Source organism: Anguilla rostrata, chromosome 10, assembly GCF_018555375.3.
Source record: "Anguilla rostrata isolate EN2019 chromosome 10, ASM1855537v3, whole genome shotgun sequence".
Lineage (NCBI taxonomy): Eukaryota > Metazoa > Chordata > Actinopteri > Anguilliformes > Anguillidae > Anguilla > Anguilla rostrata.
The window spans coordinates 21287534-21344342 of NC_057942.1; the positions used below are offsets into that span (position 1 = coordinate 21287534).

The following is a 56809-nucleotide window of genomic DNA, read 5'->3' on the forward strand; positions in this document are numbered from 1 at the left end:
ATGGGTAAGCCCTCAGGGACAGGGGTGGAGAGGAGCAGGAGCCAGAGACAGGGAGGGGAGAGGAGTGGTGGTGCAAGAGGTCACTCCTCAGCCCCTCAAATGTCCAGAGACAGCTTCTACAGAGAGCTAAACAACAACCCTCTCCAGAGTCCTACACCAGTGTGTAAGGAAGAAGTCATAGCCCCAAAGCGTTTCTCCCATGGAACCTGTTGGGGCTCTGACCCCAGCATCCATGAAGCCAAATGGGTTGAGAACATTCATTGGGAATCTCATCAACTACAGCAGGGAATGCATGAGGCAGAGGAAAAGGAATCCTGCCTCATCCCTCATCTAGGCTTACAGAATTCTATGTCTTTCACTGGAGATCTGAGAAGGTGTGGGTGGCCCAATGATCTCTGGATTGGCAGGGGTCCATGGAGCTGTTTGAAAGGTCTGCCAGAGATGAGACCTGACACTGCACCCTTTCTTTTCCTGGGTCAGAGCACCAGTCAGACCCCATTGGACTGTGTGTGGAGCACACTGGAGAAGAGAGAGAGGGGTGTTCAGGCAACACCATGTGCTGACCCAGAGGAGGGGAGGGTGAGTCTTGGTGAGAGATGCATATATGATCTGGACTCCCTGGTGGACAGCCTGATGGGGAAGCTACTTACTGAGGTGGTGAAAGAGTCCAAGGAGATGAGGAGGAAATATCGAAGGAAGCGGTCAATGAAGGAGAAGGAGAACCACATTCAGAACCCTGTAAGTGCAGAGAACACATTCAGAAACCTGCCACTATGCCAGTACCCCATTCAAAACTATGTATGTATTGCAGAAAAATTCAATTGTCCTACAGCTCAAACTTGTCTTTGCAATCACTGGGTAAGCTGAATTTTAGCTCACTTTGAAATGCAAATGTAAAATCCATATACTTCCATAGCTTGATACAGTGTGTTGTTTTTACATCAGTACACAAAGCAGCAAGTATTCTTGTTATTTGCTGAAACAAGAATACTGTAAATTTTTGTTACATGGCATGAAACATAACAAAGAATTTGTTGTAGCACTCAAGACAGGTGTAAAATATACTCTCAATGAAAGGTTATACAGTAGTTATTAACACTTAGCATATGTAATCTATCATATGTATATTATATGTATATGTTCTGATATGGTCCAGTTATCTCAGAAATACAATTTATATGTAAATAAAGGTTGTGAAATATTTGTGTTGTGAAAGCCCTTCAAATCTCCAAGACATTGTCCTTTCTTGGTTCTTGGATGTAGAGGCATTTAAAGGTATTGGTTTGAATGTCAAGTGGAGTCATTTTCATTCTAAATTCACCCTCTGATTGGATTCTGGAAAATTATGAAATTTAGTGTACCTGTTAGCTAAGACCTACATACCCTGATTGTAGTGAGGCTGGTCTTTAAATAGATCACAGTCTGACATGATCTTTAAAACAAAGTTAACAAATGCACTCAGATGTAAGGGTAATACAAGCCCATTGCCTAAACATGTATTTATATATATTTGCCTAATTTCCAATTTCTAATTGTAGAATTATACATAGACAATTCTTAAAATTATACTTGATATTTCCACAAAGGTTTGGAGTACAGTTAAATGCATTTTGTTGTTTTTTGACAAGAGAAATGATTAAGAATATGAAAACATATAGGCCTATATGTTCACACTGCAATTGAAGAAATATGTTGCTTTTCCATGCATAATAGATAGTATCTAATAGGATACAAAACTTTTGTTCAGTTTGATAAATTTTGATAATATTCCCAAAAGTGTTTTCCTTCATATGAGATAATCAGGACCATGCATAGACATATTATACCTGGAAAATGATATGGGTGTTACTTAAAGGAAAGGGAAATTGTGCAAGGATCGTAGATTCTGCCATTAGCCTTTGATATCCTTTGGTGTTAATATTGTTTTGTAATTTCTTGATATATATTAATCTTTCCCAATGATACTTTTGGACCTCCAGCAGGCCGTGGGGAAGAGTAATGGTGGTCAGGTGAAGCCGAGCCAAAACCCAACCCCAAATCTGAGGCTAAACCCCCCTTGCTTCAGCGATCAGTGGCACTGTTCCCTGGCCTCATCTGCCCAGCCCAGGGTTCGAGTGCAGCCCCATGACCCGGGTGTGGTCCACAGGCTTGTGGCAGAATCAGTGGAAGTTCTGTGGGGTCAGACTGGGGGTCATGTGACCGACAGCACTGAGGCACCTGCTTTCCTGGCCAGCGAAGAGAGCCGCAGAGCATACAGACAGGTCAGTATGTCTGCGCCAGTGGAGAACGGAGCGTCTGGATGTTATACAGAGGATGACTAGTACTTGCAGGAGAGTAATATCACCCTGTCTTTTCAGATCATTTTCGATCTGACTTCAGATATATATCACAAGGCTCTGAGGTGTAGCTGGGCAAACAGCGCCTCACCAGTGGAACTCAGGGAGACATCTTCAGTTTCACCTTTCTGGTCAAGCAAAACATCTCTTTGCAATATCAAGGTAAGCCTGACGACTACACAAACTACACAACCTGAGTGACAAAAGCAAGATTTTCTTTCAGTTCTCCTTTGTGCTGAACACATCTGCTGTCTGTGCACTTTACTATTGACTGTGTTCCCTCTTGTGCTTCCTGCGCAGCTAAGGAGCACAGTCTCTGCTGTGTAACATTTCCACCCTGTTGGGTAAATGTTCCTCCCTGTTGGGTATATGCACAGGGTTGAACCTGACAGGGTGGAAGATTTTAACGTAAGTTAGCAATAACTTTGTCAGTAATCAAGACGGAGGAAACATGACCTAGAATATATGAAGACTACGACTGCCGACTGCCAGAGTTGGCACAAAAGGAGATTGCATGTAATCTAACCAGCATCTCTCACCCGCGTCGTCCTACAGGCCACAATCCAGGCAGAGGTTCAGAGAGAGCTGAACTTGGAGCGAACGGATGTACAGGCCCGGGAGATAATGCAAAACTTGTGCAAGTACAGGACTACACACAGGGACAGGGTAGACTATGTCCTGGTAGGCATTGACAGTTTAGCACAGTGTGAGATCACGGTTGCCCCCACACTGTCTGGATATTCAATACTGGACTGTCGAATAATTACTACACATGCACACTTACATTAAAAACTGAGCCATTACTAGTCATATCTTGTGATACACTGTAGAATGCAAGTCAATAATATCATATGTTATATTATGGTTATAGGGTTTTTGTAGTATTTGTTGAAAAGTAATTTAAAAGTTGCTATAAGTAATTTCATTGTACACAGTTTGGATGTGAAATTTTTGTTTTTCTGTTTCTTGCATTTTCTTGGAGTGCCTGGCATTTAACCAAGTGTTTAAATAGTTCAATGTCTCTGTTTCGGAAAAAAGAGTCTAGTGTGTTAATTACTGTTGCATAAGAATATTTCATAAAAATCCACTCTTCTCTCTTACTGACTGTGCCTTTATTAACTCCCAGATCCAAGAGCTCCATAAGGAAGAACAGCAGTGGGTGGACTACAGCCTTGACCAGCTCAATGTCAAGATGCAGCTCACAGAGGAAATTTTTGACATCCTACTGCAGGACACAATTTCTGTTCTTAATCACATTTATGCAGCGCACTCTGGTAATAGTCCTCCAGCCTCGCAGCCCTTTCAATCCTCACTCATACCATAGTATCTCCAGTTTAGATCTGCACTTCTTTCTGTTTACATTTTTTGCTCACTCTTTTGGTATAAATAAATTTCAATATTTTATTCTCCAAAAATGGAAATAGCTCGCACTCAACTGTACTTCTTCAGGAGGCCTGATTTAACAAAACCAACTAGTATGCTATATATATATATATATATATATATATATATATATATATAGTAATAATCTGAATGAAAGTTGGTGCAGAATGAAAGGGATTACGTAGCGGTTGGGGGAATGATTAGGCCAGATGTAGACAGAAAAATTTGTTGTGAAAAATTTAACATTGATATTAGCACCCCTAATACCTCTGCACACCTCTGTGTTTTAGGCATGTCTTATAATCACGGCTACCAGTTTGTCTCCACCATGTGACCTGCAGGGATTTAAACTTGTATTTCAATGGTTATCTTCTAGGGGTCCATAGACACTCCAATAGCACAGTCAAGTGGCTAATTAAACAAATGAAGCAAAAAACTAAACCCAGCAGACGCTATGTCTCTGTAGGAACAGGATTGAGTATCTCTGCAATAAAAAAGAAACATGCATCCATATAAAGCAGGGGTCTTCAATCATATACAAAAAGGGCCAATGTAGCTGCAGGTTTTGGTTTTAGCCCAGCACTAAGACATCTGATTCTACTTGAGGCTTGGACATACTTTCTGCGTTCCGCGTTCACAGACAGCTGCGGACTTGTACCGGTCGCAAAGACGCGCATGCGGTTCCATTCATACTACAATTGAAGGTCCGCGTCGGTCTGGCGTTCCACACATGCGCATGTCCCAATCCGCACTCCATTCCAGTTGGTGGCGGTAATGCACCATAACGTTGTTTGCCAACCGCCATAAAAATCAAGAAGAAAAAGAAGAAGAAGCAAGCACATTAGGGAAAAAATGGCATTTTCATCTCCCAAGCGTTTGCGCGATTTCAACGCCATTTGGCTGTCTTTGTATTCTTTCAAAGACAAATTATATAAATGTGGGTAACGGTGGATCTCCTTGCACAACTCTCTTCAAAACAAGCATCCATTTTGTTATCTGGAGCATGCACAGTCGGGGCTTGCTAAAATTTTTGACCATCCGCACGGTCACAAATTTTGGGCTGCACGCGGACGTCCGCATAGGTGTCTGTGCGGACCCTCGTGGACATGGGAGAAATCAAGGGGAGACAAACTGGTGGCCCTGTCACTGCACTGGGATATTTGCTTTTTTTGTCTAGGGGGACGTCCACCTCCTACTGGCCTACCAACTTCACTTCCAGCAATTACTGGTATCCAAGTACTAACCAAGAGCCCATCTGCACAGTTTTGGCCAGTTGGCAAGAGCAGGGTAAATAGTGTCATGGTAGCTGGCTTATAAAAACTACTCAGAAAAAATGTTTTTCTTATCTTCCTGACACTCTGGCATTCTCCTTTGATTTTACCCTGATAATCAGTTACTATATGTCAAACTCTCAGGAATTATATATCTCTCTGGTGCTCACTGCTTAATTAAATCACTGCTCAAATGAACAATTAACACCCCAAGTGACCATTTATCACACATTGCCACATTGTCATCTCTCAAGACTTCCAGCTGTTTGGTTTTAGCCATTTATCCCAAATGGCAATATCTATACAGCAGACAGGAACTTTGGGTTTTGGTGAATTTATGTAAGTGTTTGGTAAATGGTTTAGGAAGAGTGAACTTCTGCCAAACATTTACATAACTATAACACCATTGTTGATCTTGTGTGAGTCAGTAAATTTCATTATATATGGTACAATGATTGTTGCGGTGAAGCTCTATCAAAGATATTAAATAGCCTTTCATTTATTCATTTATTTTCATGTCCAGGATTTATTTAATAAAGGTTTTGGTTAGTGTTGCATTAATGGTGATATTGGATCTATTTTTACTTCATTTATTAAATTGCTTTTTTCATCTGAATTTTATTAAATAATTCGTTTTTTTTGTTTGTTTGTTTGTTATTTAACTATAAGTAAGTCTATTTTTGTACTCTATTAATGTTCAGATGTCAGGACTTTGAGACATTAAACCTAATAAAAATATGATTTAAGCTGAAAAGTTGTTTGGATAGTTCTTAGTAAAGCACTTTAGATGGTTATCAGAATTTTGGGTGTCATATTGCAGAGTGATTGGTCGCCATAATGTCTGAACTGGTTGAAGTATAAGGTCAACAGGACCAGCCAATCAGATAATTTAAACTGTGCAACTTCACAACTGGCTGTAGTTTAAGGGCAAGAGTATGGAAACCCTAACTTGGATTTCAGGAATTTGACATTCCATCAGTTAAACCTGAAATTGAAATAACGCATCTACCCTGAAGTCATGATCCTCTTGTTTTCATTTGGGCTTTGAACACAGATAGCAAGTGATCATGATGTCATGACCTCACTGTCTCCCATTTAGCACAGAATCCTCTTGAATGAGTAAAAACTATGTCATGTAAAATCGTCCATTAATACACTATCACCGGCTGATGACAGCCACCCTTAAATTGACGGATGCTCACAATTATTTAACCCACTCCAGGCCTTTACCCACCCCAAGTCTCGCAATAACCCATGTACAGGGAATTTAGTGACATCTGATCTCACTTGTTGTGAAGGCTGTCATCTCTCATTTCATTCAAAGCTCCAAGACATGTTATTGTTTGAACAAAACAATCTCTATTGATAAACATTGGAAATAGAATGGGTCGTACGGAAGAGCTCAGTGACTTTTAACATGGCATTGTCATAGGATGCCACCTTTCCAACAAGTCAGTTTCTGCCCTACTAGACCTGCCTCAGTCAACAGTGAGTGCTGCTATTGTGAAGTTGAAACTTATAGGAGCAACAACAGCTCAACCGTGAAGCGGTAGGCTACACAAGCTGACAGAACGTGACCACCAAGTGCTGAAGCATGTAGCATGTAAAAATCATCTACCCTTCTTTTGCAACACTCACTACAGAGTTCCAAACTACCTCTGGACACAACATCAGAAGAACTGTTTGTCAAGAGCTTCATGGAATGGGTTTCCATGGCTGTGCAGCTGTACAGAAGCCTAAGATAACCATATACAATGCCAAGAGTCAGCTGGAGTGGTGTAAAGCACACCACCATTGGACTCAGAAGCAGTAATACATTCTCTGGAGTGATGAAAAATGCTTCTGGCAGTCTGACTGACAAATCTGGGTTTGGCAGAATTCATATTGCCAACTGTACTGGCCCGAATAGTGACAACTGTAAAGATTGGTGGAAGCTGTTTTTCATGGTTTAGTTTCCCCTTAGTTCCAGTGAAGGGAAATGACACTCTAGAGAACTGTGCGCATCCAACTTCGTGGCAAAAGTTTGGGGCCCTTTCCTGTTTCAGCACGACAATGCCCTCGTGCACAAATCAAGGTCCATAAATAAATGGTTTGCTGATTTTTGTGAAGAAGAACTTGACTGGCATGCACAGAGCTATGACCTCTACCCCATCAAACACTTTTGGAGTGAACTGGAATGCTGACTGTGAGCCAGGCCTTATGCCCAAGACCAGTGCCCAACCTCACTAATGCACTAGTAGCTGAATGGAAGTGAATCCCTGCAGCCATGTTCCAAAATCTACTGGAAAATCTTCCCAGAAGAGCGGAGGCTGTTACAACAGTAAAGGCGGTCCAGCTCCATATTAATGTCCATGGTTTTGGAATGAGATGTTGAACAAGTACATATGGGCGTGATGTTCAGGTGTCCACATGATTTTGGAAATGTAGTGTAGTTTGTGAACCCCTGTCTTAGGATGTGGAGGCTCTCTCTTTAAAGTCACCCCACTGTCTTGATATTATGTGAACTTTTTATTAATGTCAAAATTTCTCCTGCAATGCAGAGAGCAGAAGTGCTTCTGCTAATTCTCAACTAATTTCCACATGCTACTTCCAGTCACAAGATTTCATACGTATGACTACTCTGCCATCAGATTCCCAAAATGTAATTTTTAAAGTTCATGTTTCTGTCTTCAAAAAAATAAAACATGTCCAGTACCTTCTTTGTCCCCAGGAAATGTATTTTTCAATGAAATTAGTTTAAACCTGATTTAAGACATTTAAATGAGTTATGTCTACTTTATCCTATAAGCATTTCTGGGGAATTTTGTGCATTTTGACAGTGTGTGTGTGTGTGTGTGTGTGTCTGTGTGACTTGTGCTTAGCCAACATGTTTTCCTAAAAAACATTAGAACTAGATTTTGTTGGTCAAAGGTTTTGAGGTACAAAAAGCACTCGTTTGATACTGCTGAGGAGCACAGATTTTCATTCAGCATGATGTTAACGTGTGTGCCGTGAGACTGTATGCAGAAGACGTGCACGTGCATAATAAGGCATAGGGCACGCCATTCCCAGCAAAAGCCACAATTTCTGAATTTGTCTCACAGTAATACAATCATACATCAATATATTATCTATTGTCAATCTTGGCAAAAGTAGTAGATAATCTTAATTTTAATTACATTATACATTGTTCACCCATGTTCATTTAGGAGGCAGGATTATTTCTTACGTATTTTTAATTTGGGACCAAATAACATGGGACCAAATTGCAACTCTTCACTTTACAAATTTAAAGTGAATCGCACCTTATCGTTAGCTGTTCAATTTACAATCTGCTAGTGAGTGTATGAGAGTTGAGTTTTGTGTGTGAGTGATTGTCAGAGTGAGTCAAGTAAAATCACAGTGTGATCGGACAGTAATGTTAATCTTTGCTCTTTGGGTTAGCATTTTAGTTGTACATATTTTACAGTATAACGTTATGATGGTCAATTTGAGAATATATCAACAGGTCAGGTAAAAGTCATATCTCATAAAAAACACGTTTTCAATGTACAAAACTGCCAAGTTACTCACACATACAAGACATACACCGTCTATAACTCATTCATTCAGACTGCCAAAATCCAGGCCTGCCATTAAAAGTATTGATATCAAAATGACGCCAAGTTACGGTACTACAAACAATATAGGCTATCTTGCCTCACCGAAATTAAATAAGATGTATTCCAAAGCAATGCTACCCAATATTTCCTCAATTCCTTCTTATCTGCAGGTAGGAATCCTCTTCGCTGTTTTGCTAAGCTAGAACCGGAAAACTTGATAGTGGAGAATAGGAGCAGACGCATATGTCCCAGCAGGCTTTGCATATGAGAAAATAAGAACATTGTGAGAGAAATTAGGAGAAGTGATGAAATTGCATAGTTGAAACAATATGTTTTTAGCAGAATGGGCATGTAGGTGAAGGTTGACATGATCACAGACTATAGTGCGAAGTAAATGAAGTGACCATGAGCGAGCTTAGTTTCCTTATTGAATGGTATATATAACTGTCTGTATAAAGCATTAGTCGGCAAAGTGGAGGGATAAGTAACGTGTGGAATGTTTTGCACTGATGTGCTTTTCTCATGTTCAGTACTAGTAGTTATAATTATGAGTGAGTCATGATTTTAAATGTAATGTTTTAATGGGGAGTTGCAGAACGTACATACGTAGTAATTGTTTGTATGTGGCTAGATAGAGAACAAGCCAATATGAATGTAGAAACGTGGCATTTGCTGATAAGAAGGTTTTGTACGGTAGCCAAGTGAAGAAATATAGTTAGTAGAAATGGCACAGTGGTGAACTGGTGTAACTTTTTAATAAAAGGAATACATTTGCCGTCATGACATGCATATGGGAGGCTGTGAGTGATTTTTGGTAAAGCAAATATAAGCGTAAGAAAACGTTAGTGTAGAAGAGGAAATTATCTGCCTGAGGGCGAGGCGGGATTCAGTGAACGGCGGGTAGATATGGTGCAAAAGCAATAATTAAGAAGTAGTAGACAATTATTAGTGAGGGTAAAAGCAGGTCAAAGAAACGTGTTCCTAGCTGGGCTTGATTGAACTTACGACCCCATGTTCCCAAGACTGTAACCTTGCCCACTAGGCCACAGGCAGACTAGCTGTTTAAACTGGAAATGTTTCAGAGAAAAAAGGTATGGGTATTTTGCGTGTGTATGCGAGTTTTTGATTAGGTCGTGTAGGTGAATATTTGGCTGGTGTCGGTAAAATGTCCAATGGGGAGACATGTTGTTAGTGGGATAGGCGGCAGGAAAAATAAGAATGAGAAGAGGAAGAAGAAGAAGAAGAAGAAGAAGAAGAAGAAGAAGAAGAAGAAGGAGAAAACGCAAAATCCCCTTAGTTTGGGGCTTTATTGTGTGGACATGTGAAGTTGTTTATGAAATCTGTCTGTTGAAATGGGGTCAGAATGTACAGAATTTAATGTTTTTAAGGGCTGAGTGTCTGTTGCTGTTGTAGTTATTTCTGTGGGGAACCCCGAAAAGTGCCAAACTCTCGGTGCTGTATAAGTATGGGGCTTGCCTGCCATCCCAACATGCCTGCTATCCCAATTTGAAAATCTTCAGGGAAGTCTAGTCGCGGTTGCAGCCGTGCGAGTAGTAGAGCTACAAGGAGAAGGAGCAAAAATCTAAGTGTATCTTCGTAAATTATCACAAAAAAAAATCTCTGTTTGAAGTTACAAATAGGCGTGAGGTCTCCTGTATGTTTAACCTTGGGGTTAAGGCAAAGATTAGGTTAATAAACACCTTTTTATGTTACGGTTTTGCTAGTATATCCAAAAAATTACGAGACGACCCAATGCGAGCCGACGAGAACGCGCATCAGACACACAACACTCTGTGTGACGCAGGACCTAAGGCACCGCCCCCGGGTGAAATACCAAGTTTTCAGGGAGTCCCGTCCAGGGAGGCACCGCCCCCCGAGTGAAATAGCAAGTTTTCAGGGAGTCCCGTCCATGCTTCTTAAGGATACATGTTGAACTCTAACACTGATTCTGGATCAGTTATTTTTTGGCAGGTGACATTGAAGAAATAGGATTGCAGACTGATATAGGACAAGTGTAACCGATTATAGATCAGTCGCTTGGCGTTCACGCTGGGGATTGGCCGTTGCTAGGGTCCAGTTTAATATGACGTTGTTTTGCGCAGGCGTGTTATGGCCGAGCTGGCTGGCTGTGTAGAAAATAGCGTTAAAGCTGACGCGCTGTACAATGTGCCCACATATTCACGTAGACATGGCGAACTGTGCTTTAGGCTTCCGTTTAGCTCTGCGCTTGTCGACCGTTTTATGGTCTATAAAAAGCATTCTCGTTCTGTTACTTTTCAGCCGTACTCAGGCCACTCGGCTGTACTCCAGCGAGGACCCCTTGACAATACTGACCAGCCACACACTGAAAGAAACCTTGCACAACTCTTCGTCTGCCTGGCTGGTCCAGTTTTATTCGTCGTGGTGTGGTCACTGTATTCAGTACTCGCCGACATGGAAAGCGCTGGCCGGGGATGTGAAAGGTAAGGAAGGCAGAGATTTCGGAGGCCGAACAGCTGTTACGTCTAGGGGTCCCTCTGGTTATTCACAAGCTGGCGACACAGCATATGGCTGGCTGGTCAACGTTACCGTACCTCGGCTACAAAAGCGTTGAAACGATCCATAATGTTGACTTGCTGTTTACTGTTACTGTAGCTAGCTATATTAACGAGCTACAGTTCTCATAATATAAGGTAATTTAGCTAGGTCACTAAAAGCCTCTGCGCTTGTAGATCAACTGCGCAGGTTACTCGTCATTTTGTGGAATATGTGGCGGTGATAGCATATCTGTAGGAATGAAGTTCAGTCCTGTGTATATTGCATTCTTTTTGGTGCCAACCTGGCTTGCTAGCTGCTAAAATAACTAATCAAAACTAGCTAATTATATTAGGGATAGCGACTACGTCGCTTGTGAGCCAATCTAAAATATGTGGCTTTAAAAGTAGTGGCTTGCTATCTTTGATACAGCCCTGCTAAATAATTGAAACATTAACGCTGTGATACAGAGAGCCATATTGTTGGTAATGCTAGCAGTACCAATTAAGCAGTTGAGGCCACATACCGATTATGTAGATTGCGCTGGTTAGAGCCTTTTTGGTGGACATAAAATGAACGTTTCATTTAATTACTCGCTGCTACTTTTTTCGCATGTTGACATCCTTAGCTACGTTTACACGTCTAACTGTAATTACCAGGACATTGGACACATATTTGCCAGCCTTCGGAGTGAAATCTCCTTAAAGCTTATATTCATTGCAAACGTATGGTTCATGTTTTTGTTCCCCCAGATTCATATAACCGTCCTTGATCATGGTTCTGGGCTGATAAAGCAGCAACTCCTGGCTCAGGTGTGAATCAGATGACTGAACTGTGTACAGTGAAGGGCATATCACCTGTCTTTAACCGCTGATATCAGCTTTTATAATGCAGATTACTGCCAACAACGTCTCATTAAAAACAGTTTCGCTTTCTGGGAAGCAGGAAGTGATTTGTTGCTAGGATGTCCCAGTGTAGTCTCTTCATTCTGCAGATCTGTTAATTGTTCTAATTTAGTGTATTTGGGTCATTATGAAACTGACCATCAATGGTATTGTATTTTATATATTGGGTGTACCATAGCTGTACTCAGCAAGCACTCTGTGTTTGGGGGGAAAACCCTGTTCATGAGGGCAAGTAGCACACTGAGGGTAAATCAAGCGGCCAAAACCAGACTTCGTTTTTGAAGCTCATTTCCTGGTTTTGTTGATCCTGGTTGCTCACTAGCGCCACTGCGGTTGGCTCCAGTATAGGTGTTTTCATATCCGGTTTCCATGTAAGTCTACGGTACAAATGCGGTCAAAATACATAAGTAAATAATTTTTTCTCACAAGAACAAATAGTCACAATATGTGTATTTTATTCGTCTTATGACTGTCCATGGGTCGATTTCATGATTTATTGTGTCATTTGGGCACTGTTATAATATTTGTTGTGGACCAATGAGGTACAGTTTGCGTCACTTCCTGATTACTTCAGAGGACTAAGCTACAGTAGGGCCTACAGTCTATGGTCACTGGGGGTGGGAGGTGGTGCCTCTTGGCCTCTACCAAGCCATTTGGCTAGCTAACTAACCCTAACCGGCAAATATTCAATCTGTCAAACATGTTTGACGGCTTGTCAGTCGTGTACATTCCGTAAATGTCTACCTGGGCCATGCTTCACGCATGTGACAAAGCTACTATAATCCCGATTTTCGGATAAACACTACAAAATTTTCAGTTTCACGAAGCGAATTAAAAGTCTTAAGGTTTATTTGCTGGATAACATAGGCTACAACACACAATGAAATCACACACTCAGAATTTAACGAAATTAACCATCTTTGTAAGACTGGCATTTAGAAAGGAAAATGTTTTTAGCATTTAAGAGACCGACAAGGGCATTTAAGACAGTGGTTCTCAGAATCGGTCCTGGGGGCTCCTTGCGTATATTGGCTTTTCTCCATTGGTTTTGATGATCTAAGAGAAAAAAAAAAAAATAGCCTAATAATAATTAGACATTCAATGTACATTATTTTTGTCTTCATGCACCAGGTGGAAAACTTGCTGTACAAAGTGCGTTGTCATATTTACACGCCTGCAGATCAGTTATTAAAATACTTGGTAGATTTGTTGATCACCGCTGACAGTGTTAATTTTTATTCGGTAAAAAGTGACTTGCGAACTATTGGTCAGCTACCGTCACCCAGCAAGTGAACACCACAAACAGCGATGGAGTAGCAGTTACTGGCTCATTAACTGACTGTGGCGAAAAACCTACGACGATAACTTGCTCGGTTAACAGCAGGTCTACCAGACAGTTATATGAAAATTAGCTTAGTCAAATCACCAGTAGCCTACACATCTCTGATTGATTGACCATCAGTGTAGTCGATGTTCTTCCCCTGTGGTTCATATTGCTAATGCGTGAGCTAACCATGGATAGCCTACCTAGCTCACTGGCAATCTGATATGCTAGCTAAGCATATTCGTTTTGCTGAGAAACATAAATTGAAGATAACTGAACATAATTGTATTATTAATGTCATACATATAACGTGATTACATGACACAGTACAGTCACGGATGGAAATTAAACTCCGTAAACATTTGATAATATATTTTAAAACATAACGGCAGACAGTCAGCTAGCCTCAAGTTCGTTCTGCAATCGTTCGTTCAGGTTGATGGGCTTTTCCTCACCGGACTGTAAATCACATTGTAAAAATCACAGAACCGCTTAACTCTATGGTTTTGGCTCCAAATCGACACCATGGCCGCATCTGCCATTGAGCTTCAAAACGTGTTTTAGAGACCCACGGAGAGTCAATGGGTGACGTCACAGTAGCTTTGTCCATATTTTTTACAGTCTCTGGGGTAAATGCTGGAGTTTATCCTGATCAGGTTCATTATATATCATTTTCACGCCTACCCGGGCTTTTGTGTGCACCCCAGACAGTTTTTAGGTTGCTTGCTTCAATATTTAGATATTTGTACCCGTGTGAGCAACACCCCCACCCCCCTCGTCCAATAGAACCCCATTCAACATCAAACTCCACGTTAGACTCATTCAATCAAACCAATCAATCAAACTTTATTTATATAGCACCTTTCAGACAAATCAAATTGCAATTCAAAGTGCTTTACAAGCGACTGACAAAACATAAAATGTTAAAATGGATTTAGAGACTAATGCACACCCAGTTGAATAAGACAACAATAAAAGGTGGGTAACTAAGATAATAAAAACATACATAATAAAATATAATACAAACAATAAAAATAACAAGAAATAAAATTACGAAATATTACACAAAGTAAATTTTATGAAACTGAAATGTTAATAAAATAAAATAAAATGCATGATCAACAGTATTGTGTTGCTAAAACAAAATAGAATAAAATAAATAATAATTATGATAATAAATAAAATAAGTGTAAATACTAAGACCAGAAAATTATAAAACACATAAAAGCCAGACTGAATAGATGAGTTTTTAGTTTACGTTTAAAAATATCAGTATTTTCAGCTTCTCTCACATCCACTGGAAGGCTGTTCCAGCGGCTTGGAGTGTAATGGCTGAAGGCAGCAGCACCCAATGTTCTTGTTCTGCTTTGTGGAACAGCTAAAAGAGAGGAACCTGAGGATCTGAGGGGCCTTCTTGGTTCATAAACCAAAAGCATTTCTGAGAGGTAGTCTGGTGCAAGGCCGTGTAGTGCCTTCTAAACTAATAAAATAATTTTAAAATCAATACGAAAACTAACAGGTAACCAGTGTAAAGACTTTAAAATAGGCGTAATGTGTGCTCTCCTTTTGGTCTTAGTCAGCACTCGTGCAGCAGAATTTTAAATTAATTGTAGCTGATTTATTGTATCCTTCGGTAGACCGGAAAGGAGAGCGTTACAGTAGTCTAGCCTGCTAGTTATAAAAGCATGCATCAGTCTCTCTGTGTTGCTCAGAGAGAGAAATGACCTCACTTTGGAGATGTTCTTCAAGTGATAAAATGCTGTTTTTGTGACACCCCGCACATGAGCCTTGAAGTGAAAATCAGTCAAAAATCACTCCTAGATTTCTTACTTCTTGGCTTGGGTTAAGTCCTAGTGCAGGTTTCCGCCAGTGTATTGCAAGCCCGACGGCCCGCCGGGCCTAAGTTGACCCCCCGTCGGGCCTAAGCATCGGGGAATTATAATTTTAAAAAAATGTATTTTAAAGATGTTTTTCAAACTACAGTTACAGTGCGGCTGCTTGGTTGGAAAGCTCACCAGGGACATCTATTGGTTAAAACGTGAACGCACTAGGAAAACAGCAGGTCTGAGATCAGTGTTCTTTACCCTCATTGTGCGTAGTGACGTTCAACACTTGACGCTTCCAACTGTCACAAGCTTACGTTACCTAGCAAGCCACCATTTCTTATTTAGTAGGCTAACTAACCTCGTTACAAACTGCGTTATCACTTCATCTCGTCGGTAAGTACATTCTTTTTATATTAACTTAAGCAGTGTGTAGGTAACGTTAAACTAGTAGCATGAATGTAACGTTCGATACATTGTAACATTACATGATTTATTAATCGCCATCGAAATAATGACTTCACTTGTTTATTAATAACGTTAGCTTGATGTCATTTGTGTGCACGACAACGTTGTCATAAAATTTTTCCCGACCGTGAAAATTGCCTGACTTGTTTACATTTTGGACAGATGTGGCTACTGAGTAAATCTGTCGTTGTTTCCGCTAGCTAGCTGGATAGCTAGGAAGAGAAGCTTTTATAAAAGTCTAAGAGAAGCTCTTCCAGCTAGCTAGCGAGTGATCTGTCTCGCAGGCTATCTATTTATTTCTCTTGCTAGTTAGCTAGCGATCTATGAATCTTGCTAGAGAGAGAGATTTTTTAAAATATTAATTATTGTGCTCACTTTCACCTAATCTTCACACGCCATTACACAAGCTAAGATACAGAAAAACCACACACATACACACAAGTTTGTATTCTGTTCATATGTTCATTGTTTGTTGTACTCATCAGGGTTCGTACGGTCATGAAAAACCTGGAGAAGTCATTGAAATTTAAAATGCAATTTCCAGGCCCTGGAAAAGTTATGGAAAATAATATTTTTTGAAAAGTTTTGGAAAAGTAACGGAAACACAGCTAAAGTTGCATCAAACATAATTACTAATTAATCCAATCGTAAAAATAGTATGTATAGTAATAAAACGTAAATTGTCACGTAACCTTCGCGGTATTTTGGTGGTGTGAGAAGTTAATTCAGTCTGGCTCAGTCTGTTTACTGGCACGCCCAACAGGCACGCTTCTGCTAATGTAGCAGTTGGTAAACGTAGGCCCTACTGTGCCGACAATATGCCAGGGAAGTGCAGCTTCAATAATATCTCAGGGCTCGAAATTAACTTTTTTACTTCGTAGCACTGGTGCTCCCAACTCCTAAAAAGTTAGGAGCACCCACCAAAATGTAAGGAGCACCAACAATATGTGCAATCGATTTTTTATTGATAAACGACAATATAACAGTACGGTTTACAAGTAACAGTTAAACTGTCACGCATAAAATGTGACTCTTCAAGGAATTGCGTGTTATGCATTCAAACGACAAAGAGCTTCTCGTCACATTAATACCGCTAATTAAATCAACCGCCAGTAAACTGCATCGGAGAAATGAGCTGTTTCAAACGGGTCGCTACACAAAACACTAAGTTAACGTTTAAAAAAATGCCGTAAGCGTGCGCTTCAACTTTTCAGCTTTCGATAACGCTAATAAATTGAACATAAACTTTTTTCTTTAGGTAACATTAGTTAACGCGTTAGCTCTTTGTGTCGCGTGACAGTGGAGTGCAGCGAAAGGGAGTGATTGAAGGCTAATATTAACCAATTTAAAATCAGCATTAAAGGTAAGAATGTCAAGCTCACGATTGGTTAGAAGGGTTACCGTCAGCTCCCAAGGCACATACTGAGTGTACTAACTAGCGAATGTAGCCTACAGAGAAAGACGTTCGACTGGAAAAACTGACAAAAATGTTAAACTATTCGAATTAAAATATGAGAGAATGTATCTAAGTGTGTCTGTCTGGTGTTTATTTGTTTTAGAGAGGCACCATATGTTTCAGATGCAGACCTAATTTTACTTAGTGTTACAATAAATAATTTTAAATTGTCCCGCTGAGATAAAGTCATTTGTTTTGGTCATGGATATTCAGTTAAAGGTTGTGGAGAAGTCATGGAAAAGTCATTGAAAATCATTGGTGAAAAAGTGTATGAACCCTGACTCATGTTTTTGCAATATGTATATATATATACACGTGTATGTATGTATGTGTGTGTGTATATATATATATATATATATATATATATATATATAAATAAGCCAGTAAAGCTTATTTGAATTTGAATATTCGGACAGAGAGATCTGACCAATCGGCGCAATGTAACGGTGCAACGTAACCCCGGAAGTGAATAGGGGGGATGAAATTTGTTGTGACGGTGACCGTAGAAATCTGTTAACACAGCGGCAAAATTAGGCTATATCTAGAAATACCATCTTTGGGGAAAAAACGCTACGGTTGAGGGTCAGGCACTCTTCACGGTAAGAAGACATTTCAGGATTTTTTCGATATTGCTTGTGTCGAAAGTGCTGCGACGGAAACAACGATAGATTTACTCAGTAGCCACATCTGTCCAAAATGTAAACAAGTCAGGCAGTTTTCACGGTCGAGAAAAAATGTATGACAACGTGGTCATTTAGCTAACTTAGCTAGCTAGCCAAACAGTCAGTAACACAGATACTTCCTTTGTGATATTTAGGGGTAATGTCAAAAAGGAAAGGTACTGTAAAAGCCAAAAAACCTTAGACAGTTTTTTAAATGTTTAAATGTGCCCAGCATTCCAAGGCTTGTTGTAAGAATCAGTAGCCAATCAGGACTTTTTTCAAGCTTTTTGTAGAATGCAAAAACTTTGATATTATTTATTTTAATTTAGTTTAATTTAATTTAAAGTTACAATCTCAAAGATTTCTGTTTCGTTCTCTTTGGCGGTACCAATGGCGAGAAGCGGTAATTGCAGGTGTGTTTTTGGACCTCACTTCCCATAGATCCATCCGGATCCAACCAGTGTCGCCTGTGTGACGTCAGTCAGTTGGCACCTGGGCCACGCCAACTATAACACTTACTATTTACTAAATAAAAAATGGTTGTTATAAAAGTAACGTTAGGTACATACTAATTCATTGTCTAACATTAGGCTAACTTAACCTGTCTTTACACTGCCGAGCCGGGTTACAATGCTGTAGCAGGCCTGAGTAGAATTAGTGATGATCAATTTCCACAACGTTCTTTATCCACCTTTTGCCCGGTATGAACATCTTTACACTGCAGAGAAGAATTTGCAGGATTTGCTGTGGCTCGTGCAATTATGTATCTCGTGCATGGTAAACAGTCTTTTTCGTGAATGATTGTTGTCATATTTTTGAAACAACTGCCTTGCAAAATGTTACCCCTGGTGTTTCTGGTTCTGCTATCTAAACTGTTCAAGAATAAAGCTGAGCTGGGTGTTAAATTAGCAATCAGAACAAGAAGAATAAAACAAAAACAAAGGAGATTTCATCAAAAAAGGGCATCAAGGCTGAAGAAACATATGAGGAAGCGTAATGAAATAATAACAACGATACTGCTGTATTCTGCCCTACAAAGCCTAACTACAGTAACTACGCAAAGGGTGAAACTGAGAAAAATGGCTTTAAAGTATTTTAACTGGCCAGCCAAATGTGTTATAGGTATATCAGTGATATTGCACTAATTGTACATGTATTCATGAGATAATTTTATGCCCAAAAACCATGACAGCTGATTTGACCTTTGACCCCAAAAATGTAGTTACTGCACTCTGCCTTTGCATTGCCTTAAATGGTTCTAAGAGCAATGCAAAAGCAAAGTCCAGTAACTACAATGTTCTCAGCTTTTATATTGTGTTTTCAGTGAACAAAAACTATTTTGACACTGATTTTGTTATAATTGTACTAATTGTAATTCTACTTATGGATTTGTGCATGTTTAATTAAGTCTGGACAAATTGAGAATTTTAGACGTCATATTTTAGTCTTAATATCATTTCATTTCACTTTTTTACTTATTCACCTATCTAGATAATTACTTTCCTATCAATTAAACTTTGCATCATCATCTTCAATTTCACCATTGTTGTAACCGCCACCACTGTTGTTGCCTTGATGACAATCACATTAATAATTTTCATTATCCTTGTCTTTACTATTTAACACAATGAATAAATACAAGGCTACACTGATTCACAGTAAAATTTGTTTATTATATTACATGTTTTAAACAGCGGTGACTTGTGAGCTGAAAATTGGTGGGGCGCAAAACTTTCCTTTAAACTAATCATTGATCTCAAACTGTTTTAATTAATTTTCAGTGATTAACAAGCATGCAAACGATCTGACTAATCAATTGGAAAGTGACACAGCGTCTTCGCGTTTTAATCACTAAGCAGTGGCAGAAACTTCCTGATTTTCCTTAAGTATCAATACAATTAATCCACAAAATAGGCTACTCAATACTATCATATATAGCCAGCTCTCCCCAAATAGGCAGTTTTAGCGAGTAGCCTAGGCCTTATAGCCTACATTTATTTTCATTTGCAGTATGAAATTGTGCACATTTTTAATCAACATTATTTGCGGATACATGCACTTCTTTCTCCGCACTCATATTCATGGCAAATATCCACAATGCGTAGGCTAGACTGTAAACAATCTTGAAGTGCATGACATGGCATCGGCGATGATGTGAAGTTACAGATGATAATGTACAGCTTTCAGGGAGCAGGTAAACTAAGGCTAGCTAACTAAACATCGCCTGTCAGTCAGCATATGTAGCGAGGCTGACCGGTGTTTTATAATGTGATTGCTAGTTTCTCAACGCTTAATGTCATCGTTACTTAGCCTACCTGGGTATTTTATTTTCAACACCAGTTCCACTATCCTCTTTCCCCTGGATAGTGCCATCTTAAACAGCTTTGTTGTGTGAGGTAAGATGGGTGAAATCGGCTGGTGGTAGAATCCCAAACAGTCGCGTGAGGTAACTTAGATGGGTAGAGCGCGAAATCGGCCGGTAGAATCCCAAAGCAGACCGCAGTAACTTACTGCGGTCTGCCATGGTTTTGAGTCGGGTTTTGTAGTTACTGCAATTTTTATACAGTTTTTTCTCTAAAATAAAGCAAAATTGAACTCTGAAACTTTGTCACAAGATAAAACAGATATCAAGAAGTTCAATTTTAGTTATAACTCAATTTCGCCAAAAATGTAGTTACTGCGGTTAGCCTTTGGACGGCAGTATTCTTTTATTTAGTTTTCTCCGGATTGACATCTTTACACCTGCCCCACCTATACCCCAGTTTTTTTCCGATCAATATATTGATGAACTTGGCAATGTAAATAACGGTAACGTTAAGGCCAGTTCAGATCAATGATTCGCAACGAGACTAAACGGTTTTAAAATGTTGCAGAGAAAATTGCAGCGGTGTGAACTGGTTAGTTGCAGAGCGTCTGAAGCCGTTGCCTGGGGTGTCAAAAGACCCACCTTGTCAAATCGCCAAGTGCAGTTTTAGAACGTTTACAATCAGTGTCTTGGAATTTTGCAAGTTGCATCCAGTTTCGTTGCGAATCATTGATCTGAACTGGCCTTTAGTTAGCTACATTGCAACGTTGCAACAAGGTAGCATTGCATTTGAGAGACGGTTTGTGAGGTCGGTACCGGTCGGTAGCGTTAGCTAGCGTTTTTTCTAATTGTTAGCCGACATTAGATTGTGTTAATTACATTAGCTAGCTAGCTAACACAACGTTACCTGATATGAAAGATGGATATTGTGTGCAATGTTGTCTAAACTAATGTTGCCTTTCTTGATATGGTCCGGTAGCTAGTGTTAGCTGTGAAAATAGGTATGTAATTTAGTAACGCTACATTGTCATCAAATGTAATATGAAATCTACATCAACAAATAATATGACCTCTCATGTTACACAAAAATTTTTTAGGGTTCCATAACGCCCCCCCCCCTTCTCTGTTATTGTAACGCTAGCAGACACCGTAAAAAACAGTACGCCGCTCACACACAAGTGAGTTGAAGAGCGAGCCTGTTGCGTTAGCTCCGCCTACCCTCTCTGGCGGACCAACCACTGATGGGTGATGGAAAACGCGTCACTAACTAGCCTACACGCCATTTGTGATTTTTTCCTGGGAATGTTGCCACAGACACCCAGTTCTTTAATCATAAATAATAATGTAAATTAATATAATAATATAATAGGCTCAATCACCATTGTGTTACCTAATTTGGCGATAGATAGTGACTTAACAGACATTTTAGGCGTAATGACATTTTAATGAAAATCTTCGAGATTATTACTTTAATTTATTTTGTTGTTGTTGAAAACACAGCATTCCAAGACTACATTGTTGTCAGATTCTTTGAAAGACTATGCTATGCTGTAAATAGTTGTTGATTATTTTAAATGTGTGTTGAATAAATGACTTTATTTATTTATTTTATTACAACATTCACATTACAATGTAGGGCCCTATGGAATCTGTGTTATAGCTTTTTAAAATTCTAAATTCCGCAATTCCGTCCGTGATTCTGTTATCACAGAAACTATAGGGCCCTACCTTAATGCTGCCATCAGTCTGTCGCTGGCCCGCGCCGGGCCCCCGTCAAAAAAGGCACTTGGCCGCCAGCCCGCTCCGGGCCATCGGCCCCCGTCAAAAGCTACTTGCCACCGGGCATAACAACTTTTCTGGGGGATACCCTGCTAGTGTATTTAGAACCTAAGATTGATCCTTGTGGTACCCCACAGGTAACCTCATAATGTTTGGAGGAGTGGTTATCTATAAATACAAAACATTTTCTTCTGCAAAGATATGAGGTAAACCAATTAAAAACAATTCCAGACAGACCAACATGCTCCCTTAATCTATCTAAAAGAATCTGGTGGTCCACAGTATCAAAGGCAGAGCTCAGGTCAAGTAGCGCCAGAACTGAAGGCTTTTTGCTATCCAGATTTGTTCTGATATCGTTCATTACTTTTAGCAGGGCTGTCTCTGTGCTGTGATGTGTCCTAAAACCTGATTGGAACATTTCTAATTTAGTGTTTGAGTTTAAAAATGTACTTCGCTGATTAAAAACTGGTTTCTCTAAAATTTTGCTTAAAAATGGGAGATTTGAAATGAGTCTAAAATTGCCGCGTGTTTCAATGTCCAAGTTCGCTTTATTTAAAAGAGGTTTTACTAAAACAGTTTTAAAATCAGTGGGGAAGACACCAAGCTGTAAGGAGTGATTCACTATGGCAAGGCTGTCTTTGGATACACAATTAAAAATAGTTTAAAAAGGGAGGTTGGAATTGGGTCAAGGGAACATGTGGAGGACTTCAGTTCTGTTACTATTTTCCTGAGAGTTTCAGCATCGACCAGGTCAAAACATTCCAACTTGACATTACTCTGTACTAGGGCTGCAACTAACGACTATTTTTATAGTCGAATAATCTATCAATTATTGAAACGAATATTCGACTTCGGATTATGAATCGCACAGTTACTCAATGGCTCTTATTTAGCTATCAGCTTTTAAATTTAGCTTGAGGTTGTTTTAGGCATGTGCTAACTAACAATAAAGAAAATATAGATGAATACTTCATATAAAAATACGTCTTTTAATGAACTCTCCTGCTGATACAAAAGATAAATAATATCTAATCAATTTTTTCTGTCAAAATTTAAAACCAAGGATAAGCAAAGTAGCAGCAATAAAATATAACAAAACTACAGCAATTTTCCCTTAATCAAATAAATCAAACAATCCATCTAAATTTAAAAGAAATAAACAAGAGGGCAAGTGTTTTTGTTCTTGATTCTAGAATCCTGTGTAGACATCGAAATACACATTGAAATGTGTTCTAAATAAATGTTGCCCCTCTATATGTCCAGTTTCACGACAAATGGAGATGTGAGTTATTAGGGCTGTCACTTTTTTCCAAAAATTAAGTTCGAACGAGATACCAAACAAACCCATAAATCGTTAGAATTAATTTGAATGCAAACCACATTGGGCACGCACGCATAGACAGGAGTTGTAAATGGTAAATGGACTGCATTTATATAGCGCTTTTATCCAAAGCGCTTTACAATTGATGCCTCTCATTCACCAGAGCAGTTAGGGGTTAGGTGTCTTGCTCAAGGACACTTCGACATGCCCAAGGCAGGGTTTGAACCGGCAACCTTCCGACTGCCAGACAATCGGTCTTACCTCCTGAGCTATGTCGCCCCGTCGTTGTAGAATTCTTTGCGATTTAGAAAGTATCAAATTTTCCGGTGTTCTCTAAACTTGTGCACTCGGCAACAACACATTCTCCAGCTGTAAACGTCGCCATGACAACGGTGCAATAGCGTTTAAGATTGTAAAGGTAGGGCACATTTGGAATGTGAACACGATCGTTGTAAATAATAGGTTATTATTTGCTACTCCGTATGTTCAACGCCATTAACAATTAATTGATCAAGAGAAAATGTATTTCAAAATAGAAAACATTACAGCTAGTAACATGAAGTAACATGGCCTTTAACATTAACATTAGCTAGCTAGCTAACTAGAGTGAGAGCACCTGTTATCGACCACCCAAGGGGGAAGGGATGTGTATCGACCACCTTAACCGCTAGTGTATTTACTTCGTATTTATCAGAGAGACCTGGACATCGTTACCTATTAAAATGTAAGTCCTGTAAAAATACACATAATAAACTGTCTAAATGTAAAAAACTAACTTCATGCATATACATTTAGTTATATTAATGCAGTCCATATTAATACAGCCTTATTCACTATGTCAACTTTAAGACAAGCAACGCGCTCTGAATTATCTCATCGCAACCCATTAATTCCAGTGTCGCAGACGTTGCTTCAAAATTTCAAACTGCTTTCCGAACAAGTATTTTGCGTCCTGCGACTTGGGTTACAACAGTGAATATGTATGGTTTCTTAGATGTGCTGATAGTGACCACCCTTTCGCATATTAACCTCAAATTCGCAAGACAGGACACTTAGGCTATATGCTATCAAATTTATGTCACATTCCATTCATTTACATGGGGTGATCGGTACACGTCCCCTTAGCAACCAAAAGCTAGCGCTGGTCCACCTCTGACTTTTTTGCCGGCACAGAACAAAATCGCGAAAGTACTGACAAAATAACCACTGGAGGGTAACATGGACATTTTTTCCTACATAACTAGGTACAGGTTGTTACTGATATATTGCTTATTTGATATAGAGTTGCAAATCAGTTTACATTTTCCTGTCTGTCGAACGAAGGTGGTCGATAATAGGTGCTCTCACTCTACCTGGCGGCCACAAAGTTTTAGTTGGTCTTGGTTGGTCATGATAATCCCGCCCCCAGCCCCTGACGTAAGCGGTTCTTGGTTCTAGACCAGCCAAGTGTTGGTGTTTGGAACCAGTTTTCCTGGCCGAGAGCCGGTTCTTTTGCTGTCGAAAAGTGAAGAACTGGTTCATGATTAGGCACCGGCTTCGAACCAGCCCTTGAAATGCCTTGGTGGAAAAGGGATATTTGTGCCAGACATGGCTGGATGTAATCAGACACCCCAACATAACAGCCAAAGAAGTTTGCATTGAGTTTATTTATTATTGAGTTGTCCAAGTGTAATCCCATGATCAAAAACAAAGTCTTCCTCAGACATTTTCGGTTTCGCTAGCTAGTAGTAATACAACACTATTTCTGCGACCAACCTAATGTTGTTGTCTGCAGGTACGCCCACATCAGAAGTTGCGCAATGATATGCATCCTCGAGTTCGACACTAAACTGCCTGGGTCTACTTCCTGCATTTGTAAAGGAAAGCAACAAAACAGCGTAAAATATTAACATAATGAAATAATCGAAAAATGAAGGGCGACACATTCATTAGAAGGACAATATCAGTCATGAGAAGCAGGGACGTGTGTTTACAATGAGTCTAACGTGGAGTTTGATGTTGAATAGGCTTCTCTTGGATGGGGGGGGGGGGTTTGCTTACACGGGTGTCAAATATCTAAATATTGAAGCAAGCAACCTAAAAACTGTCTGGGGTGCACACAAAAGCCCGAGTAGGTGTGAAAATGACCCCAGAAGTGTTATAAAGTGAAATTCCCCTTTAATCTCTTTCATTTTGTTTAGTCAATTTGAAACACTCAGATGTGTGGGTGTACGTGGCTCCGTGCGGTGACAATGGCTCTGACATCCCACCCCACCCTACTCTACGCTGGACCTGCCATGCAGCCATTGCAAACACATAGTATAGATACACAATACAGGGACATACACATTTACACATACATGCACACGGGGACTCTCTCACACACACACAGACATATATACAACTTAGACACGCACTATGCATTTCTGCAGTGCCATTAGTTGAGCAGTTCCAGTGTAATTTATTTATGTATTTATTTATTTATTGATACAGCTGACTGATTCAGTTTTGATCTTATTTGTAAGTAGCCAGCCTGCTTACCATCTTATGTGCTATTATCTAATACATTAGTGTGAGCTGTGTGCCTGGTACCATGAATAAACCTCAGCAGATGCTGAAAACGGTTCTGCACTCAGCGCACGCAGTGCTAGGACTGAGTACATAACAACCATGCAATCCTTAGAGACTGAGTGCATATTCTTCCCGGTTGGCTGGAAGCTGAAGTCCCTACCCATAAATCCCTCTTTTGCCAAGTGAACGACGTCTGCAACCTTTAAACAAGTCTGTGCTTTGGCGCTTGTGTTCGGCCTAAGGCGTCGTTCATACCACATTAACCCATACTGCAGTGATGCGTCCACATGATGAAACTGCACTATGTGGGCCAGATGCAGTGGCCAGGGCTTTCTATGGTTAGACCACTGAATTCCTATCAGAACCGAACGGTCCGCTGGGACTAACCCCTTCAGTCAGTTTCAGCCAGCTTCAGCCATCAGCAGAAAGGGGCTGGTTTATCCCCTGTATGTGAGCTGCACCTACCCTATGTGTTTTAGTTCTTTCTATTGTATTGCTTAAACTCATTCAGACAATTCAAGTTGGTTTGTCTTTGAATTCTTTCTTCTCTCTAGTTTTATTGTCCACGTATATATTTTGACCAATTGGCGGCCTATTGATTCACCGCAGTGTTTAATTTCAGAAGGTTTTTTTAACCACATTTTATGTAAGCCTGTTTTCAATATAGCACAATAAGCTGTTGTGAATGTGAATATGGTTTTTTATTCTTGCTAGCATGCATAGCTATTTCTGACATAATGTGGTTTAAGAGGGTAAATAATCCCTCAAAACATGAAAATTAAATAAATAAATAAAAAAACAAGCTGGTTGTTGAAATTCTGGGATTGCAGTAGTTGAAACGAAAACCAGCATACACAGGGCGTCCCCAGGACTGCGTTTGAGAACTAGTGTCCTACCGTGTGACACAAGGGGAGAACTCTGACATGTTTTTAAAGACTGGTGCTCCCTCAGCAGGGCCCCTGTGGTCATGGCTCTGTGCTCTGGGGTTTGCTAACCTTGTGTTCCTGCCAGAGCTCCTGCATGCGCGAAACCTCCTCACTCCTCAGAGGAGCAGCTAAAACTGTCAGACCAGAGCTGTCGTTCTTTATCTCTCCAATCTCACGCTCTACCAGTTTGTCACACTCACTCTCCATCTGTTGTACACTCTCTCTGCCATGATCATTCACTCTTCAACCCCCTTTCTTTTTCTCTGTCAGCCCACACTTTCCCTCTGTACCGACTTGCACTGACTAAATATAGACATCTAGCAGAAAACCACAATAAAATACTACGCAGTGAAATAATCACACAATCTAGTGTGACATATTATTATTATTATTAGTATTATTATAATCTTATAATATAATATAATCTTGAACCTTGCAAAAGGTGTCTTTGTCCCAAACATTATGGAGGGCCCTGTATTTAGGCTAGAAGGCACACTGATTATGTAAAGCTAACCAATATCCATCCTCGATGTTAAGATGTGCTCCGACAGCAGTCACTCTCTGTAGCTTCGGCTAGCTTAGCTGGAAGGATCGGTCAGCAGCTGAGATGGAGATTGAGTGGTCGGGTAGGCTACTACTCCCATTGTCTTATGCCTCATCTGAAATTCAGTACAACTGTAATAAATGTAATGAATTACAAAGTAGCTTTCTGGTGAGCTAGCTCAGACAGCAAGCCAACTAGGTCGCTAATGCTGACGAAGGTAAATAATATATCTCCTGTAGTACAAAGTTACCATTCAAAGAAAGTTTTAATCAGGTTTCAGTGGATATCCCTTAGAAAATAAAAGGAAAATGGAAATGTAAGCAGAAATGTACAGTGCCAAGAAATAGGCCTAATCAAATGAAATTTTATTTAATCTTTGCTTTTTCTCTCCTTCCCTCTTTCATTCTCTCTCTCTCTATCTGTCCTGTTTTTTCCCCCTCTGTCCCTCATTCATGTATTTAATCAAATTGTATTTAGTCTTTTCTTTTCCTCTCCTTCCCTCTTTCATTCCCTCCCTGTCTATCTGTCCTGTTTTTTCCCCTCTGTCTCTCATTCATGTATTAACAGCAAGCTGCCAGGGCCTGCATGTTAGCAGCCAGTGGAGCCTGAAATGGGCATCTCGTAAAAGCACTAAACTCCTGAGGCGCGAGCTGTTCAGCCTGCTACAATGTGCATGAACGTGCCGTTCACAGCTACAGGTTGCAGCGTTTGGCAGAAATGCCCAGTCATCCCTCCCTCCCTAAAGCAGAGAGACAGCAGAAGGCAAAAGGGGGGGGCGGGGAGGCTGGGGAGGATTGTCTGGGGTTGCCCCCTTTGTCTGTGCTCTGTAGGCACAAGCAGTGTCAGCCAGCGAGCTCGTGGGGGACCGCCTGCCAGCTGTTCAGCTGCTCAATGGGGGTCAGTGGCGGCATTGTCCTTCCCTGACCCCAGCAAGCATTCCCTCACACTGCCTCAGGGTGCATTGTGGGCCAGCCTTTTCCTTCCCTGAAAAGCCACCAATCTGTTGCTTTTGTGATTGGTGTGTGTTTGTGTGTCTTGGTGTGTCTGTGTGTGATGTCCTCTTCATTTAGGGACTAGCGATATAACAAATCTGCTCATATTAGCCTATGTGTAAATTTCATATTTATACTGTAACTATTTGGTTCTTCAGTTCAGTTTGAAGTATTGGTACCAATATTATTCGGTTACTTTACCATGTAGTCTAACACTTGTTTTCTGTTTCTTTGGAATCATATCAGTAGTGCAAGAAATGATGTAGCCAAATTAAAATACAACTAGTTGTCATGACACAACCGGTGAAGTTGTAAGAAACTCCTCAGATATACCAAATGGTGCATCTAGGCCACCAACAGCATGAAACCAAAACTTTGAAGTCACGTTGAAGTCACCAACTGTAAGAAACCCAAAAATCAGACAGCGGAAGCGTCCTTTCCTCTGTGATAACAGTTATGCAGAGACGGAGGAAACTTTTGTCTGCCAGTAGTGTGGCTCTATAGGAATCGCTGTCTAGCTTGGCAGATGCAGACATGTCTTTGTCTTGTGTAGCCTGCATAAATACAGTTGTGTATCCTGCTACGACACTAGTGTATAGGTGAGTGACTACAGGGTGCAGATATTCTAAGTTCTATGTGAAGGACCTTAAAACTGCTAGATATGCGGTGGTAAGATTCAAAGAGGAATGTCAGGTTAAAATGAATGCTGTTTATTGCTCAGTGTGTTTAGTAATAATGACACTATACAATGGTGCTAAATGTGAGTGGTGAAATGGCTATACACATGTGATGCGTAGAAGACCATGTTGACAAGTTTCCCCAAGCCATTGCACTTCTCTCCTTATATACAAAAAGATTAAAGCAAAACACCAAGTCATCAAGTAAAATCATAATCCTGACAAAACAGTATAGATATCACACCAGGTTAACTCTTGTATCTGGCTGGGTGCTGACCCATAGGTATCTAGATCTTTAGTCAGCACCCCACCAACTTGTTCCCCATGACAACACTGTTTTTCGACAATACAACACATCATTACACTGTATTATGGAGGTCCTAAAGTTCACATAATGCTGATCCAATCGGATGTTTGCAAATGAGAAATGTCTCTTAATCACAATTGCTGACTCCCTGTCAGCACGTAAACGGTCTGTTTTACTTTGAGGGTCTGATAAGAAGCAGACTTCTGTGAACTGCCTGACAAAAGCCGCGTTTCCACCGAAATTACCCGGAACTTTCAGTCCCAGGAACTACTTTACCAGGAACTAAAAGGTTCCTTAAGCCAATGGTTGTCTGCGTTTCCACCGGGGTCTAAAGTACCGCGAAGATTAGGCAAATTAGCCCACTGACGTTGTCGTCGGTCCATCTGTCATATGATTTCTTCTGTAACCCCATACTACCACCGAAGTAGCCTACATTATTTTCTAATAACCGGGACAGCCCGGAGGGGTTTATTCCACTTATATACAACGGGTTACCAACAATGACTATATATGGTTACTTTTGTATTTATTGATTTTCATATATCCTCTCAAACACATTCATTAACAGCAGAAAACATGCACACGTTGTAAACAATTAGCTGTTTTATTACTTTCTCGTCGTCAATTCCATATAGGCTAATCGCAAAATGACAAGAATAGAACGAAAACTCGGACTTGCGTGAAAATGTAAATTAGTAGTGGTACAGCCACCGTTTGCTTTCCTTCGAAGTTACTGCTAGCCGAGCAGCGAAGTGTGCCCTCCAGATGCGAACCATGCACCATAAATGAGTCCATAGTCTTCCTGGTCTTTTCATGGAATTGAAAAATGGCAGTAAAATTGAGTAAAATTACGGCAGTCTGAAAAAGCTAAAGGGAAGATTACTAGAATTAACCTGTTATTTTACCCGGACAAAAAGTGCGGAAGGTGATTTCCAGTTTGCTTGTACTGTATCACCAATGTTAATTATGCAGAACTACCGCATACCTCACATAACTGTATCAAACGTTTTGAGTCAATTACGACGGGCTAACAAAGAAAATCCGGAAGAAAATATTCAGCAACCGAATGAATCCGTTTGAATGTTTTGGTAGCCTACGTAATATGCTGTCCCAGCACGAATGCTTAGCATTTTATAAAACGAATACAAAAGCAAGAAAAGAACAGAAGAGCACACGTTATAATTCCAAGACGTTGATAGGCTATAAACAAAAGTAGGCTACTGCGCCGCATAACATACAAGTTTGATTTGAAGTTATTATGAAAATAAATTGGTTTGCCGCTGCATATTTTCAAACATGGCGGGTAATGGCGGAAAATAAATACAACACAAACGCTACGAGTACTCGACCAATCAGAAATGTTCAGCGCTGCAAGCTCCACCCAAAAGGTTCCTGTACTTTCGGAAAGTACTACCCCCCGAGCAGGAACGTTTTGGGGGGTAAAACAAAGCCCCCAGAACTAAATTTAGACCCTAGTTCCTGCGGTGGAAACGCACTGAGTTCCTCAAAAGGTTCCTAGTTCCGGGGTATAGTTCCTGCGGTGGAAACGCGGCTAAAGTCATGCTGAATATTTCAGAAACAAACCTGATATACAATGTAAATAATAACTATGATCTACCATTGGACATTAATGAGGTGCTCAAATTCAACAAAGAAAAACAGAAATTAACATTTCACTTATAAAGGGTTTGTGCACCTTAGGTAGGACCACAAACGCAGTGAAAGGCCACGGTCATCATGCTGAAGGGCCTGATTGAAGAGGATGATCACTGCACAATATCTGCTTTGTGAATCTTTAAGCCTACAGCACGCTGAGCTGTTTACCTGTTTCCTATAGCCTGGGAGTGCAATAAGCATATAGCACAGTTAGCAGCTAACTCCTTATCTTACCAATTCACTTTAACAGGAGAGAAATTACATGTACTTTGGGAGGCTGTCTGTGTGTGAAAAAATGCTAAATGTTTGGGAGAAATTCATTTGAAGAACAAAATGTGTCTTTATTGGTTTACAAATTCTTTGCAGTTAAAAAGATATCTTTTAAAAGTCATAAAAGAAAAAAACTAAAATGTCATCAAAAATTACATCACAACAAAGAAAAAGGAAACCCATTCTTTAAATGAATAAACATCAAATACATGTTCCAGAAACAAAACCACAATAACTGTAAATATGTATTCTTTAAAATACAAACATTCTTTGTTAAAAACAATACATGTGCCAGGTTAAATTTACTAGTGAGACGGGTGTCATTTGTCAAACGTAAGGAACATCATTGAAGATTCTGCGTTGCCCGTAGGTATGAATGAGTCAGTGCGTTTACATGCACAGTTGAAATCGATCTATATTAACAGCTCGATTTGGCCAAAGATGAGATTTAATTGGATTATTGTCATTGTCCCAATATACAGAAAGAATCGATTTATTGACCGAGGTGTGTCTGACGAAGGCTTCTTACAAAATTAGAGGAAGCAGGATTTATAACAACTTTCGCCATTCCGCGTTTTTCACAGGTTTGCCATTCCGCGTTTTACTTCCATCCGTGTATTTTAGGATCTCATAAAAAACACATTTTCAACGTACAAAAATGCCAAGTTACTCACACATACAAAACATACACCGTCTATAACTCATTCATTCAGACTGCCAAAATCCAGGCCTGCCATTAAAAGTATTGATATCAAAAGCTTACGGTACTACAAACAATGTAGGCTATCTTGCCTCACCAAAATTAAATAAGATGTATTCCAAACAATGCTACCCAATATTTCCTCAATTCTTTCAAGTCACTTGGCCCTGTGTGTATAAGCATGCAGTACATGGACAGGCCAAACATATGTGTGGATGGCTTTCTCACAGTCAAGATTGATGAATAGGCGTCTGTATGTCCAATTTGTATTGGTATGTAGCCTATGTATTTCGCTGCCCAGCCTTTCTGTTGCGTGAATGATTGTATGTTTCTTGGTATAAATGTCTGTTCGTAAATGTGAATGTAACATGCTGCGAGGGAAGTTGGCGTCATTTTGATATCATATTTGATATTTAATGGCAGGCCTGGATTTTGGCAGTCTGAATGAATGAGTTATAGACGGTGTGTATGTCTTGTATGTGTGAGTAACTTGGCATTTTTGTACGTTGAAAACGTGTTTTTTATGAGATATCATTTCTTTTTTCAAAGCGTTTTATTATGAGAGTGAGAAATGCGAAGTGACCCTGTAAGAAACGGTTGTGGATTATGGCTATCCTCGTGTGAATTTGTACAGTGTGATGAGCGTGTACCGTTTAGCAGTTTTGGTTTGCCATATATGTTAAAACAGTGGCTGTGACAAAGGGTGGCGTAAGTGTAAACGCATCAGAAACACAGGTGAAATATGGCCAGTGTATGTACTCACGGATTTGACGGCCATCCAATGAGCCTTGATTGACAAAAGAATCAACAAGCCTGTAGAATTAGAATGCCCTAGGTTGCAACTTGTGTACCCTTCTGTCCTGCTCCGTTGTCTGTTCTTTCGTGGAGATGCACTTTTAGTGTTTATAAGGTTTATAAGGCATTTTGATAGGCTTTCTGCAGGTAGGAATCCTCTTCGCTGTTTTGCTAAGCTAGAACCGGAAAACTTGATAGTGGAGAATAGGAGCAGACACAGGCCTATGTCCCAGCAGGCTTTGCATATGAGAAAATAACAACAGTGTGAGAGAAATTAGGAGAAGTGATAAAATTGTGCAGTTGAAACAATATGTTTTTAGCAGAATGGGCATGTAGGTGAAGGTTGACATGCTCACAGACTATAGTGCGAAGTAAATTAAATTACCATGAGCGAGCTTAGTTTCCTTATCGAACGGTAGGCTATATATAACCGTCTGTATAAAGCATTAGTCGGTAAAGTGGAGGGATAAGTAACGTGTGGAATGTTTTGCACTGATGTGCTTTTCTCATGTTCAGTAGTAGTAGTTATAATTATGAGTGAGTCATGATTTTAAATGTAATGTTTTAATGGGAAGTTGCAGAACGTACATACGTAGTAATTGTTTGTATGTGGCTAGATAGAGAACAGGGCGAGGTACCATGAATGTAGAAACGTGGCGTTTGCTGATAAGGTTGTGTACGGTAGCCAAGTGAAGAAATATAGTTAGTAGAAATGGCACAGTGGTGAACTGGTGTAACTTTTTAATAAAAGGAATACATTTGCTGTCATGACATGCATATGGGTGGCCGTGAGTGATTTTTGGTAAAGCAAATGTAAGCGCAAGAAAACGTTAGTGTAGAAGAGGAAATTATCTGCCTGAGGGCGAGGCGGGATTCGGTGAACGGCGGGTAGATATGGTGCAAAAGCAATAATTAAGAAGTAGTAAACAATTATTAGTGAGGGTAAAAGCAGGTCAAAGAAACGTGTTCCTAGCTGGGCTTGAACCTACGACCCCATGTTCCCAAGACTGTAACCTTGCCAAGTAGGCCACAGGCAGACTAGCTGTTTAAACTAGAAATGTTTCAGAGTAAAAAGGTATGGGTATTTTGCGTGTGTATGCGAGTTTTTGATTGGGTCGTGTAGGTGAATATTTGGCTGGTGTCGGTAAAATGTCCAATGGGGAGACATGTTGTTAGCGGGATAGGCGGCAGGAAAAATAAGAATGAGAAGAAGAAGAAGAAGAAAGAGAAGATGATGATGAAGGCGAAAACGCAAAATCCCCTTAGTTTGGGGCTTTATTGTGTGGACATGTGAAGTTGTTTATGAAATCTGTCTGTTGAAATGGGGTCAGAATGTACAAATTTAATGTTTTTAAGGGCTGAGTGTCTGTGGCTGTTGTGATTATTTCTGTGGGGAACCCTGAAAAGTGCCAAACTCTTGGTGCTGTATAGGTATGGGGCATGCCCGCATACCTGCCATCCCAATATTTAACTCCTTTAGTTGCGATAGCATGAAGTTGGTCTCCTTATCTGTCCAGAAATGTGTTTTTTTGCCATGATACTAGGGAGGGCAAAACGGAGCTTTAGGGCGCGGTCACACATATGCGAATTAACATTGGAGAATATTTGCCTCCCGTTCCCTTCCGTTCTATTCAGGCGATGAGGCGAATAAAACATTCGCTTCTGGTGGCGAAGCAAATTCGCATCTTTGATTCGTGTGGAGTTCAACTTTGGTGAACTTTGTCCGGCGAATTCGCAGCCTGAACCAATAGCAAAGAAGTGTGTGTGGTTAACCCCACTTGGCTGTAACTGGCTGTAGTTTTCTTAGTGAGCCAGGATGGAGGAAATTTGATTGTTGCTGTGTCGAACAAGTCGATATTGTACGATATTGCCCATGAAAACTACAAACTGCCCCACAAGAGAGATGCTGCCTGGCTGGCAGTGAGTCGGGAGACTGGCATTGAAGGTAAATAAATGGAAAATTTATCAATAACATCGATTCATATTTTGCGGTATTTGTTAGCTATCTTGACTTGACTACAAACCAGCAAACTGATTTCCGTGTGCGTCACCTCCTGCACTGCCCACATTCAGCACGACAAGATATGAATTTCGCCTCGGTAGGCGATGGCCATTCACCTGCATTTGCACGTGTGACCACGCCCATAGAATGTCGCCAGCAGTGTATTCGCATGAGCTCGAAAATGCATTTCTCACAGAAAAGGTCATTTGTCGCCTTTTTTAGATCATTACAGTGGTGATAGAAGTGATAATAATTAAGCGGTACTATGCTGTTAGCCTTTATTGATCGCCGTACAAGGTTAACGTGAAGTAGCTAGCACAATCGGACAGCACTAACCCTTAAAAATGTACTTTGAATGGTACTTGCTCAATCGAACGGTACATGTGAAAAACATTCGCTTATAGTCAGCGGCACTGAAATTTTCTGTCACACCCTCAATAAAAGGCAAAAGTCCCAGTAGAGGATTGAATTAAGTCTTTTAAAGTTTAATATTTTCTGAAACGTTATCGATTCCGCTTGGCCACTGTGAGCGTATAACTGGTATGTAAATTACGGAACATGCGCAGAACGCCTAGGCCAATTTTTGGCCTATTGAAGCGTATACCTGCCGTAGTTAGTAAATCGACCCCCAACCGCATTATCCAGGTCAGTGGTTCTCAAACTCGGTCCTGGGAGGACCCCTGTGTATGCTGGTTTTCATTCCAACCTCAACAGAAATCCCAGAATTTTAACAAGCTGTTAATTTTTCTTAATCAGGTGCTTTTCATGTTTTAGAGCTGGGATCCCCAGTCTTATCCAGAAAGGGCCAATGTGGGTGCACCAGAGGTGTTACTAGGATGTCATCTTTGGGTGGGCATTTTGGATTATTTGGGTGGGCAACAACAAAAATGTTGCTTTTCCTAAATAGGGTATGTAAACAAGGGCATAGCTTTATTTTGAGAGGGGGGGGGGGGGGGGAACGGAATACAATTACAGCAACCAATTTTTGTAGGGGGGTCCAGGGCCATTACCCCGTGAAGAGGAAACCAAAACCAGGTCAAAACCTAGTATATGGCTGGAACGATGGTGTAACTTCATCACTCACTCAGTCACAGACATTCGCATTTATAGAGCTGGCTCCGCTGTTGCGGTCCAGCCAAAAATAATTAAACTCTGTAACTGTCCCATTTGGTACTCGCTGATTTTGATCCGGGTTGCATTCAACTGTACTAACCACTATTCTAAGGATTCTTCCCTCCAGTTCTTTCAGTTTAATACATTTGAGATATTTTCAGATAAACAAGATTCTATGTCAAAACACGATTTTTGCCCATTTCTGGGTTTCAGTTGATTCTCATAGTCTCGTCTTTTATAATTTGTATATATGTTGTTGGTGAAATCAGATTTGTAAGCAGTTATTAAGCTTCTTTAAGAAGACAAGCTAGGGGGTATTTTAAAGCTTACTGTCTTGCTATCGATCTATCTGTTTATCTAGCTAATTTGCTAGCTAGCTTGTTATCTCGTGATATCTGTCTAGTTATCTAGAGATCTGTTATCTATCTGTCTATATAACTAGCTAGCTAGTAAGCTAGCTAGCTAGTGATGTATTTTATCTATCTATCTACGTAAATATCTAAACACTAAACGTATCTTGCACTTTAATTAACTTTTTCGAAATGTTATGACAGTACGGTTCTGTGGTTGTACGGACACGCTTGTTGTCCAGACGTGGATGTGTCTAATTACCATGTAAGGTAGTCGGGGTGGATTTTCCTGTAGTCGTGGACTCCACTCTTTTGCTCCACTGCGCTTGTGTTGGTTGCAATAGGCAATGGCTGCACCCTAGTTTGGGCTTCATGCGTCAGTGACAGGGGTCCCCCAGGACCGTGTTTGAGAACCACTGATCTAGGTATGTTAGTCCGACTCTGAAAAAATCGACTTTGTACGATTTCAGTCAGACTACAATGTTTACATGATTTTTAAAAGTCCAGTTTTAGCTGGACTAAAACAATAAATCGATTTTTTTGAAACATCATGTAAACCCAGTCAGTGAGTGAATGATGCATGCTTCCTGCAATGGACTGGCGACCTGTCCAGGGTGTATTGCTGCCTCTTGCCCAATGCATGCTGGGATTGGCTCCAGCCCCCTGCGACCCTGACCAGGAACGGTTTGGAAAATGGATGGGTGGAACATAAAGAAAATATTTGGAAAATGTTTCCAACTGTAAACAACTAGGCTGCATTGTCACTGCGAGTAGAGATTATTGATGATGGTAATGATGATGATGGATTTCATCATTTGCATAGCAACTTTCAAAGTCTCTTTAGAAAGAAAGGGGTAGGGTCCCTCTCCCTCATCTCTGAACATCCATTTTCCCTCAGCCTGTCTTATCCCTCAACCTCTCCTCCTCCTCCTCTTCTCTGCTATCGCTTTCTCTTGCTCCCTTTCTCTCTCCCTTGTTCCTAACTTTCTTTCTGCTCTCCCGTTTTCTCTCAGATTGGGAGCAGGCCATACGCATCGGGGTGCTGGACTGCGCCCACGAGAAGAACTTTGACATCTGCAGGGAGTTTGGAATTCACTTCTACCCCACGTTCCGGGTACTTGCTGACCGTGATCCCTCACGGCCTGCATGCCATGATAAACTACACTGCCTGGCCAAAAAAAAGTCGCACACACTAATATTTCTTTGGACCGCCTTTAGCTTTGATTACGGCATGCATTCGTCGTGGCATTGTTTCAACAACCTTATGCAATGTCCAGAATTGCATTATCTTGTATTGACGACGGAAGAGTCAAACCACTCCGTAAAGTCTTTTCCAGCACATCCCAAAGACTTTCAATGGGGTTAAGGTCAAGACTCTGTGGTGGCCAATTCATGTGTGAAAATGATTCCTCATGCTCCCAGAACCACTCTTTCACAATTTGAGCCCGGTGAATCATTGTCGTCCTGGAATATGCCCGTGCCGTCAGGGAAGAAAAAATCCATTGATGGGATAACCTGGTCATTCAGTACATTCAGGTACTCGGCTGACTTCATTTTATTGTCGCATAACGTTGCTGAGCCTAGACATGACCAATTGAAGCAACCCCAGGTCATAACACTGCCTCCAGAGGCTTGTACAGTGGGCACTGTCCAAAAAAATCCAAACGGCGACTTTTTTTTTGGCCAGGCAGTGCATATCACACTGCAAAGCTTCAAGGTTTATTCCCTTGAGTAGGCCCAGTTATGTGACATTATGCACCTAGAACCATAGTATGGCTTGTAACGGTACTTTTTATGTCTTCAAATAGCAATCATTTCCATGTCCTTTACTCGACTCGTATTTTCCTTTGAAATTATATTTATTAGGTTTATGGAATTTAGCATTCCATTATTATTTATCCGCAGAAGTTATAGAGAATACACACACTCATACATGCACACACACACATACACACGGTGCGCACATGCTGTATATATGCAATTCTGATTAAATATGTATTCTGCATCTTTAGAGTGAGACTGTTTTTGTTAAATGTATTAATTACATCTTGTGATGACCTTTCCAATATTACCACACAGACTCAAAATATAAAAAAATATTCCAATAAAAACCTGGCAGGATAGCCTGTTGGTTCCACTGAATGTCCCCTGTTTACAGTCAAGGCTGGCCTATGAGGTTTGTCTGTAGAGGCTGCTATTTCTGGGTGTCTGCTGTAATGCTCTGTTTGTGTTCTAACACCCGCCCACATTCTCTCCCCCCCCCCCCCCCAGTACTTCAAAGCACTCAGCAGCACCTTTGATGTGGGCAAAACATACAGAGGTGAGACTACTCTGAAACGCTGGCAAGGAGCTGGGATGTTTCCAGCAAGAGTGGATTTTCAGGCTGCAGCTCTGAAAATATGTACATAGGATGCAGTCAGCTTTATTTATTTTGTCATAACAAAATTAACAGTACTTGCCCGTTAACAGTAATTGTAAACTCAATATTCAGTGACAGGATATGAAATTCAATATGTTATGATTTCCTGTCAGAAAATTGATGACTGAATATGAGCTCCCTTGACCTTGTGAGCTCGTGTTACAATATGTGGTGAGTGAAGGGGGACTCTTATTAATGTTTACATGCGTATAAACTGTCATTCATAACAGGGCCTGACCGGGAGTTGCAGACGGTGCGCCAGCTGATGGTGAACTTCCTCCAGAACCACACCAGAGAGGACTGGCCTGTAGGGTGCCCCCCACTGGAGCCCACCAGGTATTGCTCTCTGTGTTTTAGAATAGGGCAGAACTTAGGCAGTCATATTCCCTCCTTTATCTGATGGAGCTTTGGTATTTCTGCGCCTTGGAAACCGCTTTATCAAGAGAATAGTGCACTTTTTAGTGCATTTTTTTTGGAAGGTATTTACAGGGGCAGGTGAGGTTAACTGCCTTCCCCAAGGGTATTGCAGCATTCTTTGGAACACAGAAAAACTACTCGCATGTTCTGTTGGGCTCCACATGATTTGTGCTTTATTTAAATAATTTTTTGTGTTGGTCAATGTTCCGATCACAGCATGTCAAGTGGTGACATCTAATTGTTGATCCCCACCGCACTGCCTTACCAGGGCGTGGGCACAGGCCCCCATAACCTTACATGGCTTCTCCCCGTCGGCAGGTCTGAAAACATCCTGTCCCTGCTGGGCCAGAAGTCAGAGCTGTACACTGCAATCATCATCGAGGATGAGGACTCGTACGTGGGCCGAGAGGTATGCAGATGAGCCGGCCGGAATGCCTTAAGCCTACACCACGCCTTTGAGTGCGCTATTACAAGATTGCATAGTGTTTATGTTGCACCTATTTCTAACCGTTAGAAATGCTTTTTTTTGTGTGGCTTAAGTGGCTTACATTACATTACAGGCATTTGGCTGGCACTCTTATCCAGAGCGACGTACAACAAAGTATATAACCGTAACCAGGGACAAATGTGTTGAAAACCCTAGAGGGAAGTACAGTTCCAAGCGCAGGGAGTGACTGGGTAGTTTAACTTGGACCCTTACAGTGCTGTGTAACCCTTTTTTCAAAATGCTTTTTCAAAATTCTAAGTCAGTGTTCTAGAACTTCATTGCATTCAGTTACTAGTAGTGATTGTGACATCAGCATTCAATGTTCAGTTTAGAACATTCTAATTACAGATTTGTGATCTTAAACCATAAGGGTATATAAATGGTCGAATTGGTTGTAGCTACTTGTTTCAGCTCTCTTGGATCAGTAGCCGGGGGTCCGGTTATGAGCGCTGATAAATGTCATAGTGGTTTTGGATGTTGTGTGTAGTTATCAGTGCTGATGATTGGGCTGTCAGTTGTTGAGCTGTTGGTGCTGATAGTTTACTTATTACCACTTATAATGACTTTAGGAGCTATATGTAGGTATTAACGCTGTTATTGACATTGATAAATGCCGACAGGTGTTTATAGCAGCTGAGCTTCAGGATAAAATTCTGCTTACCCTTTGCCCTTTGTGACCCAGGTGATTTTGGACTTGATGGTGTACGAAGGGCTGAGGGTGACCAGGGCGCTGAGTTCAGACAGAGCGTTCCTGGAAAACCTGGGGGTCAAGGCCCTACCTTCTGTCTACCTGCTCCACCCCAATGGAAGCCACTCCCTCGTGGATGTGTGAGTGACCCCTATCACCTGCCAGTCTGGTTCAGCTTGGGGGCCCAACCCCAGCCTAAACACTCAAACACTCTCGGAAAGTGCCACATGGCAGCAGTCAGTGCCTGGGTCCAGCATACGAGTGTGGAAACAATGTGATGAAGTGTGATTAAAGTCTCTCTCTCTTGCAGGCAGAAACGTTTGCGTTTTTTCTTTTCTTCATACCTGAAGCTGCTTCCTGCGGTGCACAGGAAACAGGCCAAGTCTGCCCATGACCTGGTGCATGCTGGGCCCGGGGTAGCTGAGGTGTGGAAGGAGTTTGACAAGTAAGTGTGTGTCTGTGTCTATGTTTGGAGAAATATATTAAAATATTGTCTCTCAGACAGATTTGGTTCTCTGCTGCCACCTGTTGGTCAGTAGCTGTCCTTCACAGCTGCTTTTATTTCCTGAGCTTCTTCCCCATACATTTTATATTGAGAGCTATTACAGGTGCAGCCCTTGTAGTCCACTGGCTCTCAAAAGAGAGTTATCAAGTTTAGTGGCTTCTGTTGTGTTTAGTATAGTTTTTTTGGGGGGGGGGAATTATTGTGATACATGAAAATATGTTTTTTCCTTTCCATTTCATTACATTACAATAAAATTGAATGTTGCATTCCAGTCCCTGTTTAGAACAGCCATCCCCTCTTGACAGATAGTGTCTTGTCATTGTCAAAGGCACCAGCAGGGGGCATCCACGGCATGCATCTTTAAGAGTGAATACTGTAGCAGCACTGACTTTCTTTGTGTGTGTGTGTGTGTGAATGCCACGTCCCACAGTTTGGACACTTTCAGTTCTGTCTCAGCTGTGGAAAGGGGTTGAGCTGTTGTGGTACGGTTGCCTATCTGATGGCCAGTTTTGTGTGTGGATATGTGCATTTTTGTTGGCTGGCGTGTGTGTGCGTATGTGCATTTGTGTGCCACAGGTCTAAGGTGTACATGGCAGACCTGGAATCCGGGTTGCATTACCTGCTACGTGTGGAGCTGGCCAGCCACCAGACCCTAGAGGGAGAGGAGCTCAAGACCTTCAAGGATTTTGTTACAGTTGTTGCCAAGGTAACATCTGAGCTCAGACTCACCTGCACATACACACTGACGAAGACACAGAAACAAACATAAAACAGCGAAACGGCTGCAATTCCCATCTAGTTTTGAATGGTTTATTGTTTGGTGTGTAGGTGTGTAGAGAGATGCCAAATACTACACCTTTGCTTGAAGCAGCTGCAGTTTTTAGTCTCTGCTGTGCAGCTACATGCATGCCTCAGAAAAGTCTTTTTTTATGCTGCTAAATAAGAACTAAACCTGTTTTTTTGTCTGAATTTGTATAAAATTAGCAGTTGCTGTGCCAGCTCATTAGTTTACTTGTGAAAGCTTCCTTTCCTGGCAGTGAAGTTCAGTGCCAACTTTGGCATCAACTGGTTCTGTGGAAGAACCCACCTACATGTGCAAATGGCATACTGGGAAATTGTGTGCATACGTGCGCTGTACTGGGCAGAGCGAAAGAAGGTCCGTTTCACGCATGGTGATAATTAAATTCGGGCCTAAGCCTATTACAGTGGTCTGTACCCCCCCCCCCCCCAAAAAAAATCCCCAGCTGTTTCCAGGCCGACCATCTGTGGTGAAGCTGTTAGAGACCCTACTGGAGTGGCTGGTCAGTTTGCCTCTGGAGAGAATTCCCTACAATGCTATCCTGGACCTTGTCAACAACAAGATGAGGGTAAGTGCCACGCCCAGAAATCCACACCCTAACACAGCGAGATGGGTCCCTGTTTTTATGTTATTACCGACACGACTATTTATACAAAACGAGAGTTTATTTATATAATGTCAATTGCTGATTGTTACAGAGCGCAATAATCATAAGTTCATTTTCTTGAACTTGAGGGAATTTTTTATTTTTTATTTTTATTTTTTACTATGTGGAGACTTCTTCCCTGATTCCCCTTTAGTTTTCCAGACTTGGTGTGCAGCTCAAATGTGCTGAGGCAGTTTTGTTAAAATCCTTTTCCAGATCTCGGGGCTGTTCCTGAGCGACCGGCTCCAGTGGGTGGGGTGCCAGGGCAGTCTTCCTGAGTTGAGGGGGTACCCCTGCTCTCTGTGGACCTTGTTCCACACGCTCACCGTGCAGGCAGCGCAGCGGCCCGACGCCCTGGCCAACACTGGTGCGTACCTGACCGTGTGCTATCTACGCTCTCTACTGCGTCTCAGTACACCGGTGTGTGCTTGACTGACTGTTACCTACACCTTTACTCTGTCTTAGTACACTAGTGTGTATTTGACTGACTATTGCCTATACCCTTTACTCTGTCTCAGTACACTGGTATGTACTTGACTGACTGTTGCCTACACCCTTTACTCTGTCTCAGTACCAGACCTTGCTGCCCCCTTACTGGAAAGAGCATAGTGATGACCTTATGTGATGTCATAATGACAAAACTGCAGTACCCATCCTCCCTGCTCACCTCTGCACCCTGACCAATGGCAGGCCTAGAGGAGGACCCCCTGGCGGTGCTGCAGACCATGCGGCGGTACATCGGCATGTTTTTCGGCTGCCAGGAGTGCGGACAGAACTTTGAAGAGATGGCGAAGGAGTCCCTGTCTCAGGTGCAGTCCCTGGACCAGGCTGTGCTCTGGCTCTGGAGGAAGCACAACCAGGTCAACAGCAGGCTGGCAGGTAGGGGGCACTGTGATCTCATTTATCAGCATGTAGCACACACAAGTGCAAGCATGGACTTCTCATCCACTGGACACGCACGTGTTACATACACACACGCACAGCAACAGACAGGCAAGCAACACACACACACAAACAAATTTATCTGAAACGAGTCATACATGCACACCTACACCCTCACTGATTCCTCTTCAATTAGAATTAGCTCCTCCACTGTGGAAACTGACTATCCACCCTAGCGGTTGTGACTTCTAAACGTTTAATCGAGAAAGGTTACAAAAATGGCAACTATTTCGGATCATCTCCAAGTGCATTTTTAAGCGCCTCGGTTATTAAAATAATTTATAATCGTTCCCTTTTATAGCATCCTATTCCCACTGCGATTGTCAATAGGCTCATGTTTGAAAATTATTAGTGCTTACCTGGAGTTGGTTTTGACAGCCAAGTGAGATTGTGATATGGACATGGGAAATATGTTCCTCGTTCAGCTCTCTAGTGATAACGTAGGTGTCTGCTTATTGAAAATGACTGACATCCCACCAAATCCTTTGCAAAGAATGGAAGAGGAAAAAGTGCCATTTACTCTCACTTAGCAGATTTTTAAAAATAAAGTCAAATATAAACTTTGTGGCATTGAGTTAGCATACTCGAGCAGCACTGGGGGGATGCAAATTCATGTAAGATATAAACGCTTGACTCTGTGTGACCAGCTGTTTAGCAGCTTGAGCCTGACCGAATCTAATTCTCAGCAAACAGCACTGGGAGAGCTTTCATTTTGCAAAGGTATGACAAAAATAGGAAAGAAAATGTGACCAGCGGTGTTCCTGTCCTTATTATAGGAAAGCTCTCTTGACTTTTTCTTTGTTGTTACTTAAAACATGCTTTTAATATTTTGTGGAATATATGTGTTTATATTTTTTAAAGATTCAGTAAGTCCAAGACCTTATTACTGTTGCATCCTCTCAAGGCGTTTGAAGTTGTCCACTCTGCACTACTCATCAGATGGCACTTTTCCATGATTTGTGCTTTGATTTAGGCCATGGTACTTGCTTTTCAAGTCCGCTCTGTGGCTGCTTTGGCAGCTCTGTATTTAAAAGCACATCTTGGTTATAGTTTGAGTTGCACGTTGGCTTCAACGATTTTTCAATTTTTGCCCATCCCTAGTCCATCCACAGACCTTGCTCTGGTGGATACCCATCAAGATGGATTTGAACTTTGAACTTTGTGGCTGTTTCTCAAACACTGCCACATTTCAAGAAAGCATCACAGAACAGAAACAGGAAACAAAGCCAAACCAACAGAACTCAAGGGCCACCGTGTGGGGGCGGGGGGTCTTGACGGCAGTTGGTGGTGGAGGATGGGTGTGAGGTTTGGGTGGGATAAAACCTTAAAACCAAATGGTATAAAATGGGACCTTTGGCTAGCCGATCCTCATTGTCTCGCCTTGAAACAAATGACAAGTGCGACAGGGGCCATAAAGTAGGCCGTCTCACCTCTGTGTCCCCTGAGATCGACGTCTAGACATTAAACTGAAAGCGGCCTTGTCATATTGAGATTTTTAACCTTCCTGTTGTGTTACAGTCAAGTTTAGATATGTCAGAAATACCATATAGTTTGATTATGCATAAAAGGTGCTATACAAACAGAAAGGTGCTGTAAAAGTGTGTGCCCTTAATCTTGACATACATACATACGTACGTAACATACTTCATCATGAAGAGCACTGCTGCTATAGCAAGGGGTGTTTTTTGGTTAGGAGGAGGAGGAGTCAGGGTAGCAGTAACCAGCCGAAGGAAGCTGACAGATGGAGGGGCGGCACTGCAGAGGCAGCAGGGGGTGTGGCCCAGACAGACTCCTCACACACACACATACATACCCACTCACTCAATCACTCAGTCTCTCAATCCCTCACTCGCTCACTTTCTCACTCACGCATACATTTGCATGTGCACTTGAACCCTCATGTTTAACACATTTAACCCTCCCCCCACCACAGGTACACTGAGCGAGGACCCCCGCTTTCCAAAGGCACAGTGGCCGACCCCCGACCTGTGCCCGGCGTGTCATGAGGAGAGGGATGGCCTGCATGTGTGGAATGAGGAGAATGTGCTGTCCTTCCTCAAACAGCACTACACTGGAGCCAACATCTCCCCAAAATACGCCAGCAGCACCGTCCCGGAGACGGGGGGCGCTGCTGAGCCCGCCGCCCAGGGCGACCGGGGCCCACCCCCCGCCAGAAACCGTGACCGAACCCTCCCGGGCCACGCCCTCTCCTCGAACGCACTGCCCTCCCGGGAGAAGCAGCAGTGGGTCCAGGGGAGGGCGGGGGAGATAGGTGGGGGCGGCGGGGCCGAGGCACGGCCAGGCGTCACCTTCCTGGGCCTGGGCTTCTCCAGCGTGGACATGAGCCTGTGTGTGCTCCTCTACGCCTCCTCCTGCCTCTTCCTCATGCTCATGTTCTTCTTCTTCCGCATGCGCTCCAAGCGCTGGAAGGTACGGCACAGCCGCCCATACGTATAGCAGGCTGGCGACACCCAGTGCCCCAGAGGACAGTTCTCAGACTGAATCTCTTCCATTCTGAAGAAGCCCCTGGCTTTTGGTCTCGTTCCTTTGTCCTTTAGTGCTACGATTTGAGGTGCGTTAGAATATGAAGAGACCACCCCCCCCAGCCCTGCTCACGAGCTAGGGGCAATCACCATACAGCGGCCAGGGGGTGGGGGGGGTTCCTGACATGTGCGCAAGCTGTAAAATGTCTTGCCCAGCTGTGACATCAGGAATGCTTGTGTTATGTGACTGCGGTGTTGTGGACCGAAAGCTGTAGGGCACGGATCAAGCAGTCAAACGGGGGGCCAGAAGAGGGACCAGCTGACTGGACTTTTGGCGGGAGCCTGACCTAAAGCGGGGACATTACATGACTGCAACAGGACTGCAGTGTGTTCTGTTTGTTTTGTACATTTTACTGTGAAAGTGAAGCCGTATTGGTCGCAAACGCAGATGCCCCTCCCGGGCTCTTTTTCTGGTGGCTTTCGTGCATTCAGTGGTGATTTAGCTCAGTCAATTTAATCTATTTTATGTACAACCATGAAGTCAGAACCAAGTGCACTGCCACACCAGCCTCCTCTTTTAATAGGTTAAATGACTTACTTCCATTTCACCGATCCAAAGCTCAGTCACCAATGTTTGCGACACGTCGCTCGTTTGCGTATCTATATGGCAGCTTTTACTGTGATTTTTTAACTATCCTGAAGCCTGAAGAAAATTCTGAAAGTTGGTATTTAAGACGGTGAAGAATATCAGGTGCTCCAAGGAACTTCAGAGAAAGCCTGACCATTGGATTTAACATTACCATTTTGCCAGTGTGATACTGTTCAAATTCTAGTAAAGTGGACTGTTTTGGAGGAAATCACCGTGTTATTGATAATTCTCTTGTGAGTTCTTCACTTAAGATGAGGATATAAAATTGCTTTGTATTTTTATACGCTTGAAAATGCACATTTTGGGGAAATGTTTAAATGGATTGTGCTGTAGAGCTTTGGCTTACACACGTTTGTAAAAATTAAGTCTACTGTAATTGTAATTTCTGCAGTTTGCTGGTTTATGAGTTTTTTTTCTCCTCCGCTTGGGCCTGTTGAGTGTCAGGCAGCTGAATTGACTACATGAATATGGATATTTTCTTAACTATTCATTTTTAATGCCCTATACAGTTCAGGCAAATTTGCCATTTTATTTTTCTAGTGATTTAATGCATTTTATTTTATCAGTTTTTTTCTGATTTGTTTCCTCTTGGGGTAGACACAAATGACAGAATGATCACTCACTTAGGGAAAAACTGAGTCCATTGAAATCTGCCAGACTGAGCCTTGTACATCTCAGATCTCTTGTGGATGTAGTTTCCTCCAGATTCTGATCTTTCTAGTTCTCCAGGTGTCAACTACAGGCTGGTTTTTCTATCGAAGCCTGCCTACATTAAATATCACACACACACAGAAACAAAGATGTTGGCTGTTTTTTGTAAAGTTTTATCAAGATCCTTCTTGGGATGGATTGATTATTGGCTATTATTAGGATTGTACCGATTAATGTATTAATAGGTCTGATCAATCAACTAATGCTTTTTAATTGGCAGCTAATTTCAGATAAAAAATGAATTGTTCTTTATTGTTAAATTTTAACTTTTTATGCAGTTACTGTTACCCGGGCAAAAGGAGGCAGCATAAAATCATAACCAGTCAGGTCATTAAATCTGCTAGCATCATTGGCGATACCAACCTCTTGAGGATTTACATAGACATTTTGGTTCCAAGTTAGATGCAGAGGGGACAGAGGGGTCCATAAAAAAACAAAAATTCACTGTCTGCATTGTAAACAGCTTCTCAGGGTAATTTGACTCTTTTACAATATCACCTGCAAACAAAGCATCCTTGCTGCAAACTGAGAGCCTGATTTGTCATAAATAAAATGGCAATGGGGAAACATCCAATGGCCTATCCGACTCGACTGCTGGCATGTAGTGTACAGCAAATGATTGTCAATGAAATGGTTGTCAAGTCATCAACAGCACACTGGATCAAAAAAAAAAAATCACTTACCGACTGAAATCACTTGCAAACTCACTGGTAGTTTGAATGGCAAGTGATCCAACAGCTAGCACTGCATTCCGAGGAATATTTATTCATTAATAAACAGGTTTAAAGTGTCCTGAATAATGTACTGATGAATTAATTCAGCTAATGAGGAAACGATTACCAACAACTTTTTATAGGGTAGCAGCCTTAGTTATTAAACAAAGATGTATGGTAATCTGTTTAAAATGCAGGGGTTGAATAATGTGAATAACCATTCCAACAACGGATTTAAATTAAAATGTATCTATTTTTGAATTCAGTCACTTTCACAGTTTTTAGCAAACCCACTCCCAAATGTTCTTCGCGATTGTACTTCATCTAAGGTCAGATACTTGAAGCAGGCAGAGGCTTATGCATCTCATAACCTTCTCAGTATATGAGACTATTTAAAGTTTTGTTTTTAATTATTTTGGATTGAACGCAACAGATGGTTTAACATAGCAAAACAGGCTTATGTAAAAAAAAAAAAAAAGATTTTGAAACATTTTAAAATGGGTTATTGTGATTTCAGAATGTTTCATGTGAATTATTTGTTCAGATCAGTCGGTATGTCCTGTATTTGTATATGGATTTGAGGCATGTGACATTTGGAACAATGTTAACTGAATTATTATTAATATATGGAGCAGACCGACATCTCATGTGGGAACTGTGTTTGGAACTGAGTAGCACAGGTGGTGGAGGAGGAGGTGTGTGCTGGTCACACTCAAATGGCCTTTTTCCAGCTGCTGAGTCATTGCTTTAAATCACATCTGTTGTATCTTTGTGTAAATTTTACCTACTCAAGAATGCTATGTTAGCATTGTGTTTGTGTAAATTTCTTACTTATTTTTGACAAATGTTTGCCTTTTTTTCTTTTAAAATGATGTGTGATTGCTGCAATTTGTCTTGAAAATTAAATACGGAAATGTGTCAATTCATTCTTTCTGTACATATATGTATATTCCTTCATAATGTGGTGACTGAGGAAAGTATATTTTTGAAGCAGCGGTGGTATACTGTTTCCTTGGCAACTTTATTTTGTCAAATTATCCTTTTACGGTAGTTTTATTAACTTATTTAACTTTCTGATATTGCACATCTTTATATCTCATCCATTTATGAGTAATTCAGCTGTACACCAAATGCAGATAGTGGGCAAAAAGGTGAAGGCACTTGGGTAAATGAGGTTGGCAAAGTATATAGAAAGCAGATGCTTCCATATAGATGTAGTTCTTGGCTTAATTATGCAGTTGACATCCCATTGTACTCATGGTCATGCACAAAAAAGTCTCGATACGAAAAGCACAAATATAACATATGCCAAAGGAGCCTTCAGCTCTATGGAGATGTGCTCCCAAAACCAACATTTTTTAATCTATAATCTACTCCACAGCAGTGGAAAATGGCAGCCTCAGTGCTGTTTAAAATTGTGGCTGTAGCTTGCAGGAACTTTTATTTGATTAAGAACAGTGTCATAATTACGAAAATAATAGGGAGCAAAGTGACTAGTGGCTGTAATTTTAGGCATGCTCAGTGAAGTATTAAAACAGATACTAAAGTTTTGAAGATTTGGCCTGTTTAGGAAGTTCATCAAAGTGCTTAGGCCATCTTTTAAGCCATGTTTCAAGTGATCATTTGTGTTTGTCTTTGATTGGCTTACCCTGCTGGGGCTGGTATTTCCTTGACATTTTTTTGTAATCTGGTATAACTTTTATTGTGTTTTACCTGTTTGTTGCCTCCCCTTGCCTCTCTGGGAAATACATTGCTAAATCTCCTGTTCTGACAAGTCTCCATGCTATTCTGTGTGCTTCTGCATGCTTTTCCTGTGGTGTTGCTTTTTCTTTATGGGTTTGGATCTTGTTCTTAGCTCATTCCTTTCTTGGGTCCTCCTCGCTGGAGATCCACTCCAGCTGGGAGCTCCTCCTCCTCAGTATTCCGTCACAGGTACCAGTCCATGCTGGTTTAGCTTATTGCCCAGGGATTTTGTTGATTTAGATCTTCCTCAATATTCTGTAGGGTCTGGTACCTGTTTTAAAGGGCAAGGCCTAGCCTCTCATTTGCTACCTTTTCCTAACGGAGGCCCATGTTTTAGTGATTTTTTTGTTTTTTTGGGGCCCAGTTCTTTTAATCTCAACATGGCCAGAACTAGATGTAGGTTTGAGGCTGTGTTCGCTCTTCTTAGAATCTGCTCTACTTGTTGTGACCATCTGAACTACTGATACATGTGTTCTATATGGTTTTCTGTCCTCTTGCCTTCTGGATTCTTTTATGATTACATAGCCATTTCCATATGCTAATTGCTACCGGTGTCATCTTATCTTGCTTTCTGCTCATCAGTCTAGGTGACAGTTCACCAGTTAAATTGCTTTATTAATTGTTTAAAAGCTACACCTTATGCCTTCATTATTTATGAAGTGAGATGATCATCAACTCTCCTTTCATTTGTGATATTTGTATTGATTCATCCCTTGCATGAAACTATAAAAAAGAACTGATAGCTCAACCAATGTTTTCAATGTACAAAAAGGCCAGGTTATTCACATACATTTACATTATATAAACCTGTAAAAAATGCAATTCCTAATAATCTGTCAGGGCTAGTGTCTGCTGAAAGCATCTGCTATGAAGGTCTGATGAAGCGCTTGTAAAAGTTGGAGGCTGTTCTTTCAACATCTTAAGTGGTTTCTCCTCATGAAGTACACACAATGTGTATTATGAGAAAAGATGCAAGAGCATTTTCCATACCCCCTCTGTACTGCATATTAATGAAGGACCGATAACTGCATTACATTACTTTTATTTGGCAGATACTTTTATCCAAAGCGACGTACAGGAAGTGTATACCAAAGGAAGTAACGTGAGTACTTAGGAATATTGAAGACAAGTTGGGTTGCAGCATTCCGAATCATCTGTAGTGGCTGTATGGCACAACTGTTTGTGAACTGAAATGTGATAACAGCAGATCAAAGCACAATGCACATATAATTTGTTTAGTGTCTGTAAATGTAATACTGCTAACAATAAAAATACTAATTAGTTCAGTAGTTGAATACAGTTTGGAACAAATTATAATAATAATACCCTTATTTGTGTGTACTTCTTTAAACTTTCATCCTATAAATGTGTTAATTCTTGAAAGTAACGTTTTGGGACTTTACACAACATCGGACACTGTGGCTCAGTGTATGTTAGAGACTAGGCAAGTACACACCAAAAAAGGAAATAGAAATGGTCTAATGTGGTTCAACAAAATAAAAATCAGTAAACAAAGAAAAGGAATAACCTCTCATGAAGGCGGAGAACATAGCCGCTCTGGGAGTCCCGAGGGCTGAACAGAGAAAAACCACATAGTAGGAATGTTCCAAAGGTGTCTCTCCTTAAGACATAGCAGATAATTCCTTTGTAACATGCTTAAGGTATCACACATACTGATTTCTCATCAGTCTCTAGTGAGTCTGCCAGCATGTGAAGCTGCTGCTGTCCAAGGTCCTGGAAGTCTTCCTGGCTGTGGGAGGGAGCAAGTACAGTTTACTGCAGCCAGAGAAGAGCCATCTCTAGTCTTTCTCTAAACCTCCTGGTGTTAGGTGCTTCATTAGGTTTCCTATTTTTAACCACACTGCAACTTTGAGACCTGAGTCTTTGAGGCGCCAAACACTGTAAGATGAAAAACATAGTCCCAATTTAGTTTAAACACAAATGTAGTGTTGGATATCAAGTGTTTAGATTATGGTCTTCGAGAGAGAGAGAGACAATATAATCGGATAGGGCAAACTTATTCATGGTCCATACCATATTATATTGTTACTAAGTAAAAATGCTGCCTGTTCTCTCTCTCACTCTCAGCCCCACAAACATCTAAGAAACGTCCTTGGATGATTAAGTCATGCTTAATTTTTGCATGCAGTCTATGGTGTCTCCTCTCCTGTTTAATTGTTGCCGAAGTGACACCAGAACACAATGCATTTACAGAATATAGGGTTTTTCTCCCAAAGATGGTATTTCTCAATATAATTGTGCCGCCGTGTTAACACATTACTACGGTTGCGGGTCAGGCACTCTTCATGGTAAGAAGAAATTCTAGGATAGCACTTCCGATATTGCTTGTGTCGAAAGTGCTGCGTCGGAAACAATGATAGATTTACCCAGGAGCCACATCTGTTCAAAATGTAAACAAGTAAAGCATTCTTCCAGGTTGGGGAAAATTTTACGACGCTAGCTGGCATAGCTGAAAAGCAATCTTAGCATCAACGTAATTATCACACAAAATATAAAGCAACAATTCAGGAAAGCCGAATATTATTTATCTAACTAGCTACGAAGATTTGTTGACTTTGTGCAATATGACAACTCATTTAGCTTTACAGGGTTTTCCGCAGTGCCTTAAGCCGAATGAACGTAAAAACACATCAGATTCAGAATGAATGTAAAAACAACTGTGAGAGTTCTATGCGCTGACCAAAAAAAAACTAAATAAATAAATAAACAGAGAGGTGGCTTTATGGTTTTAAACACTCCACGCTATGATGACATTATAAATAGAAGTGGGTGATTGAAGAGCGTTTTTATGCATGGTAGTTTTGATCTAAATGCATTTACAGAATATAGCGTACCAAATATGGTATTTGCGGGTCAGGCATTCTTCACGGTAAGAAGAAATTTTAGGATAGCGCTTCTGATTTTGCTTGTGTCGAAAGTGCTGCGACGGAAACAGCGATAGATTTACCAAGGAGCCACATCTGTCCAAAATGTAAACAACTCTGTTACAAAATATAGTTGAGAGTGCCTAAGCCCTCTGAAAACCTAGGGAAAACCCTGCTTTACCTATCTCTTGAAATGTAGCCTGTGTCACCCTATTATTTTATCTTGATGGCTGTCACATTTTCCCACCATCCGCACTTTTATTTTTTTCCCGCCATCATAATTTGAATTCGCCCGAGTTCATTGTACTAGCCTACTGGGAGAGAATGCTGACTTTAGCTGTCTACTTTTCTGTCATTTTAAAATGTATTTTTAAAGTATTTTTCTGCGCGCCGTGGGAAAAAAACGGCGGTCACTCTAGCTGTATTCTCAGCATCAGAGGGTCTACCCACTAGCTGTCGCTCAAAACGCAAGGAGTATGCCCTCGACCCTGCCCACGCAGTATCCGACCTCCATAGTAACATGATAGTAACATTTTTGTGATATGTCCAAAAGTATACATTTTTTATCATTAAAAAAAACAAAACAATTTAAAACAATTTTGCAATGGTATAGAATATAAATTGAGCCGATGAAAGCTTCATTGATTCAGCCCTGGTGCGTCGGCTGGCTATTTCCACCATGCCCATGAAGTCCCCACTCGAGGTCAGTGCTCTGGATGGGAGGGTCATCGGGTCTGTCACTCACCTCACGGTTCCACTAAACCTCTGTGTCTCTGGTAACCATCATGAGTACATCCAGTTCTATCTGTTGGATTCCCCGTTCACTGCTGTCATTCTGGGTCTGCCCTGGTTAGAGAAGCACAACCCGCAAATCAACTGGACCACCGGCACAGTCACGAGTTGGAGTTCATTCTGCCATCAGCATTGTCTCATATCAGCCGTCACCACCCCAACCATCTGCCCCCCCCTGCTCCTTTGTGCCCTGGTGAGTTCCCAGACCTATCTTCTGTTCCCTCTGTTTATGCAGACCCTGCATCGACTACCGTGGTCTCAACGACATCACTATCAAGAACCGGTATCCCCTTCCCCTCATCTCCTCTGCATTCAACCTTCTCCAGGGAGCTATACCATCTTTACCAAGCTTGACCTGCGCAACGCTTACCACCTAGTGCGCATCCGAGAAGGACATGAGTGGAAGACGGTTTTCAACACCCCCAGTGGCCACTACGAGTACCTGGTCATGCTGTTTGGTCTCACCAAGCCCAGCAGTGTTCCAGGCCCTTGTCAATGATGTTCTCTGTGACATGCTCAACAGGTTTGTGTTTGTCTACTTGGACGACATTCTGATCTTTTCAGTCCCAGCAAGAGCATGTGCAGCACGTTAAGAAAGTTCTCCACCAGCTGCTGGAGAACCAGCTGTTTGTGAAGGCAGAGAAATGTGAGTTCCATGTTTCCTGGGATTTGTAGTGTCTGACGGTCATGTGCACGTGGACCCAGCCAAAATCAAAGCGGTGGTGGATTGGCCCGTCCCATCTTCTCTGAAACAGTTACAGCGTTTTCAGGGATTCGCTAATTTTTACAGAAGCTTCATCCGCAACTACAGCTCCATTGCAGCCCCGCTGACTTCCCGTTCTCTCTCCTTCATCTGGACCCCTGAAGCAGAGAAGGCCTTTCTCAAGCTTAAATGTCGGTTCACCTCTGCCCCCATTCTGGTTCACCCTGACCCATCTCTTTCGTTCATAGTGGAAGTTGACACGTCAGATGTGGGAGTAGGGGCCATCTTGTCTCAGCGCTCACCCAGAGGCCAGAAAATTCATCCATGCGCCTTCTTCTCACGTCGAATTATGACATCGGTAACAGAGAGTTACTCGCTGTCAAATTGGCCTTGGAGGAGTGGAGACATTGGTTGGAGGGGGCTGAGCAGCCATTCTTGGTTTGGACAGACCACAAAAACCTGGCCTACATCCAGACAGCGAAGCGACTGAACTCCCGTCAAGCCAGGGGGGCTCTATTCTTTAACCGTTTCAATTTCACATTGTCATACTGCCCTGGTTCAAAAAATGCTAAGCCTGATGCACTCTCTCACCAGTTTTGTGCAGCTGAGGACAACAATGTTCCTGAAACCATCATGCCTGCCTGCTGTGTGGTGGCTGCTGTGTTTTGGGCTGTGGAGAATGTGGTCAGGGAGGCCCAGCACTCTCAACCTGACACCGGTAATGGACCTGTTGGTCGCCAGTTTGTGCCTGATTCCGCCCGTTCCCAAGTCCTCCAGTGGGGTCACTCATCCAACCTCACCTGTCATCCTGGTATCAGCCACACCCTGTCATTTCTGCGCCAACGGTTCTGGTGGCCCACCATGTTAAAAGACACCCGGTCCTTCGTCTCTGCCTGTCCGGTCTGTGCTTTAAACAAGACCCCCCGTCATGCCCTCTCGGGACTCCTGCAGCCCCTACCGGCCCCTCATCGTCCCTGGTACCATATTTCCCTGGACTTTGTCACTGGCCTGTCCCCCTCTGATGGTAACACCACTATCCTCACTGTTGTCGACCGGTCTTCCAAATCTGCTCACTTCATTCCCTCGCCCAAACTGCCGTCAGCCAAGGAAACAGCCCAGCTCATGGTTCAACATGTGTTTCGTCCCCATGGTCTCCCCACCGACATTGTCTCAGATCGAGGCCCTCAGTTCATCTCCCAGTTCTGGAGGGCCTTCTGTCTGCTCCTCGGTGCCACAGTCAGTCTCTCATCCGGATTCCACCCCCAGGCCAATGTCCAGTCCGAGCGGGTCAACCAGGACCTGGAGACCACCCTGCGTTGCCTCGTCTCATCCAACCCAACCACCTGGAGTTGGCAGTTGATCTGGGTCGAATATGCCCATAATACACCCCCCTGCTCTGCTACCAGCCTGCCCCCTTTCCAGTGTGCGTACGGATACCAACCCCCTCTCTTCTCTGACCAGGAGAAGGAGGTCAGTGTACCCTCAGCCAAGGAGTTTGTTTGGCGCTGTCGTCGAACCTGGAGGAAAGCACGCTCCACCTTGCTTCGCATGGCCTCCAGGTACCAGCCACAGGCGGACCGTCGCCGTGTTCCTGCCCCTCGGTACTGCGCGGGCAAGAAGGTGTGGCTCTCCATCCACGACCTACCGCTTAGGGTGGAGTCTCGGAAGCTGGCTTCCAAGTTCATCGGCTCATCAGGGACATCTTGGACCCAGCACTGATCACTGACTTCCATCATCGTCATCCTGGTCGGCTTGGTGGGACGTCGGGAGCCGTCCCTAGAGGGGGGGGGGGGGAGGGGTCCTGTCACGGCTGTGACGCCCAGCTCTTCTACTAACCCTGTCTCCCTCTCTCCTCCCTAGTGTCTCTCCCTCTGGTGTTCTATCCAGGTGTATAATTGCTAAATTAATGCAATGATTGATTAATCAATTGTTTGATTGTTTCCCTCAGGTGCAGTCCTATCTCCCTGTGTGTCACCGGCTGTCTGCAAGCAGTCATCACCCCTTTTTTTATTTAGGTCTGTTTCCCCCATTCAGTCAGTGCTTAGTTGTCAGTCTGCCTAGTCTGTTTTCTTCTGAGCCGCTACTTGTCATAGTTAAACTTCTGCTTGTTGGTTTTTCGTTAGAGTAAGCCAGAGAACACTTTTTCAGTTCTCATCTGTACCTGCCTGCCTTCTGCTGTTGTACAGTAAATACCCCTGAATTGGGTTTACATTCATCTGCATCCTGCCAGTTTTTTCTACACTTGGATCCACACCTGTCAGCCTGCTTACATAAATAATGATACATTATTTCAAATTTCAGTCCAACTTTAACAGTTATAGTCTACAACTATCACCACTGTTGTTAAAAGCAACCTTAACTTGATGTCACCCAATCAGGGCAAGCACCCTCAAGCCCTGCTGAGTAAGATATTTAATCTGGCTGCAAAAAGGTTTTTGGGCTGGGTTACTGGATTGGCTATAGTTGATTTTCGTTTGGTTTGGTTTTAGCCAGTTGGTTTTTGCAGCCTTGGTGAAAAAGCAATTTTCCTTTTTTTGTGGTGGATCCTTGGTTGTGTATTTTTACTTATTTCTTTTTGTTACTGTTGCTCTGAAACCGGAAGCGGGTAATACTCTGGAAAATTCTGGCTTATTGGTCTCTCTCTATTTACTGCTATTTCAAACTAACATCTAGTTCAATGTCTTCTGTTCTGTAAATTGTAAGCAGTCAGACTACATTCATTAATGAGAGTATGATTTCAATTCATTATTCCATTTGACTGTTTTTCATTTAATATAATTGAATATTTGGACATGATATAGAGTTTGTTTTGATTTGTTGGTTGTTTTCACCAAGTTACAGTATATTTTAAAGGTGGGTTAAGTGAGGGGTTTTAGCACACAATACAGCTGAATGCTGAACATTTAAACAAGGGCATGGATTGCTAGAACAGCTGGAATTTAAAATTAAACATTTTATTTAATCCTCGCTTCCCAGATAGTAGGAAATCTCAGATATGTTTTGTTATTTGTTTTGCAGAAATATTTGTAGAAATTGTTGTTGTTTTTTTTTTTTTTTTACATATTTACAAAAGGTATACTTTGTATATGTGAGTAAAAGAGAAGACGGCAGCAAAAGACCAATGTATTTCAAGCAATCACAACAAAACTGGAAAAACATATTGGAACTGTTTTTTTTTGTTTGTTTTTTTTTGTAGAAATAGCATTGATCCTTATTT

At 41.6% G+C, this 56809-nt stretch overlaps 2 protein-coding genes across 3 annotated transcripts in view; both read left to right on the forward strand.

Annotated features, from left to right (window-relative positions):
- Window positions 1–5020, forward strand: part of LOC135233719 (uncharacterized) — a 9700-nt gene extending 4680 nt beyond the window's left edge. The window contains exons 3-7 of the mRNA XM_064297518.1: window positions 1–738; window positions 1980–2261; window positions 2358–2498; window positions 2892–3017; window positions 3463–5020. The exon at window positions 1–738 is cut by the window's left edge and continues 1682 nt beyond it. Of these exons, the coding sequence (XP_064153588.1) occupies window positions 1–738; window positions 1980–2261; window positions 2358–2498; window positions 2892–3017; window positions 3463–3660 (1485 nt within the window). The 3' untranslated portion in view covers window positions 3661–5020. The remainder of the gene's footprint in view (window positions 739–1979; window positions 2262–2357; window positions 2499–2891; window positions 3018–3462) is intronic.
- A 5563-nt stretch (window positions 5021–10583) lies between these two features.
- On the forward strand, window positions 10584–48395 carry qsox2 (quiescin Q6 sulfhydryl oxidase 2). 2 transcript variants are annotated; one of them, XM_064297561.1, is made up of 12 exons: window positions 10590–11033; window positions 37024–37124; window positions 38282–38330; window positions 38660–38765; window positions 39165–39255; window positions 40016–40161; window positions 40332–40466; window positions 41103–41232; window positions 41771–41893; window positions 42188–42338; window positions 42662–42850; window positions 44847–48395. In XM_064297561.1, exons 1-12 carry the CDS (start codon window positions 10736–10738, stop codon window positions 45368–45370), a joined length of 2043 nt encoding a protein of 680 aa, XP_064153631.1. In that variant the 5' UTR covers window positions 10590–10735; the 3' UTR covers window positions 45371–48395. The 2 variants fall into 2 exon arrangements, with proteins under 2 accessions (XP_064153632.1, XP_064153631.1); XM_064297562.1 differs by lacking the exons at window positions 37024–37124; window positions 38282–38330 and having other exon boundaries at window positions 10584–11033.
- Window positions 48396–56809: the final 8414 nt, after the last annotated feature.

Coding starts and splice junctions, on each gene's coding strand:
- qsox2 (XM_064297561.1), top strand. CDS start 10,736: ATGTGCCCACATATTCACGTAGACATGGCGAACTGTGCTTTAGGCTTC. Junction 42,339..42,661: donor CGACGCCCTGGCCAACACTG/GTGCGTACCTGA, acceptor GACCAATGGCAG/GCCTAGAGGAGGACCCCCTG. Junction 42,851..44,846: donor GGTCAACAGCAGGCTGGCAG/GTAGGGGGCACT, acceptor CCCCCACCACAG/GTACACTGAGCGAGGACCCC.